Genomic DNA, 72,089 nt, shown 5'->3' on the forward strand with positions numbered 1-72,089 from the left:
TTTTCCTTCTCTCTCTTTTTTTCCCTTCTTTTTTATTTCCTTCTTTTTTTTTCCTTCTTTTTTTTTTCCTTCTTTTTTTTTTCCTTCTTTTTTTCCCCTTTTTTTTCCTTCTTTTTTCCCCTTTTTTTTTCTTTTTTTTTCCCAGGGGGGGGGGAGGCCGGGCCACCCCCCCCCCCCCTCCCCCTGGACCCGCCACTGGGAGGGGGCGGGTTTCAGGGGCAGTGGCGTAATGGTCAAAAACGTCTTGGGGGGGGGGCAGAAGAAAAATCTGGATTACCACCACTCCAATATGTAAAGTTACATGCAGGCCCCGCGGAACGTTTTTATAAAGTGCAGTATGATCAGGTAGAGCGTATAGGTCCTTTGCCGTTAGGCACTCTTTATAAACTCCGTTTTAAACATTACTCTATAGTTTATCTCTTTAGGATTCATCATGTTTTCCGGGGCATGCAAGTTGCCCTTTTTCAAGTTGCCGGTCCTCATATACAGTCGTTTTATTTAAATACAATGGGAAGCGGGAGCAGCCCTTATAAATTACACCCGAGAAACCCCAAATGATCAAAAACGTCTGGGGGGGGGGGGGGGGGGGGGGGGACAGAAGAAAAATCTGCATTACCACCACTCTAATATGTTAAGTTACATGCAGGCCCCGCGGAACGTTTTTATAAAGTGCAGTATGATCAGTTAGAGCGTACAGGTAGGTACTTTGTCGTTAGGCACTCTTTATAAACTCCGTTTTAAACATTAATATATAGATCAGGCCTTCTCAACTGGCGACGCCCGCGCCACTCGTGGCGCGCGCGGTCAGTCAGAGTGGCGCGCGGCTGTTCCAAAAAAATAATAAAAATTAGAAATTAAAAATTAGAGAAAGAACAACATTAAAAATTATATTTTATAATAAAAAACTCAGAAAAATTAAAAAGTCGCAGTCGAAGTTGAGCCCAAAATGTAAGCAAGCCATTTTGTTTGTTTGATTTTCACTTCATTTTGACATTTTCCGTGTTTATTGCACTAAAATAACTACATATAAATTAACTTCCAGTGTAGATTTTAGCCAGGAATTGTACTAATTATTTCACATCATTATGAAATTATGATTGATGTTTTATGGAACAAAAAGGTGTTAAAAATGCCACCTCTTGGCCTAAAAAAAGCCCTAAAATCCACTAGCTTCCGGAGGCTTTGCCCCCTGGACCCCGGCCGGTATCGGCTCGGTCGCTACGCTCCCTCGTAACACAGTCACCAAACCTACAGGTTGGCACTTCAACCTCAATTCATTTTTTGGGGGGCGCTTCTAATAAACTAGTTGAGAAGGCCTGATATAGATTATCTCTTTAGGATCCATCATATTAACCTTGTTTTCCGGGGCATGCAAGTTGTCCTTTTTCAAGTTGCCGGTCCTCATATACAGTCGTTTTATTTACATGCAATGGGAAGCGTGAGCAGCCCTTATAAACACCCGAGAAACCCCTCCATATTTGAATCACGAATATGGAATATCGAACCAACTTCACGCCGGTCAAGACCTGTACATTGCCGAAAGTCAATATAACTGCTGATGCCATTGCCGCATATATTATAAACGGTGCAAAATGGTCGGAATACTCGCTAGAAGGAGTGGAGATGGCGCATGCTTGTGCAGGCTAGAAATCCAAAGACCAGGGGCGATGTTAAACAGTTATTTTGAAAAGCATATTGAAGTATTAAAGATAAAGTTGAGCCTTCTGGTCATGCGATTGCATTGTGAAATAAAAGGTGTGGAATGGATCAGAACAAGTTGATCATGTAGCATGTAAGTATTGGTGTGTACTGCAAGGTTCTGGAGTCATCAAAATCATAAGAAATTTGGCCCAGTCTTGGTAAAGTAACAAGCACTGCATGCACACAGAAAGATGTATATGGGACTACACAAATAATGTCGGGGCTAGTCACCTTGATTTCCTTATCTTTCTATGCTCATTACTCAGTCAGTATACATTTTCTACCAAATTTGTTTGGCAAATGAAATTTATTTGTAATCTTGAACATTCAGTGTAAGTTTCGTTTGATTCTGTGAGAATTAATTTTCTATTTTTACCAGAACTCAAGTTTATCTTTAACGTAATAATTATGTGCAACATACACATTATGATTCAGCTATTATTAATTGTCTTCTCGATTAGTCACTCTTTCTTTCCCCTCGGTCATCTTCCTTGCTTTCTCACTTTCTCCCCCCCCCCCCCCCCCTCTCTCTCTCTCTCCTCTCTCTCTCTCTCTCTCTCTCTCTTCCCCCCTCTATCTCTCTCTCTCCCTCTCTATTCTCTCCCCTCAATCGGTCATTTTCCTTTCTTTCTTTATTTCTCACTCTCTCTCCACTTTTCCTCTCCCTCTCTCTCTATTCTCTTTCTCTCCCCTCAATCGGTCGTCTTCCTTTATTTCTTTCTCACTTTCTCTCCCCCTTCCCCCCCCTCTCTCTCTCTCTCTCTGTCTCTCTCTATGTCCATAATTGCCTCCAACCACTCTCTCTCTCTCTCTCCATTCTCTTTTTCTCCCCTAGCTTATCTTTCTTTCTCACTTTCTCTCCCCCTTCCACCCCTCTTTCTCTCTCTCTCTGTCCATGTCTGCCTCCAACCACTCTCTCTCACTCTATTCTCTTTCTCTCCCCCTCAATCGGTCATCTTCCTTTCTTTCTTACTTCTCCCTTCTCTTTCTGTCCTGTCCGCCATCTTCCTCTCTTTCTCCCCCTCTCTATCGACTCTCTATCACTCTTTGTCTATCATGTTTGCCTCCAACCACTCTCCCTTCTCTCCCCTCCATCATCTTCCTTTCTTTCTGACTTTCTCTCTCTCTCCAACCCTTTGTCCATGTTTGCCTCCAACCACTATTCCTGTCTCCCTCTTCTTTCTATCCATCTTCACATTTTCTTTTTCCTTTTCTTTCTCTTCTTTTCTTTTCACTCCCTCCATCGTATTGCATTATATTACCGACCTACCTTCTCTTTGATGAAATACAAAGTTCAGGTGTAAATTCATTTTTCAATTTATTTCTGTTTACATGTTTACATATCACATAGAGCATATTACATGTTTTTTTTTATTATCTTTCTATTGCTGGCAAATTATTTTTCAATACATATTTCCTGCATAGATCCATCACATACATTTTTTAAATTACAAATCCAATGAGAATAGTTTTCATTAAACCTATTTAGTATGAAACTGAACAGGACGAGCAAGCTAATAATCTACATTGTAAATGTACATTTAAAACTCAGACTCAACAAGAAAAAAGAAATCTCATATAAAGAGTGAAAATGACAGCCAGTAAGCGTAAAACTTTTTATATATATATGCTTATATGTACAGACAAACTGAATGCAAAGAGCCAGAACATTGTCATCCTGGCTCCCTCTCTCTCTTTTTTGCATTATTTAAAATAATAATAATAATAACAATCTGTTTTCTTAGTTCACTTCTGGCTTTCAGCTGACAAAACATAACACTTAAAATCTTACTTAATGGCAAAATAATGCTAGATAAAAGTAAAACGTAGTTTGTCTTCCATTTGTTCAAAAAGTATGGCGAAGAACATATTTCATCATTCGGATGAGGAACACTAGGTTGCATGCCCTAGCTACATGGACCATTCATCAGATCAAGTCCTGGGGGGTGTTTCACAAAGCCTTTTGTCAATGACACAAATCAGTGAAAACTCTGCTGATAACCAATCAGAAACAAGGATTTCAGTAGCTTATAACAAAAAACTGTCATTTATCACTGATGACAAGTTTTGTGAAACGCCCCCCCCCCCCCCCCCCCCCCCCCCCCCGGGCTGTTCTTAGTGTGTTCTCCTTTTCTTCCTATGCCTTTGTCATCTTGTATCTGTTCCTTTATTGGTGAAGTATCAGTAAAGCGATGTACCAACTATCTTCTTTACCTAATAGCATCATGATAATAAAACAAGGCTCTAGAGTATTGTGAATGAAACGCTCAATATTATAATAAGATAAACATAAAGAGCATTTTTATTCTACAGGGCATGCAACTAGTTGGCCTTCAACACATTTTAATGTACTAATGTTAGAACACTTCTTGCACATTTCTTATATCATTGAAATAATAAAATTGCAATTAAAAGTTGTGAAATTTAAAATAAATGCCAACAGATTTTAGCTCATCAACATACTATAAATACAAAAACGCTTTTAGTGTAAGTATATTTATTATTTTGTCTATAATGTATGATAATTTTGTCCACTAACTTGTCCAATACATCAATCAAAAAGCAATTTGATAGCTAGTAATATGTGTCCAAAGTTCCAAACGAAAGAAAATATGCACAATTAACCTATTCAGATATTAAAATGAATGACCATAAAAGTATCTAAGGAGAATTAATTAAAATCTAAATAATTTTTCGATTGAAGACTCTAATATTTTTGAATTCTCTATTTCAGTGTTGATGCAAATATTTGATATTTAGTTTATGACCAGTTTAGTCATCGCTTTACGACAATTTTACAAGTCCTCTGTGACTCTGATCAACTCAAAGTATCCCAAATACTTCACATCACTCTGATCAAAATGTCCAAACTTAGCAGCATCTTAATTCACAATAATAAACCAAAGAACGATATATGAGCGTGGATGATTTCAAACAGTTATTGGTTTACCACTAGCATATGTTTTGTATTCTGTTGTGTACATGTTAGGTACAGAGAATGTTTGGATAGGACCAGCTTCTGGTATAACCCAAGGTGTATCGACCGGGCAGGAGAAGAGTTCAGTCATCTTAGGGTCAGACGGTGTCTTGTATGAACTAGTCATTGTAGTCTTCATACCAGCGTGAGGTACACGCTTGAAACGTTCAGGCCAGCGCGCAGGCTCCTTGATAGCTGTCTTGAATACCATTTCATCTACCATAGGAGCTCGCTGGTGAATCTCAGCTCCCTTAGGAAGAGGACTGTTAAAGAGAAGATAAACAAGTTGATAAATTACAACAATCATGATAATGTCTTTACGTAGTAATACTCTACTATTTCATGAAATAGGAAGAGGACTGCTAAAGAGAAGATAAACCAGTTAATAGATTACAACAATCAAGATAATGTCTTACGTAGTAATACTCTAACGTTTCCATGAAATAAGTCATGAATCACGGCCATGATTTATATTCAACTTGTTATCAATAACCAAATATGCCAATTGTTATAAGCTACTAAAGATCCTTACACTTAATTGGCTTAGAGCAGATAAGTCATAGATTTTTGGCAGTTGTTTCATGAAATGGAGCCCAGCTGATCCTACTTTGCTACTAAAACTCTTTTTTAAAGTGTTTGGTTTGAATGGATTTTCTGGACCTATTGCAGCATACGAATGTAATTAAGAAAAGAAATTATACTGGAGACATTCATTCATTCATCTTTCCTCTGTGGGTGGAACACACTAACAACAAGTTGATTTCCAAAGGGGTCAACATTATGGGGTCATGTGACCCAAGGGGTCAACTTTATCTTGATTTCCTTTTTTCTTGAGGTTTTTTAGCACCTATCATCAGCCGCTTCCAAGAAGGCTGTACCTGCCAATGTACAGTACAGGGGTTATAGTGAGAACTATTTTGTTCTCCCTCAACCACGCCCCCCTTGAGTTTAAACCAAAAAAAAGAGGATTCAAGGGAAAAAATGGCATATAACAACATTCCCCCCTTTTTGAGTAAGAAAAATTGGGAAATAATAGGGAAAAATAGAGAAATTAAGGGGAAAATCAGGACAATAGGGATAAAATTGGGAAAACAAACAACAACAAAAATCGGGTTTAAAAAAAATTATTTAAAAAAAATTGGGGGAAAAAAAAGAAGAAAAAAAATCGGAGAGAACTAAAACTTGGGAGAAAAAAAATAATCTGGAAACCGATTTAAATCAGGTAATTATCAGGCCTGTCTATCAGACGGGAAGACAAGAGAGATTTGTAATACTTACTTGTGCTTGGTTCCATGGCCCCATGCCTGCGTGTAATCTTCACATCGCCAGTAGGTGGCAGCATCTTTCTTTGGGTAGTCGTCCAGCTCATGACGAGTGAAACGTTTGTGCACGTGATGAGAGGTTGGTACGTAGATATCAAGAAGCTGCAGAGCGCCATCATCTCGCACAAGAGTCGGCTTGTATTTAGGCACACTGTCCTGTAAGGCCAAAGATACAGTAATCAATTGTCATCTATTGTGATCATATTTAAACTCAACTTTAAATCAACTTCAAAAAGCACTTTGATAATAAATGACCACGTTTGCTAAGCAAACTTGTAACATGTATAGGTACATCTCACATACAAAAATAAATAAGATATTTTCCTCAAAGATATAGCGTATACATGATAGATTATTGCTAAAAATAGAAAAGGTAAGTGTACATCACAGTAAAAAGGCCTTGAATAGGAAGAATTATATTGTAATGCCCTGAACTTGCACTATGTATTCCCTATAGTTAAACTTGTGATCATCGATATTTGGAAGTTCAATCACTGAATATGGATTTGTCTGAAAATGTCAAACTTTTGAACACACATTACAATTCAAACCAAATCAAAATGTTGCTGACTCAATATATTACATTTTGCTGTAAGGAATAGCATGCAACTTCTTTTAGTCTGATCCGAGCCCATTGCATAAACCGTTCCACTGCATGATGGTAACTTTGACATCAATCCCCGGTGTGTTGGCTCAGTCAGTAGAGCGTCCGCCTCACAACCTGGAGGTCGTGGGTTTGAACCCCGGCCGCGTCATACCAAAAGACTTTAAAAGACGGGAGTTGCTGCACCTTGTTTGGCGTTCAACAATAAGGGATAGAGCAACGTTGATCAATAGGGCAAAAAGAATTTCCATTTTCGGTTTAACTTATTAAAATTTGGAGTGGACTTTAACAAATTATTATTAATATCAACTACCATGGCAACATCACTCAACAGCCATTCAAATTAAGATTTTTATGGAAATACCATGAATGGCAGAGTTACCATCAATGCTACATTGTATACAACCAGGCTCGATCAGACTAAAGGATTTGGTTGAGTTTGCTATAATAAATCATAGTTATGGTAGTTCCTTACCCTGACTGGTGCAGGACAATTCTGATGATGAGTTTGAAGATCAGATGGCTGTGGATTGCCACTGAGCCTGTTGTCAAAGTCTACACCCATCTGCATTTGGTCTCCTTTGTATTGTGCTTGCACCTCACTCTCCTGGTTGCCCATGGTTAGAGGCTTCCTCCAGCCTCTTTGCTGCAGCTGATAGGGAGAGGGTAAGAAGAACAAAACAAATACTTGATTAAATCAAATCAGTTCATGTATTGTCAGATCATACAGAGACAATGAAATCTGCATCTACATGTACTTATCCAACATTTTTGTAAGTTAACCCCTTCTAATTTTTGCCCCCCACCAAATTTTACTTCATGAAAAAAAAAACATAAAAAGTCCAAGCACTACATTGGATTCACTATAGAACCAACCAAAAATTGCCTTCAAATACATGCAGATCTTACATAATAATATTAATATCAACTTCATCATTTACCATTGAAACAAGATTAAAGACTTAGGCCTAGAAGATCTATATTTTACAAGTTTCCAATATATTGCAGTGTATAAAATGTCAAAGGAAATGTTTAGGTACCCCCCCCCCCCTTGTACCCACCGCAAACTGACCAATAGTGAAATGGTATACTAAATCAACATAGAGGTCGAGACACAATTTGGAATTTCAAGAACAAAAAAGAAAATTTAGGCCAAACTATTCTTCTTGCCTTATTAAACATTATCTGAATTCATAATCTTACCTTTTCTCTTAAGTCCTTATTGTAGTGCATATTCCAGTGACCTGGGGCCTTATGATGCTGAGGATTAGCCATTAATCCCCCATGATATTTGTAATCATGCGCCCCACCTGTCGTTGTTTGGAACGGCTTGATGATTTCATCTTGTTTGGCAAGCTGTGGTGGCAGAGGGTTGTTGATGGTAGTCTGCAAAGTTTAAAGAGAAAATAGCCCCATTAATCTACAAATGTTATGACTAGACAGTAGACTTCTAGTCTATACTAGCTACGTCCATTCAAGCAATTCATGACACTCCTTGTAGTTACTCGCCTCACCTACCATCCCAGATAGCTTTCTGAGCTGAGTGAGCTGCCAAAGTGATTACCCAACCAAGTACCAAGTCCAACATGTACTTGTAAGTTGTAGTTGCACTTGTAGAATGAGTTGAAATAGAGTCAAGTACATGTAGAACTATTGTCTTGATGTAGATTTTATGTCATTGTCAATACAGTGTCGATATGTTGTGTGTCCAGAAACCAGACAGGTTGGTTATCTTGACAGTTGATTTCAAACAGCTAGGATAATTAATACAATCAGTACAAGAATACACCCGACGGTGGCCTGTACTTAGACCTAGTCTATAGCGAAGAAGAAGAAGAAGAATTATTTTTAAGGAGTTCAACAGTGATGCCTCATCAATGAGTCTTTAAATATGTGGGCCTAGATCTAGATGTATAATCTAGTCAATGGTTATAATATAGAGTCTAGTGTCATTTTATGCTTATTTTCCCTTAGATCCAATTGGAAATGTGACAGCTTTCTTTTTGTTAAGTATCCGCAGACACACCACCATGCATGAATTGATAGCCCCCGGCCCCGTCCTTAAAAAAAATTGAGAAATGACAAACCTTAAAATCTGATGCTGGAAAATAGTATTCCGGTCGGTAATCCAAGCCCCGACCTGAGCTAGTCTGATGAAGGTCGAATCTCCTATCTGCTCCCGTCATGATGTTTCACAAAATTTTGCTTGAATCCTTCAAACCGGTTAAAAATGTTGCTTATGAAACTGTTTTTCTCTCACGTCTCGTCTCCCTGCGCGTAAGGCAAGCCAATAATAACTGTAGACTGCACAGTACAGGTCTGTACTCTGCTCTGGTTGTATTGTGTACGTTATCAACATTAGTCGCGTTGCCAGGTAATACGATCGACTTCCGCACCTCATTCAACGCGATGCGTAAATAAACAAGCACGCCCTCTCTAGCTCTTTGTAGGCGTTACGATGTTTAATCGTAAATGCAATTACACTGGGGTTTCCCCTAAATTGATTTGAATTTAATTATATAAGGCTTAACTATCTACTGTATCAAAGCTACATCCTCACACGAAGGGTTCAATTACATAGATAAGCGTATTTAGGGCGGGCGGGGGGGGGGGGGGGGGGGGGTCAAGGGGATAGTTTTCCCCTGACAAACATGCCAATCTCTCTGTGAACTATATCTCTCTCGCTATATATCCTCTCTCTCGCTATATATCCTCTCTCTCTCTCTCTCTCTCTCTCTCTCTCTCTCTCTCTTTGTCTCTCTAAACATGATCTCCTCTCCAAAACAAAGTCCTTAGAAGCATGCAATGTTAAAGTAATTACCTCTTCCCCATCTCAGTTTCTCTCTCCATCTCCCTCTCTCTCTCCTTCCCCCTCCATCTCCCCTTCTCTCTTTGTATGAATCTTAACTGTGGTCTCCTACTTTTTCCTTTGTAAGAAACATGCTAAACACACATAATATCCATTCTCCCCCTTATTATTATTTTTTTTTTATGTAGATTATGTTTTCATGATGGTTTGGCGCCAATTAATATTAGTTTTTGCTTGTATTTTAACTAGAAACATGTTTTGTCAAACTTACATGTTACACATTACATTTATTTGTATGATTTTTCTTTGTATTGATGTGAAAAAGTGGAAATAAAACAAACAACAAACATTAAATATCTCTTTCTCTACCCTTTATCCAAATCTCTCGTTTTGAACTCTTAGACTCTCTCTCTCTCTTTCTCTTGATGTCCCTCTTTCTCGCCTTTACTGGCTTCCACCATCCCTCACTCTCTCTCTCTCTCTCTCTCTTAAACTCATCTCTATAAAATTCTCTCTTTCCAAATCGTCTCTCTTCTGGATCAAATCATATTCCCCCTGGATGCAATCAAGTAAATCTTTGAAAGTTTGAACCGATAACTTTCCTCAAACCCATCTCAGTTTCTCTACCCCCTCCCTCTTTATCTCCTCTCTTTCTCTCTGTGTCTCTCTCTTTTCAATCCTTTCTCTCTCTCACTCTGAGCTCTGTTTTTCTTCCTCCCCTCTCTTTCTCAACACAACATACCCCCACCCTCTTTATCTCTACAAAATGATCCTTTCTCTTCAGTCTTCACAAAGACAACGTCCGTTCATGCAATGAAGTAAATTATTGAATAGATACAAAGTAAACAATTGTTATATTTCATAACCGTTAAATTTTATTTTACCATGATGTTTATTAATATTTCTATTACACTTTCTTACCAATCCTATCCCCCCCCCCCCCCCCCCCCCCCCCCCCCCCCCCCCCCCCGAGTTGATATAACTCTGCATATACAATATCAATGGCGACAACTATCCAACTTGGGTTTGCCTTAACCCTGCCACACCGCGCTATCTACTGTATCTTCATCACCACGATGGCAAGGTGTGGCCTTCAAGGTAGGCCTGTATTCAATGTCAGAACATGGCACAATACGGGTAATGTCCAAATACGCTGTAGTTATAAATGTCCATCTTGGTGTGTAAACATTTCATTTCTTTCTCTTTCGGAACACTGTAGATTAATGAAAACATTCATGGTGGATAGTAGTGATTATGAAATAACTTAGGCAGGGGTGTGTTCAAGATGCTGTCCTTACCATCTTGTTATTGATAGTCAAACCTGCTTTAGTGACCACCTGTCTACAAAGACCACATTTTTTGTTTCCCTTGAAAATGGTTTCTCATTGAAACATGAATTAAAGGAACCTGTCTACAAAGACCACTTTTTGTGTTTCCCTTGGGCGGTCGCTATAGACAGGTTTGACTGTATCATGCAAACAGGAAAATGACACCATTTACAACTTTAGACTGAGAAGATAGGAGTGCATTAAAACTGGTTGGACATTTTCTAAAAAATAATTTTTAAAAAATTAATATTTTTTCTAACTGTAGGGTTGTTAAATATCATGAACAGCAAAGGTTGGTACTGTACTACATATAAATTCAGCCCTTCAATTCACTGTAATCTTCTCAACCTAAAGAATCTACGCTTGACTGTATATAAATCAAGATGGATGAACGCTCATGAAGTTTGAACCAATCTTTAACAAAAAGTTTTAAGACTTGGAAACACAGTGTCAATATAATGTACAGCATTCACTGCGCACATACACTTAAATAAAAAATCCACAGAGTTGCAAATACTCCTCACTCTTGTATTGTAATGTGATGGTTTGTCCTACATTTTCTGATGAGAACCTTTCACATATTGTTATATTTTCCTGATTATCCATCCTAAATCTTCCAGAGTTTTCTTCTGAACATCTTCGCGCACCTCCACACCAGACACAATAGAGGGCTTTCTTTCTCTTATCAGCTCAGATTGAATAATGAGTGTTTTCTCAGAAGTCTAGTTTTCTCTCTGCCAGTGATGATGCACAGTTGAATGCTGATGCGGAGGCACTCCGAGCAGCTTTCTTAGCAGGATCTTCTTGAGATCTACTTACAGTCTCTGACAGGTCTGGGGGAAGATGAAGCTTCTGAAAAATAGAAAAAGGAAAATGAAGGAATTACATATTTTTTAATCATACAGCTAGACTTGCACCCTGCATAGATAGGTGTCTAATACTTACAACCTTAAATGGGCAATTCTGGTTTTGAAATAACTTGTATTCATTAAAGTGAAAGATGTGATAGAGAGAAGGTGGGAGAGAGAGAGAGAGAGAGATCGAAGAGAAGGAGAGGGAGAAGGAGGATGCAATCATACACAAAGAAAGAAAAAAGAGATATACATGGAAACCTCACAAAGTATTCATGGTTTATTGAGAAAGGAAAACAACGGAGAGAAAAACAATATAAAATAAAGGTTCCTCACCTCAATGGTAAGTTTCTTCCTGCGGAGCTTAAAAGCTAGATCCATAGAGTCAGGAAGATAACTAGCAAGAGTATTCAGTCTCGGCAGTCTATGTATGTGAAATAAACCTGAAAAAACAAGATTTAAACAAAAGCACAAATTTATTGCAATGTTTATGTAGGTTCTTATGCAAAGTGATACATGTACAAATCCAACTTAATTGGCAATTCCTCTGTGTATACATTAATAATGTTGGTTTCTTCCTCCAAATGACAAAATCTTTGAAAGACCGATCATTTTCAAATAATTTCTTATTAGAGGACAAAATCATTCTCTAAGACTTTCTAATTAGGGTACAGCCGGAGTGCATGAAGGGAAAGGGCTATATTTGAAGGCCCTTGATGCAGCCATACTGCGTGATAGGACAAGGGTATGGAGTTCAATTACTCTAAATCTCTGTGTATAAGACGTACCTGTGTATGAGATGCGCCTGTGTATGAGATGCGCCTGTGTATAAGACGTACCTGTGTATGAGACGCGCCTGTGTATAAGACGCACCCTCTTATACGTCTCATACAAAAATATTTACGGTATACTAATTGCGTTATGGAGACGGACATCAGTCACCCATTGCCGATGTCCGTCTCCATATCGCGATTAGTATACTTGCCATGAAGCCCCACACATATTGGATAGGCTAAAGCTTACCATGATACTCTTTATAAGCAGGATTAGTCTCCTTTTCAGACCCTGCAAATGATTCCAGTTTGAATGCTGCATCACATAATCTCTCTATCCTCCTTACTCTGCTCTCATCCTGTAAAACATGGTAGAAACAAAAACTGCTAACTACTAGTATTCCATTGGGCAATCTACCCCAACCACCCTAACATAGGCAAAAGGTGTGTTGGTATAGTGAGAACACAGACAGCTAGTGATCATACCTGGTATAGGTGTGTTGGTATAGTGAGAACACAGACAGCTAGTGATCATACCTGGTATGGGTGTGTGGGTATAGTGAGAACACAGACAGCTAGTGATCATACCTGGTATAGGTGTGTGGGTATAGTGAGAACACAGACAGCTAGTGATCATACCTGGTATGGGTGTGTGGGTATAGTGAGAACACAGACAGCTAGTGATCATACCTGGTATGGGTGTGTGGGTATAGTGAGAACACAGACAGCTAGTGATCATACCTGGTATGGGTGTGTGGGTATAGTGAGAACACAGACAGCTAGTGATCATACCTGGTATAGGTGTGTGGGTATAGTGAGAACACAGACAGCTAGTGATCATACCTGGTATGGGTGTGTGGGTATAGTGAGAACACAGACAGCTAGTGATCATACCTGGTATAGGTGTGTTGGTATAGTGAGAACACAGACAGCTAGTGATCATACCTGGTATGGGTGTGTGGGTATAGTGAGAACACAGACAGCTAGTGATCATACCTGGTATAGGTGTGTTGGTATAGTGAGAACACAGACAGCTAGTGATCATACCTGGTATGGGTGTGTGGGTATAGTGAGAACACAGACAGCTAGTGATCATACCTGGTATGGGTGTGTGGGTATAGTGAGAACACAGACAGCTAGTGATCATACCTGGTATGGGTGTGTGGGTATAGTGAGAACACAGACAGCTAGTGATCATACCTGGTATAGGTGTGTTGGTATAGTGAGAACACAGACAGCTAGTGATCATACCTGGTATGGGTGTGTGGGTATAGTGAGAACACAGACAGCTAGTGATCATACCTGGTATGGGTGTGTGGGTATAGTGAGAACACAGACAGCTAGTGATCATACCTGGTATGGGTGTGTGGGTATAGTGAGAACACAGACAGCTAGTGATCATACCTGGTATAGGTGTGTTGGTATAGTGAGAACACAGACAGCTAGTGATCATACCTGGTATGGGTGTGTGGGTATAGTGAGAACACAGACAGCTAGTGATCATACCTGGTATGGGTGTGTGGGTATAGTGAGAACACAGACAGCTAGTGATCATACCTGGTATGGGTGTGTGGGTATAGTGAGAACACAGACAGCTAGTGATCATACCTGGTATGGGTGTGTGGGTATAGTGAGAACACAGACAGCTAGTGATCATACCTGGTATAGGTGTGTTGGTATAGTGAGAACACAGACAGCTAGTGATCATACCTGGTATAGATGTGTGGGGATGGTGAGAACACAGACCGCCAATGAGACTCTTAACAGTCCTCTGAGTGCGTGTAGGAACCTACATAGAGACACACTGGAATGCTCATCAGAGTTCTCTTCCCACAGAGGTGAAGCTAGAGAATAGATTCCTAGTCTCAGGACATTGCGATTCGTCAAACCCTAGGGAATAAAATGAAACAAAAATCTTTTGTTACAATTGTAAATAAAAGTAAAAAATATATAATATAACTACAATTTCTATAACAAATACACCACAGTAAGATATACATCTTCAATATCACAAAGATACTAATGAATAGAATAATGCAACATGCACAGAAAAGGAGAAGTTTTGCAGATGGACAGATTCAAGATCCATTTATTATTGTGTTTGTATTTAATAACATTTATTTCCTTCTCAACAGTACAATATGAAACACAATGTATATATAAATTATATACGTAACAATGATTTCAACATAGGGTATACAGTAAATAATTAACAAAATATGGTTTATAACAAGATAGAATAATAGAAACTCATGACTGCATTCAGAAGAAGAAAAAAAACCTGAACAGAGAATGAATGAAGAACCAATATGGCGCTTGCTATTTTGAATTTACGAAGGAAATAATGCTTTGTAACATAAAAATCTAATCCTAAATGACCAATAACCTTACTTGTGATTTAGCAGCATCGGCAGTAAGACTATAACCACCATCAGTAATCTCTTTCTCCACAGCACTGAACAATCTCAGATAGGCTGGATTCGTACTAAGGAAAAAACATGACATCAAATTATGAATGAATTTAATGATTGTTATAGGGCAGTGACTTGTCCTTCATACGCTAGATTGGTAAAAAAAAAAAAAACAACAACAATAAAGGCATTGACTAGTGTCTTATGCGCTAGATTGGTACTGTACTACAAAAAAACAAACCCACATAATATTTGTGAATGAATCTCACGATTATTATACAGCAGTAACCGGTTCTCACAGACTAGATTCGTACTTAAGCATAACATCAAATTATTATAAAATTAGTCCAGTCTTTATTTCCTCATTTTTAAACCAGACTTCAGATGTTCAGAACCAAACCAAAACACAAGATTTATAAAACGATAATCTTTTCTTGATACTTTAAAGAGAGCCCCGTATACCTTTTTTAAAAGAATGTTTATATATTTATCAACTTTATAAAGCACATAGAGAATTAATCTGTAATTATTGTGCAATAAACAGTATAATAATCATTATATTTTTGATCAATGAAATCCTGTTCAGTGGTTGGTCAACATAGAAATGTGACCAAACAAAACATTGCTATGATGTAACTGTGACGTCATCCATGGTATAGTGCACTATACCATGGATGACATCATATATATGCCATCGATCAAGATCAATGTGCTATCGGTCGCGGTACTGTCGTCTGTGCTGCTCTCACTGCACTCTACACTACTTCATTATTAGTAGTAATATCATTATCATTTTTATGAAGGTTGGTTTGAAAAAACTAAACAAATATATCATGCACTATTTCAAGCCACTAGTGAAACTATGGATTCCTCTGAGACAGACATAGCACTATATTCTTCAGGGCTATGCCCCTCAAAAAATAGTGCTATTCCTGCCACCTCAATCCATAATTTCAATTATATACCTCATTTTAAGATTCTTTACTAATCCTGTCTTCTGATTGGTTGAAAATGCAGTCATGTTCTAAACCATGCCCGCTAATTGAAATTCATAGTCATTTTTCCCGGCTCTACCGGTTTATATCCATTTTTCATAGCACTTTTTCCATGGCTGTGAAACGTGACGTCATTTTGCTGCGATCCCCATTTTGGTTTACGTGTTACCGTATAAGTTTCTTTTGTGCGATGACCGATGCGCAATACCGTTAACGGTGTTTGAGTGCAATTCGATTTTGGTCGCTGCATTCAGGCGACGAATCTACCAATCCACGCAGCGCAGACGACCGATCGCCATTTTGTGTACTAGTCTCGATCGTAAACATCTACAACAAGTAGACTAGACGCACAGTCTGTGTAAATATGTTGCGAATTTGTGAATTTATAAAGTTACTGTTCATGTTCTACTGGAGCACAGCTTGTTGGTGATATCATCCTGTACAAAAGTTACTGTTCGTGTAAACGTGTTTGGTATTCCCTGTTCTACTGGAGCACAGCTTGTTGGATTTCATACTGTACACAAGTTATTGTTGGTGTTAATATTCATTACTTCAAAGAGATGGAAACCTAAATGGGTGAGTCAACATTTTCCTTTTTTTCGGTATATAAAATATATATTGACTGCTTTTAATATTCGAGGCATAGTTGTTTCTATAGGGTCTCGGGAAACTCACAACCTGCTATGACCCCGCGGCGCAAGCGCCTTGGGGTCATAGCAATGTGAGTTTCCCTTGACCCTATAGAAACCACTATGCCTCTCAAAGCAGTCAATATATCCTTACTAAAGCCTCTCAGTGCATGGTATATTTGTTTACTATTATCATGAATATCTTACCTGTTATCTTGAAGAGGAATATTTTGTGATTGAAGATGGAAGCATGTTGTGTTGACAGAGCTTAGTCTAGGTTCACCCATAACCCGGTTTAGATCATAGCCGTGACCAAACTGATGTGCAGATTCAGATACCTAAGAAAGAGTAGAAAAACAGTGTGTGTGAAGGTGTGGTGGTAAAGTGGTCATTCACTTGACACTCAATCAAGATAAAGAGGGAGAGACAGCTGAACAGACTGTTTGATTGATTGATGCAGATGGGTAAATAGATATATGGAGAGAGAGAGAGAGAGAGAGAGAGAGAGAGAGCGCGCGAGAGGGAGGGAGAAAGATAGAGAGGGAGAGAGATAAATAGAGAGAGAGATAGATAGATAGATAGAGAGATAGATAGATAGAGATAGATAGATAGAGAGAGATAGATAGATAGAGAGAGAGAGAGAGAGAGAGAGAGAGAGAGGGAGAGAGATAGATAGAGATAGATAGATAGAGAGAGATAGAGAGAGAGAGAGATAGATAGAGAGATAGATAGATAGAGAGATAGAAAGATAGAGATAGATAGATAGAGAGAGATAGATAGATAGAGAGAGAGAGAGAGAGATAGATAGAGAAAGAGATAGATAGATAGAGAGAGATAGAGAGATAGAGAGAGAGAGATAGAGAGAGAGAGAGAGAGATAGAGAGGGAGAGAGATAGAGAGGGAGAGAGATAGATAGAGAGATAGAGAGAGAGAGAGGGAGAGAGATAGATAGATAGAGATAGATAGATAGAGAGAGATAGATAGATAGAGAGAGAGAGAGAGAGAGAGAGGGAGAGAGATAGATAGAGAGAGAGAGAGATGGAGAGAGAGAGAGAGGGAGATAGATAGATAGAGAGAGAGAGATAGATAGAGAGAGAGATAGATAGATACAGATAGATAGAGAGAGATAGATAGATAGATAGAGAGAGATAGATAGATAGATAGATAGAGAAAGAGAGAGAGAGGACTCGCCTGATGTTGAGGAAGATGTTGATACCTCCATGCTATCTTCATCTTATCTTCATCTGTTTCTTGAGAAGTCTTTCTATCTTTATCATCATCTACAGGATGAGGCAAAGCCTGAAAAACAACATCAATAAACAACATTGCAAACTCTTTCATCATCTAGAACATTAAGCAATTAAATGTCATTTAAAATATATACACTTTTTTTCCAAGGGATGCATAAGTTACCTACAATGCAAGCCGGTTGAAGTATAAAGATAATAATAATAATAAAATCTATTCTAGTTTTTTTCAGGACCGCAGGCCCATCTCTAAGCACGTTACAGATATATTACCCCGGTCATCAGATTCAGGCTTACCCACACACAATGCATGCACATTCTCCACTCCCTGGGGAGAATTACAGCCAGGCGTCATTTTTACAAGCGCACGCTTGCTAATCTAAGCACATTAGGTTTCGCATCCTACCGGGTACCCATTTAACACCTGGGACCTTGTATGACCTTGCACAGTCCGGTGACATATCAACTCGACCACGACCTCTACAGATAGGGATGTCCATGCTGTTTTGCCCCTTATACATCTAAATTTCTCAATATATCTGATGAATGTATCAAGTTGATAGTCCTAATATAGCTTGAATAAGACAAAACAACAAATAAAATGATATTATTTTTGTGTCAATCAGTGTTCACAAAATAATACAATTCAATAATACTTGGTAATGTAGGGGATATATTGCAGACGTGCCTGGTAATAACAAGACTGAATGAAGGTTATGGAATTAGTCCCCTCCCAAAATGCACTAAATAGGAATGAACTAGTTGCCATCTTCCCACTTCCTAATCAAATTCAAATACTTGTGGAATAAAATGTCTAAAATTACTCAAATTTCATAATGGATTTCTTAGGATAAGTACCGGTACATTTCAATAATGACACTTTCTCTCTATCTGCATGTACATTGTACATAACATGTCATTTTCTCAGAAAGATGACTATTTTCAGCAATAATGGATTCATTTTCAAAAATTAATCTATGGTATCAATTTTTGGTGGATACCATAGATTTTCATTCCATTAGTGTTGTTTGTGTACCTTGAGTATCTTTTTTGGCTGCTCCTCTGCACTTGCCACCATTAATCCATGTCCACACATTACCCCTTCAGCTAAGAAGTAGCGGAGCAGCAAATTGGCATAGCTTCCAAATGTGTCCTCCTCTAAGATAACATGAAACCAGGAAAACAGCATTGATTTTTTTAAAATAATAATTAATAATAATAATACTCAGCTTTTATATAGCAGAATTACAATTAAGTCTGTACACGCTTCCAATCTTTGAGTTTATTACCCCAGCTTTAGCTGTGCTGCCATTACGGCGCTCTAGCATTTCAAGGAATTAATTACAGCCAGGTACCCAGGTACAAGGTGAAAGTTATCAGGAATATACTTGACATACTTCAGCGTCTCACGCAAGTGAAATGTATGTCCCCATCCTTTTTTCCCCGCTCTTTGCCTTCTTTTCTTTTTACATGAAAGAAAAAACAATGTGCCCCAATATTTTCGTAATAGCATTAATAATGTTCACCAATTAAGTTTTCTTTATTTCTACATTTTTTTGCTTCCTTTCCACTATCAGTATCACTTTTTTATATTTTTTACAACAGCTGGATTTTACTTTAATGAACCTTCAAGTCTTTTAAAGCATGACTTACCTATTAATAGCACTGAACCAACTGCTAGGCCCCCACCTGAAAATAAAGGAGAAAAATCACACAAATACTGTAATATGTAACATTGAGATTCATGAAATAAAAATAACTGGAGGCCCCGTGCAGGAGAGACACGTACACCCTGTGCATGTTTATACACTTGATACTTGATGAGGTAATCCCTGAAGCAGCTTTTCCATACTGGGATGGGATGTGTTGTGACAGCAGGTGAAGGTGCAGACAACAAAAGGGTGTACAATTGCTTTATACAGTAAAACAGTGACGTGAAAAGTAAAAAATCATGCTGCTCATATGGTTTACAGCATTATGCCGGTCATACCGCCCACCGGGTAATGCATGGCCGCACACTGGGGAACTTGAAGCATTTCAAAACATCAATGCTGACCACGCTGTCAGGCTGTGGGTCAGTTAGGTTATTTGTGCCTTCTAAAGTTCTATTTAGACTAATAAGTAGATCTACATGTCCGGGCCAGCGTTTCTCGAAACCGTCATAACTACAAGTTCACCGACATCCCATTGAAAGGTGTGTATTAAGTTTAACACGCGTTTCAATGGGATGTCGGTGAACTTGTAGTTATGACGGTTTCGAGAAACGCTGCCCTGCTAACTTGGACCAGGGGACAACTCGGCTCAGGTACAAAAACGGTCAGTTTTTGCATGTTTAGGTTTAGGGTTAGGTTCAGGGTTAGGGTTAGGGTTAGGGTTAGGGTTAGGGTTAGGGTTAGGGTTAGAGTTAGGGTTCCATGTCAGCTCGCCTAATGTCAGCCCGCCCCCTTACAAAGTCGCCCTCAATTGGTCATGTCGCCTCCCGATTTTTTTTGCCGATTTTGGGATTCTTGGTCAGCTCGCCCCCGTTTTTTTGGTCAGCTCGCCCCCTAATTTGTTGTTTTAATTTGATGTCTTTTACAAGTCAAAGTCAAGCCATTTTTAGTTCCTGGCATCTCAGTACTATGATATTACTAAATATTGACAATTTTCCATTGTAACTGCATATTTTCGAGGATATTTGCATCTAAGTTTCCACCAGCTTACGTACTACCACATCACTCCCTATTGTCTCCTCTCTGTCAGTGCTGTGCTGCGGAGCGGGGAGACCCTCTTCATGGCTTTCTGGCTAGCTCACTGTCTTGTTACTCTCACTCTTTCTCCCCCCCCCCCCCTCTCTCTCTCTCTCTCCCTCTATCTCTCTTTCTCTCCCTATCTCTCTCCCACCCCCTCTATCTCCCTTTTCTCACTCTCCTTCTTTCTCTCTGTCTGTCTCTCTCTCTCTCTCTATTTCTCTGGTATAACTTCCTAAATAAAAGGGTGACATGTGAATGCATTTTTGAATAATGTTACTATAGAATTTTACTTTTTTTAAAAACTAAATCAGATTTAATTGTACAAAATCCTGTTTGACTTTTTAACAATTCCCAAAATGATGCACATTATCGAATATTGTAATGGCAAACTTTTACCCATGTTTTTATGCGAAACTTATCTTATTTTTATGCAATATTCTACATGTACCTTTTAGTAAATTGGCCCAAATACAAAATGTTCTGCATTTTACCTATACAATGTATAATTTGTTTAAATCATTGTAGCATCTATTTGATTTTATAATTCCTGGATTTGGTTTCTGAAGTTGTCTCTGTTTCTGTTATTGAAGAATACACCATACCATACCATACCTATCTGACTATGCATTTTCCAACCAAAACATTTAATTCTTTTGAATATCAAAAATGTATCACTATTCATATATTGTATAAGTTCAATATATAATTTCATTGCAAATATGTTAATACAATTCAGATTTCTGTATATGTACCAAGCAATTTGCCAAGGTCGTTGAAGCACAGTAAATATGTACAAAAGAATTGCAATTTTACTACCATAATGCTACCATGCATAATGTTTTACGTGTAATTTTACTTTGTCACTGATGTATACTTTGTAAAAGAAACTGATTCGGCTCTCGGGCCGCGAATGTTTTTTTTTAATGAAATAAACCATTTTAAATAAATAAATAAATTAATCGTTCTGGCTGGCTTAGTGACGGAACTTATAGGGAGTATCCACAGGCTATAGGGATAATAAGGATTTTATAGATTGGCTTTCCTTAGCTTTTCTCAAGTATAATTTGTACACGCAAGCAAATTAGAGCATTTTAAGATCCCTTTTTAATCCAATAGTTTGTGTTCACTACTACAAGACCCATATACTAGAACGGAGTCGGTTCCATGACACATGCTCCGCCGACGATTGCTCCGCCGACAAATGCTCCGCAAAACGCGACAATTGCTCCGCGACATTTGCTCCGACGTCAAATGCTCCGCCGACAGTTGCTCCGCCGACAATTGCTCCGCCGACATTTGCTCCGCCGACATTTGCTCCGCCGACAATTGCTCCGCCGACAATTGCTCCGCCGACAATTGCTCCGCCTACAATTGCTCCGCCGACAATTGCTCCGCCGACATCTGCTCCGCCGACAATTGCTCCGCCGACATTCGCTCCGCCCCAAAGTACCGCGTTGAAGACAAATGCTCCCTTTTGCAGGGAAAACAAGATAGGAAGAAAGGAAAAGAAAAGAAAAGAAAAGGACAAGAAAACATGGAAAAGAAAAGGTCAAGAAAAGAGACGAGAAAAGGCTGAAGACAAGGGAAAAGGGACACAAAATAGAATATAGGAAGATTAATGAAGGTAAATCTTGCCGGCGCTGCGTCGGGACACGTCGGAGAAAAACTAGAAATAAAATGGAGTATGAAATATACTACATGCTCGTGAAATAATCATTAGTGATTAAGGCAGATGGTTTTCAGTTATTATATGAAAAGCATGAAAATTCGTTTGCCCGCTACGCTTTATATGTTCGTAATACATTTTGTACATCAGTGATTAACAAGCGATGCTGGTCACGCAGATGCTTTTTAATATGAAATGGCAAGCCAAAGAATTTCGACCATTCGTTAACTAGCTCGCTCGCCAACAAGGAATAAACAATAAATCCTGGAATAATACTTGCCTATTTGATTCAAATTAAGGGGAGTAATGGAGAAAAATTCTATTCAAGATTATAACCTATGATTTTCACCTTCCTTGTTCGCCAAATTAACAAATCAAAAACAAACAACAAAACATCCCCTTAAAGATACAATTTCCCTTTTGCAGCCAACATCAAATTATGTAGAAATTTGCAGGAATTATAAATATGTCATGGATGTCCTATCTGTGAAAGTTAAACGTTAGCAGTGTCCTAATATTCAAATTATGAAGGAAACCTGTTTATTTGCTAGGCTTCACTGATTAGACACTATTGAGTGACAAACTGGCTTTTTTTCTTCTTTGGTAATAACAAACATAAAATGAGCTGTAAAGGGTACATGAGCATTTGTCTACATCAATAACCCACTTCTTGTAAGGGCCAAAATTAAACTGATTGAATCTTTGCGCAGCATAAAACATACGACCATTCGGTACAATGGTCTGAAAATCAGACTATTACTTACTGGCTTTATAGCCCTTAAGTCGATTCGACAACTAATAGTCGTTATTTTTCCACTTAAAGACATTTTCAAGCCCCCCCTTTTTAGGGAAGTTCTAAATTAGTATTTACTTTCAAATGCCGTTGGAATTTAACCTTTTCATTTTTGTTGGCCTTCAAATGGGACATAGTCCCTTTAAATGTGTTTGTGCCCTCTCTTTCAAGGGACAAGACGACACAGTTGGTTATTTAAACAAATATGCCTATAATTATTATCAAAAGAGAAGTGCAAAAGAACTCGCTCACATGCTACGCTAACTCGCGATTATAATTTTTAACATATTCATTTGACGAATGTGCAGCTTCTTAACGTCAGACGAAGAATGGCGGAAGGCAGGTCGTGCTATTCAATATAAAATAAGCTTAAAACCGCCCGCTCGCTAAAAATAAAATTCACATCGCCTTAACTATGAATGTGCCCGACCCGTCCTGCAGCAAGAAAACTCTGTTGGATACTCATTCATGGGTTGAACGTTCGCTGTTCAGTTTATGGTATAGACGTGCAGGAATATGGTATTCAATATTATTGATAAGTCTACATTTTTAGCTCTCTCTTTCTCGCTATATACCATCGTTTACCAAAAGGGAATAAATATAACCTTAAATGATATAGTGCCCAAGAAAAATCACTATTTGTTGAAAGAAGGTCTACTAAAGGTTGAACACAGTTTATCTGTTACTTAAAAGTTTCTGCACCTGCTCCCCACCCCCCCCCCCCCCCCCCCCCCCCTCAAAAAGGGATTGCATCTTTCGCAAATGTTTATCACTTTTTTCCCATCGGTGTCATCTGATCGGGGAATTAAAACGCACCCCCTTCTCAGAATGCTGGCTACGGCCCTGAATAACAGCAACAAAACAAATCACACAAAACAAAAAATAACCCATGAAAGAAATATTGTCGGGGGAGCATATATGTCGGCGGAGCAATTGTCGGCGGAGCAATTGTCGGCGGAGCAAATGTCGGCGGAGCAATTGTCGGCGGAGCAATTGTCGGCGGAGCAATTGTCGGCGGAGCAAATGTCGGCGGAGCAATTGTCGGCGGAGCAACTGTCGGCGGAGCATTTGACGTCGGAGCAAATGTCGCGGAGCAAATGTCGCGGAGCAATTGTCGCTTTTTGCGGAGCATTTGTCACCGGAGTAATCGTCGCCGGAGCATGTGTCGGGTTACCACGGAGTCACTAGAACGTGTCGTCATGAGATAGTTGTAAAAGTTTAAAAATAGAAATAGAAGAGAATGTCTCTACATTGAATTAAAAGTGAGCTATAATTGATATTACTTATATAACTTTATTATGTAGCAAATAGATCGAAATAAAAGCTTTCAGCGGTAGACCCAAATGAACGAAACGTTATCTAATTTTACTCTCAATTCATTCTATATAAGTGCGTGATTTTGTTTTAAAAATATTGTAAGGGACGACCATGGCGTGACTAACATGAACACCTGCTCATCTTTTCAAGTATTCGAAAGCACTAGTAGGTTCCAAACTTAACCTGTATAATAATTTGTGTTTATTTTGTATATAGATGTCACTTTCTTTTAATCTATGCACAAATAAAAAGCAGTTATTCTTTCATATACATACCTTATTGTATGTCGCGGCGCTTTTGTCCTTCATTATTTTAAAGCGCGCGGAGGATAAAAGCGCTGAAACAATAATAATGACAAAGAAACATTTTTGATAATTCAAACAATGATTAAGAGTCGGCATGGGTGTCGATCTGTAACTGATACCTATTCATCAGGGGGGATGATCTATTCATTCATCCCCCCTATTGAATAGGTATTACGTAAGGATCGACACCCATGAGAGTCGGTACAACGAATCGTCTTCTTTGTTCTTTCTCTAATAATTTAATGAAACGTCAAAGCTTCCGCGCTTCACGCGGGAGGGGGAACTTAAATTCAGACAAGGATTAAGAGTCGAAAACCGTTCTCTAATAATTTAATGAAACGTCAGCACGGTGAGGGAAAACTGAATTCAGACAAGGATTAAGAGAAAAATATCATAATAATAAATACAGTACAGACTACATCCAACTTTCCATCTCCCGCCAACCCACTCTCTTCCCCTCTCTCCCTCTCTCTGTCTATGTCCATCTTCATCTTTGTCCATCTTCATCTTCCATAATGTTGTCTATTCCGCCATTTGCTTGTTTCCCGGCATCATCCCTTCCTTGAGATTAATTATTATAACATATTCCTGATGGTATACGTCGGACATTATACTTTAGCGAAAAAGATATAATCAAACCAACAGACTAACTAAAGAACAAAATCAGAGCGGAGGGGGGGGGGGTGATCGGAGGGGAGACAAATATCATAACAAATACAGGTCTATACAGGCTACGTCCAACTTTCTAACCCCCCCCCTCTCACATATAGGCCTACCTTTTATTTAGTTTAGGGAACGAAATAGAGAACCAGCGGCTGATAATGTCGAAATGAGAAGAATATTACTGTAAAATTATAAAAAGTAAAACCTTTGAATGTAAATCTCTGTTGCATCAAAATAAAATGAAACGTTTATCACATTATACTTTAGCACAAAATAGTTGTCTAAAAGAAGGTGGACAACATTATAATAGAAAGAATGAAACTTTCTCTTTTATTTACAAACGTATAAATAGCATAAATATTAAATAACCTGCTTCTGACCGCTGCGCTAGCGTAGGCGTACTGCCTTTGTACGTAGGTGGCGACTGTGTATAGGGGGCGACTGTGTATAGGAGGCGACTGTGTATAGGAGGCGACTCGACCACACAATTTGGGGGCGACTACGTTAGGAGGCGACTGTGTATAGGAGGCGACTGCGTATAGGAGGCGACCGGCTTGGGGGCGACCTGACCAGACACCGTTAGGATTAGAGTTAGGGTAAAATGACAAAAAATGACCGTTTTTGCAGCTGGGCCGAGTTGTCCCCTGGTCCGAGTTAGCCCGGATCCATCTACATATGATATGGACTCTACATTGAGGGTAAGTATTCTGTGAGTATTTGCATAAAAATAGAATCGGCAGTTCCCGCGGATCGGCCGCACACCGGAGCCACTAGATTTAGACCCTACATCAACTATAAAACTGTCTGTCCAGATCTAGATCTATACAAATTCAAAAGCTTAAGGGTCTAGTCTACTTTTACTTTTTAGTTTTATGACTTTTCATGGTTTTAATTGCACCTTAGCCCCGCACCTCTAAACTGTACGGTATTTTTAAAGATAAATGCATTTTTCTGTTTCAATGTGGGCTCGCTTTCGTACGAAAAAATAAGACGCCGCCCGCCTTGCCTGCATGCTGCTCGCATGCTGCTCGCGAAACCAGCAGCTTGGCCTGCTCTGCTCATCGCCTCCAGTTGGAGCCGCTGCGGCTCGGGGCGCGAGGGCCAGCAGGAGGAGCAGAGCCAGCGCCAGAGCCAGAGCCAGAGGCCTGATAACTGTCTGATTTTGTGAACCAGCACAAAAATCGTTTAATAAAATTCTGTTTTCTCAAATGTCATACCCAGTAAGTGATCGAGTGATGGAACACCAGTAGAGACAAGCAACTGTCCATTGTGTAGGGACGGTCGAGTTCCTCGTACAGAGAAATTCTTGGATTTCCCCCGCCTTTGAAAACTCGTTTTTGGTTCACAGGGCGCTGCCATTTTGTTTAAAGTAACCTTATTTAAGGCTAATGTAATAAAATAATCTTGTATACCTTTACTTTTAGAACTCTATTAGAAAAAAAATGAGGCAATAAACAAATCTCTATAAGATGAAAAATGAAATAACTCATAAGAAAGAGATCTAGATTGTGTTTAAATACAAAATTTAAGAGTAAAACAAATGTTTCAACAATTTATGACCAATCTAAATTTATAAGTATACCTGGAAATACACTAGACGTTACAATTTCAAAGTGATGCACAACCAGTCTGAGTCTGACTGTTTGATGAATGAAGAAGGAACAACATGACTTCTCAATCTCAGGAAGTAGGCGATTTAGAAATCATAGTTTCACATGGTATGAACTTTATGATGTGTTATTGTGTTTAGTTTTGTGTTGTCTATTCTGTTTGTTTGTATTATTTTGTAGATTTGGGGGTCTATTTTTGTTAATGTTATCATGCAATTATCATGTTTAACTTAGTTGTGCGGCCGCGGCCCGGTGATGGTGATCGTTCATTTCATTTCATTTATTTTCATATTTCTCATGTTACATATATTATAGACCTACATTTCAAATAAAGTAAAATTTGTTTTTTCAATGATACATAATAGATAACATAAAGATAATGGTCAATATGGAGTTGTGATTTAACAAGGAGTAATATGAAAGCAAGCTTGTAAAGTTGTAAAGATGTTGGTCCCAGTGAAATAGTTTGTGGTAATATTATAAATGGAGGACGGATGACCAGTCTAAATGAATAATAATTTAAAAAAAAGGAAATAATAATAAACAGGCAGTGGTGCTGTTTATATTGTTCCTTCCTTTCTTACTGTACATGTAGACAAAAAGTACACATTGGTCTATACTTAAATTATCGTACAATGGGTGCTCAGCTGCTAGCTGGTAAACAAACCTTAGACCTACACTGTACAGATAATAATAAAATGATTACATTTGTATATACATTAATAGATATAACGAAGCGAGCAAGCACACTGTGTTGTTGAAGTTGTATAGGCCAAGTTTTGTAATCTGTTATCTTTTGTTGTATCTTCCACAGATAATACAGCACTAATATTGTTGTAAATTGGTATTCTGAAAACTATTTTAATCCTGTATTATCTCTTGAAGGACTGCCTCTATCTTATCTTTGACACACCCATTGTTGTCAATCAAGATCTACATGTATTTCATTATATTGACATGATAAGAAAAAAGTAGGTCATGCAATAGGAATACTTGGGCGTAATTAGTTTAAATTGAACGCATATTATGTGCATCATATGCGCTGTGGTATGTGGATCATGAAGACAAGTCGCGCTTTCAGAAGGTGTAACACATTAAGCTCCGTTGAGCTTCAGATTGTTTTTAGCTGCACATAGAATTCTTGTAGAGCCTTTTTACTTGCACTCAGCACTTGACAAGCACAAGGTACGATAATACGCCAACAGCGGACTGTACTATACTGGAAGAAGAAGAAGAAGAAACATCACAGAGATGAGAGCATATCACATCGTCATATCCCAGCATGTAATTTAATTCTTAGAAAGTTCTCATCTGTGATGTCTCCGGTCAACACACAATCTTCTTCTAACTCTTCTAACTCGTCTATTGGCACGAAGTTGGTTCTGGGCAAGGAAGATTGCCGCCATTATAACACCACAAAAGATACAACAACCCCCTACCTATTGTACATATTGTTGTAAATACCATGCATGATAAGATAAGATAAAAGATACAACAATTTTAAGAATACCAATTATCTTGTCCTTTTATCTTCCATGCGCATATGCTAATGAGGATTAAGCGCCATTTTATTAATAATACACACTATTACAAGCGCACAAAGTTTGAGCGCAGACGCAGCCAAGGAAATGAGAGAAAAGATACATCAAAAGTTACAACAATGTTCAGAATACCAATTTATCCTATCTTCAATGATAGCGAAGCACATGGTTCAGAATACGTGCTTGTGTTTTCATGATTTTGTGTGGAGAAAAACAACTTTACACTTAAATTTCCACTGATTACAGGTTGATGATTTCTAAAAGAGTGATTGAGAGATGATGATAGACGAGACTACTACCGGTAAATTTGATGAAGATGACATGATAAACATTCAAAGTTGTAATCGATCAAACACAATTTGGCAACTCAGTCGCCCATAAATAGCAAAAACATTTTAATCCTATACTGGTCTAACCCTTGACAGCGACACATGAAAACAAAGATTTTAAATACTGTCCTTAGTTAAGCCAGACTTAAATAAGCATGTTTAATAAGAACGAGTGATCTGTTGTGAATTGACTACATAATTTGTTTACATTGTAACAGGGCCAGATAAACATTGTGTGAGTCTCCCTGGTGCGGCTACTGTGGGTGATCTGTCTTTGAAACTGGAAGAGTTGACAGCAGTTCCTGTGGGTGGTCAGAAGATCATTAATAGAGGTAAGATCATTCTTTAGCAATATGGTCAATGTCAATGTCAATGTGATGGTTATTTTACCTGACTGCTAAGAAAGCATAAATGCTTGTAAGTAGGCAACCAGATGGCCAACGGCTTTAGGTCCTCTCTGAGGGACCTGGTAGTGAGGATTTATTCCTTACTAAAGGGCACTATAGCGCATCGCCTTGGTTTCGAACCCAGGTGACCGGATTACGAGACCACTGCTCTACCAACTGAGCCATCGCGCCTCCTCAATTAAGATCTTAAGTTGTTTAATTTCTTGGCATAGATATACTCGTGCAACCCTGACCACTTCTTCCAACTACCTAGCAGACACAATGCACAACAACAAGAGGTGAAAGTCTCAAGCTTGCAAAGCCGAGGTGTAGGACAAGTCACAAATGTAAGGATTCCTGTTAAAGGTATAGACCAGTTCTGGTCGTGCGATTGCATTGTGAAAGAAACGTGGAATCGATCAGAAAAGGTTGACTATCTAGCATATAAGTATTGGTGTGTACTGCAAGGTTTTGGAATCATCAAAATGATAAGAAATTTGGCCCAATCTTAGTAAAGTTACAAGCACTGTACACAGAAAGATACTACGTGATATCTATCAAAGCTGGATCGATATGATAATTTACCAAATATACCAATTAGTAGGCGGTTTCAGGGCAAAATTTGTATCATCATGTATTAGTCAAAACATTTTCTTTCACATGATTGGTAATACGAGCTTCCATTTCATTTTTTGAGAGGGGGCGTTTTCAAAACTGGTCTAAACCTATAAAGAGGTTCTCACTAGTCTGTGAATTACAAACAAAAATGTACACAAAAACTACAAACAATCTTCATTTTCACATAAATGTGCTGATGATAATATTAGAGACAAAGTATGTTTTAGAATGAATTATTTAGCAGTATATTATTCAATGGTTTATTTTATAATCTTCAGGCCTGATAATTCCCCCTTATTTTCTCTATTCTTCCCTATTTTGCCCTATTTTTTCCCCAATTTTTTCCCCAATTTTCTTACTCGAAAGGGGAGAATGTTGTTAGATGCCATTTTTTCCCCGCGAATTCCTCTTCTTTTTTTTAACTCAAGGGGGGCATGGTTGAGGGGAAAACAAAAAACCTTTTTTTTTTAGTGCTCACTATTCCCCCTGAATCTTGGGGTGTCTGTTAAATGCAATCTCTTGAAAAGAAGTCTACTTTATCTTTAATAACCCATTGGAATGATCGTTGATATCTCCACAGGTAAAACTCTTATGAATCATGATCTGAATGTGACAGAAGCCGGTATCAGGAATGGAAGTAAACTCATGCTCATCGGTAAGAAGGTAAGATCAACATCTAAACCATTTTGATTTCAAGACTAAATGTTTGAAGAGATGTTGTGGTCTGACTGTGAACCACAAGGCAAGGGTTTTGAGTTCCTACCTCAGCACTAATTGAATTTCTTTATTGTCATGCACAAATAATAGGAAGGCATAAAGTTGTCTTACAACTGACATGCGTGTAAAATATATCATTACATTAACATATCATAAACAAATAACTACAAATAACGTAAATAACATAAAAATGTAATATAATTCACTCTCTCTGTTGAGAGCCAGGGGAATTATTTCATTATTTGTACTCCCCTGGCTCCCATCAGACAATAACTTAAATATATTCTAGAAAATGTTTATGACAACAATCAATGACATATAAATAGAACACATCACGGTCAAGATCTAAAAACAATTATTCATCAATTATTAAAAATTTCAGATATAAACTGTATATTTTGGGTATATCCTCTGGCAAAACATGAATCTACATTTGCCACACTTGACTCAGGTGATCTCCTGGCCAGATGTATCCCTTGAATGCACTGAGCGTTACAGTTGCTCAATATGCGGGGAGTTAAAGCCAGGGGAATTATTTCCCAAGTCCTTTGGAATATAGAGACTTTATATCATAGTCTTTATTGTTATAGACTTTATATCATGGTAATAATACTATTATTACTAAGTTATTACCAGTGTTAACGGTTTACTTGTTATTGCACTGAAGTGACAATCTACTTGTAATATTTTTAGAGAGATTCTATGATACCAAAACAAAAATACACCGGTATCTAGGATCCTTTAAAATTTATTTTAAAACACAACATTTTGAATTATACTATAATTACTATATTTCTGACTTTATTAAACCTGGGCCCTGTCTTACAAAGAGTTGCGATTGAATCGCAAGTCCTTCAATCAATCGCAAGTTTGCAGTCTCCTTTCTCTTTAACTTGCGATTGATACCAATCGCAAATAAGTTGCGATTGGTATCAATCGCAAATAAGTTGCGATTGATATCAATCGCAAATAAGTTGCGATTGATATCAATCGCAAATAAGTTGCGATTGATATCAACTCCTTGTAATACGGGCCCCTGGTATGGATATAACATGATCTTATTTACTGACAACGCCATGCATTTGTAATTGTATCCTCCAGTTAAGAGAATGTTGAGTTCTGGGAAGAGGTGAAAAATAATTTGTGAGCGTTATCATTCTTATTATGCAAGTGTGGAAGAACATCAGATAAGACATGTTTCTGAAAAGCATGGCTCTTCAAATGCCTTCATATTCTAAATATGTCATGTAACATCGTAGAACTCGGGGGTTAGGATTTTTACGCCACGTATTCGTGTAGTCCCATATACATCTTTCTGTGTTCAGTGTTTGTAACTTTACCAAGACTTGGCCAAATTTCTTATCATTTTGATGATTCCAGAACCTTGCAGTACACACAAATTCTTATATGCTAGATGATCAACCTTTTCTGGTCGATTCCACACCGTTTCTTTCACAATGCAATCGCATGACCAGAACTCAATTTTATCTTTAAACCTATCTAATGCTTTTGGTCATGTGACCTTTACCCTTGACCTTTAACCTCTTGACCTCTAACCTTTGTCAGTTCAATCCAGAGGAGGATGAGAACTACAAGCAGATTGTTGAGGCGAAGAAAAAGATTGATTCTTTAGCAAAGAAACAGAGCGGAATATCAGAAGAACTATCCGGTGTAGAAAAAGTAAGTATATTCAATACTTAATTAAAGTGTGCCATCAGGTTTAGAAAGATTTGTCATAAATGGGAGGGTTTTGGTTTATTTTATTTAAGGTGAAGAGTTGACGTTGCATGATCACTTCTACTTTGCTATCCATAACTTCAGTACTTTCAAAATTTAACCATCAATGTATTCATACAGAAAAATTGCTTTAATACTCAGTAGAATATAGAACAGTTTAAACCGTTTACCACTAGACCAAATCACATCTCTCAATGTTGTTGTTGTTGTTTAGGTTTATAGGTATCTATCATTCAGGAATGAAGGTATTCTTTTCCCATTCAATTAGATTTACTTCTTTGAATATATAGATTTGGATAATTTGGATTCTTAAACTTTTTATTTAATGTTGAAGAGGTCAATGGCTGGCAAGCAAAAGGCCTCGGTATCGGCTATATTTGGACGTCCAAGGATCGACCTGGACAAGGTACGTTGAGTGTGTGTGTGTAATTGGGTTTTTACAGACGTGTATCAATCAGTTATGATTATTTACGTCTGGGGACCGACCTTTAACATCACCATCCAAAAGACGTGACTCAGTTTCGAACCTGCGTCCTCGGCTGAATCAGTTTGTAACTTCCACTGTTAGCTGGATTACAGGCGCATGCCACAACGCCTCGTTGTGAAGAATAGCATTGTAGTCTTGACTCAATGCATTTTCTTTTCTGTACAGGGTTATCTGCACAAGGAATTAGAAAGTAATTCTTTGTCTAGCCTGGGGAAGAGACTAGCGGCATGTCATGAGGAGTATGTAAGACTTCTAGAGAAGCTAGATGCACTGGTAAGTATGTCGTGAGATGAAGAGAAAAATAATATTCTTAATCTGAAAAGGTGGAAAGTATACAAGAAAGGAAGATGGAAGAGAAGGGAGGGAAAAAAAAGGATACAGGGACTTAAAGCCCCTCTAATGTGGGAGCTCCCAAAATTTTGTGACAAAACCTACATTTTGTATTCTTTCATCTAACCCTGTAAGTTGGGGTTTTGATCGGATCGGAAGATCTGAGCGACACCTGCGCACCTTTGATCAGTATCTTTTTTTGTAAATGCCAAACAATGTTGGTCTATCAAATGCTGAAAAACATGCATACAGTAGCTGGCATTATTTTGTCATTTAGAGTTGTTTTAGACCATGTTTGTTGATATTAAGTGCCTTTTCATGAATTTGAAATTGATATTCAATTGATTTCATCTGACCGGCCCTCGATCAGATGCTTGGTAACAGGGTTGCTTTCTTCAATATGCGGCTTCAAACACATTTATTTTAAAAATCCTTGCAGAATTCAGTGTTAAATAACATCCTCTTTCACATTATTATAACATTTAGGTGAAATAAATAGGAGAGAGATTGCCACTGAAATTTGTTCTTCTTAATTGCTGTTTGTGAATATTGAGATACAATGTATATCATTCTCTTTCACATGACCTGTATCTTGACCTCTCTCCCTATTCTGTTTTTGCTCCCTTTATTTCTCCCTTTATTTCTATCTGTACGTCCTTCTTTCCAATTACTCTGTCTTTTTCTTCTTTCTCTATTTGTCTGTCTCTTTATTTCTCTCTCTCTCTCTCTCTCTCTCTCTTTCTCTCTCCCTCCCTCTCTGTATCCCTCTCTCTCTCTCTCTCTCTGTTTCTCTCATTCTCTCTGTGTGTGTGTCTTTTTCTGTCCCTGTCTGTCTGTCTCTCTCTCTCTCTCTCTGTTTCTATATGTGTGCATGTGTTTGTCTCTCTCTCTCTGTCTGTCTGTCTCCCTCTGTCTCTCTCTCTCTCTCTCTCTCTCTGTTTCTCTCATTCTCTCTCTCTCTGTCTTTTTCTGTCCCTGTCTGTCTCTCTCTCTCTCTCTCTGTCTGTTTCTATATGTGTGTGTGTGTTTGTCTCTCTCTCTCTGTGTCTGTCTGTCTCCCTCTGTCTCTCTCCGTATGTCTCTCTCTCTCTCTCTTTCTCTCTCCATGTCTGTCTCTGTCTCTCTTTGTCTGTCCCTCTCTCTCTCTCTCTCTCTCTCTGTATGTCTCTCTCTGTGTCTGTGTATTTGTCTCTCTGTCTCTCTCTATCTGTCTGTCTGTCTCTCTCTGTCTCCCTCTGCCTCTCTCTGTATGTCTCTCTCTCTCTCTCTCTCTCTTTCTCTCTCCATATCTGTCTCTCTCTGTCTGTCTCTATCTGTCTCTCTCTCTCTCTCTCTCTCTCTCTCTCTCTCTATCTGTCTCTCTCTCTCTCTCTGTCTCTATCTGTCTCTCTCTCTCTATCTGTCCCTCTCTCTCTCTCTCTCTCTCTGTCTGTCTCTCTTTGTCTGTCTCTCTCTCTCTTTCGTGTACAGGACCTAGGAGTGTGCAATCAATCCATACGTATGAAGAGGAGGAGTGTTATCAAAGAGATCCAGAGCCAGCTAGACACTAATGATTCCATAAGTACTACCATAGACAAACTACAAAACACTAGTGACAGCTGATGGATTGTGACATAACTCATTCTAGTATTAGCTCTACAAACTACAAGACTTATGAAGTGAACTTGTCTCAAGGAGGTTATAATCATGTGATCGTGTTACCAAGTGATATTATTTGATCAATCAAGATGCAAGGATTTCACAGAGAGTTTTGGTCATGTGACAACCTGACAATCTCTAAGTTAGACTTAACAATTATGGAAAGCTGTTAGCATCCTTGAAAATATTTGTGTAAAAGTTATTTTAAAAGGAACTAATTGTTGATTCAAGTCATTTATATTTTCTATTATCTTTGGAGTTTTCATGTTCTTGATGTGGAATTTATGAAAAGTCTAAAATACTTGAATTTTTTAGTTTTTGAACATATTTCATTATAAGGCTACAAATGGCTCTCCATAATATTTAAGTCCAACTTAGAGTAAGTTCGAATTAGAATCTTTGTGGAACACCCCCCCTGTATGGCATTTGTTTTTTTAAATATATATCATCCATGAATGCAACATTCCCTCATTTGAATATGACAAGTGCTAGTGAAAGTACCATTAATCAGTGGAAGGAAGGAATTCTTTGAACGCACCAAAGTAAGTAGCCTAGCAGAGCAGGGGTAATATTGGACCGCCTTGAGCACCTTGCAGGGTGGATATGTGCGCTATAGAAATATCCAATATTATTATTATTATATCAATTTTTTGTTAATTAAGTAAATTTTGTATTCTTCATCTAACCCTGTAAGTTGGGGCTTTGACCGGTATAGAAAAAAAGACATATGTTGTATGGGACACTACATAACCCTATCAATCAATTGCCTGTGGGGCATTATTGGTATCTCTCTAGGACATTCCTATGTGAGATAATTATGTAATTAATAGATATTTTCACACAGGTACAGTATGTGATGTGGGGTGATGTTTATTTTACCTGACTGCTAAGAAAGCATAAATTCTTGTAAGTAAGCAACCAGATGACCGACAGCTTAAGGCTAGCTAGGTCCTCTCCGAAGGACCTGGTAGTGAGAGTTAATGCCTTACCAAAGGGCACTAGCGCATCGACTTGGTTTCAAACCTGGGTCACCGGTTTACGAGACCACTGCTCTATCAACTGAGCTATCGCGCCTCCTTGAGCTTTGAGCTGGCTTAATACCCTAAAGAGGGGAGATTGGTTTTTACTCAAATACACCATACACAAAGACCAGGAAATGTAACAAAAGAAAGTATTTGAGGAAAGTCAATAGCAGGGTAAGTGTGCTTATAGCCATCAGGTCCAGACTGATCTCCATGTGTACTGTGTGGAATTCACACATTTTGATCCGGTTTTGTTTGTTATAAGAACAAGCTTTTCAGTTGTTATCATATTACTGTAGTCTTGTATTGTCAAGAAATTCAGAAGTACTTACATCATGAAACATTTACCTTTAGAAACTGAGAAAAGTGATATACATTATGAATTATGAAGGAATGTTTTACCTGACTGCTAAGAAAATGCTTGTAAGTAAAGCCTCGGTCACAAATGCCATTACGAACTGCTACGAACGATTTTCAGACAATGGAAATTTGGGAAGACAATGAAAAAACGGAGATTCGTACAAAATTATCATTCGTACGAACCTTTGTGACCGTAGCATTAGCAACCAGACGGCAGACGGTTTTAGGTCCTCTCCGAGGGACCTGGTAATGAGGATTAATGCCTTACCAAAAGGCACCAGCGCATCGCCTTGGTTTCGAACCCGGGTCACCAGATTACAAGACCACTGCTCTACCGACTGAGCTATCGTGCCTCCTTGAATATGTATTCCTTTATAAAGTACCAGTACTTAGTTGAATCTGTGCAGAGTTGTTATTCCAAGCTTTCACAATGTCACGTCTGAGCGATCTGTGACATGGTCATCGAGAGGTTACAGGAAATCATTTTAATTGAAAGAAAAATCTATGTGATTTATTCACTTGCATATACCCTGGGGTCAAATCATAAAGGTGCATTTCATGGTAAACTAACCTCTTGTTGACTTTTCATGAGACTAAAACGTTCTCAGTAGTTTTTTCTTTATCTCTTTTTCTTTTTCATCATCCTTTGAAATGTGTAGTTTGAGTACTCCTAAAATGTATTATTTAAAACTAAGATAACTGTTGACTACAAAGCCTTATACAGGCTTTCCCATAGTTATCTTATTTCATTTCTCATACTTAACGGTTTATCATCATACATGACATATTCTTTGAATGATTTCTATTTGTTTTTTATATTGTATATATGTTATATTTTGATTGTATTTTTAAATGAATAAACAAACAAACAAATAAAAAGATTTGTGGATTAATAATATTTCAATTATTGATGTATATGGTTCTAATGAATTGTGCTTTTATTATAGACATGATAAATCTAGTTACTATTACTTCTTGATGCAATACACAAGGGGAATTAGAATTGATGCTAATGACTTTAACTTTTATTCAACTTGTAAGTTATAATATTGTTGTGATAAATTTTACAATACTTTTGATAAGTATAAGTCTCATTTGATATACATTATCTTGAAATAGATACTGAATATTGATGGTTGTGAAGTTTCCTTACAACAGAAAATAAATCACATTTGTTTTCACTACGGTTTCCAATTTGGTGCCCTTTGATTTTGTATGACGGGATGTATGCTTCTAGCTCCAACAATTTGCTATGCATAAGTTCTATTCCAAATTCTGAACTTAAAGACAAACTTGAGTTCAGAGGAGAGGCAAAACATAATTTGTGAGTGTTAATAATTATGCAAGTGTGTAAGAAAATCATAGAAAAAATGTTCCCTGAAAAGCATGGCTCTTCAAATGCCTCCATATTCTAAATATGACAAGTAACAGCTTAAAAATGAGGCCCGGTTTTTATGCAACATGGTTTTGTAGTCCGTGTTCTTTCTGTGTACATGCAGTGCTATAATTGACCAAGATTGAGCCAGACTTCTTATCATTTTGATGACTCCAGAACCTTGCAGTACACACCAATACTGATTTGCTACATGATCAACTTTTTCTGATCGGTTCCACACCGTTTCTTTCACAATGCAATTGCATGACCAGAACTCAACTTTATCTTTAAATCCTTGACTACATTTACAAGCCTAAACCCAATTGCATCCCTAAAATTAGCCCTATATCTTTCTTGAAATAAAACCTGCAGCGCAGATGTGGAATAACCACAGGGAGGCTAGGCCGGAGAGAAGTGGAGTGATAGTGGTAATATTTAGAAAGATTGGTGGATGAAAAGAATCAGGGGGGCGTTTCACAAAACTTGTCATCAGTGACAAGTGACAGTTTTTGTTTTAAGCTACTGAAATCCTTGCTTCTGATTGGTTTTCAGCAGATTTGTTATTGATTTTTGACAAAAGGAAATATAAAAGAAAGAGAAACACAAAGGGGTAGTATATAGGAGAGATACAGGAGAGAGTTGGGGGAGAAGAGACGGAGAAAGAGGTGGTAGAAATAGGAGATCGGAAGAAAGGCCGGTATAGCAGAAACGAGAGAGAGGATGGGAAGGGGGGTAGAAAGGAAGTAGAACTCATGCACTGATGAGAGATAGAGGAAATTTGAGGATAAAAGATCCGGGGGTGAGATATCAAGAGAAGAGGTGGGAATTGAAGACGTAGGTATATTATATTCAATTCAAGATTTTATTCCAGACTCGGCTGCAAGAGCAGAGGTCCATATAACATATTTACAGGACTGTATAGATATAAACAATAAACAAGAATAAGAGAGGAACATAATAATCCGACATAATTACATGAACAAGTATAAACAATGAACAAAACTAAGAGGGGTACCCATAATAGATTATACGAAAAAACAAAAAACCTCTGCCGACTATATACAAGAGATGAGATATAACGAGGAGTATAGTGGGAAAGAGAGGATACAGAACGGAGATGAGATAGAGAGAGGGTAGATGAGTGGGAGAGAGGGGTGGGGGAAAGGGAGGGGATTACTATTATGGCGAGAGATAAATGAATTTTAAGGAGATCGAGAGAAGGAAGTACGTCTGACGAGGTGAGCCTAAGACCCGGGGGGGGGGGGGGGGGGGAGGGGACTCACATACATACGGGGGTGTATGGGTCACTTTGTCACACAAAAATCCTACATGGGTCTCACTTTTAACAAAAATACTATTAAAAATGGGTCCGTTTGGGGATCTAAGAGAGTAGGGACTGAAAGAAAAAGAAGGAAAGATTTAGAGGAGATGTGATAAATCATAAGAATAGATGAGAAGAGGGGATGGGGGTAATTGAATGGCGGGGGGGGGGGGGTATAAAGATGAGAGATGAAGGGAGAGAGAGAGAGAGAGAGAGAGAGAGAGAGAGAGAGAGAAACGGGGCTGGAGAGGGATGCAAACAATGAGGGGGGTGTAAGAGAGAGAGGGAGAGAGAGAGAGAGAGAGAGAGAGAAGGGGGGGGGGTAGTAAATATGGGAGATGGAGATAGACTCGCGGGGCGTGGTGGTTTAAAAAGGGGGATAAGTACCCCTTCCCCCTTTCCTTTACAACCGATTTAATTGTTCAATTATAACATGACCAAACTGGGACGAATTTCAAATATTGATGCTTTGTCGGGGAATTAAGACTATATATTTTATATATATATATATTTTTTTTTTTGGGGGGGGGGGAGATTACTTCTGCTCGAGAGAATTGCATTCTGGATTAACTATTGTCGGCAGTATATTATCCATCATGTGAAAAATCAATTTCATGCCTCATAAGACCATTATTGATACGGAAGGAACCAATTATCTGGGAAGAAGAAACAAATTTATATGTTGAAACAAGGTTTAACAAAATTATGAATCCCCGGTGATGTGTTTGTTTTATCGTTGTAAAAACACAGTTTTGCAGTATCCAGAGTGGAAAACCTGACATCACTTGAACTTGAGCATTATATTGAACTATAGTCGTCAAACAGGAACCGGGTGTACTACATGGACAGTGGCGCCGGAAGAGGGGGGGGGGGTTAAACGCCCCCAAAATCAGCATAAATTAAGGACTAAAAAATGGTTTGTATTTTTTACCAAAAAGAAGAAGAAAAAAAAATCTGAATTGATCGAATAAAAATTATATTCCATTCAAAGAAAATGAGATTAAACAAGAATTAAATTTCCAAGACTTTCCGCATGCCCTGCAGAATGGCGTGGCCCGGGGGCTCGACCCCCCCCCCCCCTTTCACTTAAAAAAAAAGGTATGTTAACGAGAAAAAGAAAGAATGAGTGACCTGCTCATTTGACAGTAATTAAATGCCTAAAACCCCTGAGCATCCGGGGGCTCCACCCACTGGACCAGGGGCGTCGCTAGACCTTTTTCAGTGGGGGGGGGGGGGGGGGTGTAGAGGCCAACGACTATCTCTATAGTACTTTTTTTTCGACGACATAAATATACGAATTATTTCGTCAATTTAGTCAGCATCATAGCTATATATTTTAATGTAGCCGCGGAGCTAGGATCTCATTTTAGGGAGGGGTGGTAGTGAGCAAGCGAATCACCTTAAGGGGTGTGGGTAATAGGCCTCTCGCGCGAAGCGCGGAAGCTTAGTCGTTTCCATAAATAATTATTGTTATTAGGAAAAGAAGATGATTTATTGTACCGTTCTCGACTGTTAATCCTTATCTGAATTCAGTTCTCCCCTCCCGCGCAAAGCGCGACAATTTTTGACGTTTCATTAAATTAATAGAGCCTGAAAGTAAACAATTCGTTGAACCGTGCTCGACTCTAAATCCTTGTCTGAATGAAGTCCCCCCCCCCCCCTCCCGCGTTTTAACGTTTTGAAGTTTTGACGTTTCCTTTAATTATTAGAAAAAGCAGACGATTCCTTGTACCATTTTCGACTCTTAATCCTTGTCTGAATTCAGTTTCCCCCTTTAGCGTGAAGCGCGGAAGCTTTGGCGTTTTCTTAAAGGTAAAGACCATTTATGGTCATGCGATTGCATTGTGAAAGAAACGTTGTGGAATCGATCAGAAAAGGTTGATCATCTAGCATTTAGCATCTGCAAGGTTCTAGAATCGTCAAAATGATAAGAAATTTGGCCTATTCTTCGTAAAGTTACAAGCACTATACACAGAAAGATGTATATGGGACTACCCTATATCTCTCACAGACCATGAGAGAAAGAAATTTACCAAATATATGAATTAGTAGGCGGTTTCCCGGCAAATTTTTTATCATCATGTATTAGTCAAAAAATATTCTTTCACATGATTGGTAATGAGAGCTTCCATTTCATTTTTTGAAATTGGGGCGTTTCCAATACTGGTCTTTACCTTTAAATTATTAGAGAAAGCAGACGATTCGCTGTACCGTTCGCGACTCTTAACCCTAATTTGTCTGAATTCAGTTTCCCCCCTCTCGCGCGAAGCGCGGAAGCTTTGACATTTCCTTAAATTATTAGAGAAAGCAGACGATTCGTTGTACCGTTCGCGACTCTTAATCCTTATCTGAATTCAGTTTCCTGTGTTTCCTTAAATTACTAGAGAAGGAAGACAATTCGACGTACCGTTTTTGACTCGTCTAAATGAGTTTTCCCCTCCCGCGCGAAGCTCGGAATTTTGGGCGTTTCATCAAAATATAGAGAAAGAAAGACGGTTCGTCGTACCATTGTTGACTCTTAATCCTGTTTAAGAAAATTTTAAACCTCTGATTTCTTTAGCTGATATTATAGGAAAGTGAAACTTCGAGAAAATACAAGTATTGTAGTTGTAGTCACTCTCGAAGTCGCATGCGCGTACGCAGGATTTTTTCAAGGGGGGGGGGGGGGGGTTTAACATTTATAAATCGGGCCGAAAATTTCGCAACGATTCAGCCAGCCGCTGAATAAGCGGGGGGGGGGGGGGGGTTACACACATAAAAATACCAAGGGGGGGGGGGTTAACCCCCCCCCCCCCCCTGTGTACGCGCCTGCGAAGTCGTCACAGTGAATAAAAAGTCACAGTTCGAAGGGAAAAAAACTTGTCGGCCGACCGACAATATACATCTCACCGACTTCAAACTTCTGTATTGATATAGTACACGAGGATCGAGCAAGAATACCGTCACAGCTGACCCGACATAGCAACATATTTACCCGTGTCTTTCTTGCTCCCTCGACGAGACGACTCCACCCAACAACCCCCTTCTCTCTTTTACTCCCACTCATCCTCTATCAGGCTCTGACCTCCCCTCTCTCTCTCCTCTTTTTCATCCCCCGTTTCTTCTGTTTCCATTTTCTCTTTTTTTCTTCTCTTTTTCCTTTTCTTTCTTTTCCTTTCTTTCCTCTCCTCCCTCTTTTTCTTTTTTCTCTTTTCTTTCCTTTCTTTTCCTTTCTTTCCTTTCTTTTCCTTTCTTTCTTTTCTTTTCCTTTTTCTTTTCCTTCCCTTTCCCTCTCTTTTTCCCTCCCCCTCTTCTCTTTTTTCCCGACGGCAGCGCAATTTTACCGACAATATCCTGACAGGTGGGGGGGGGGGGGGGCTGTCGCACCCCCACATCCCCCTTTGGCGCCGCCCCTGCATTGGACCCCACGCCAATTCGTGACTTCGACTTACCAGCTCGTGTCACAAATAATGTATACCCTATCCAAAAATGTTTATCTGACCGCAATTTAATGCCTAAAACCCGTGAGCTTCCAAGGGCTATAGCTCCGCCTCTTGACCCCTGCCGGGGCAACACCCTGGACCCAACGCCAATTTACGCTCCATTCCCTTCACTCGCTACGCTAGTTAACTCTGAAAAAAATGTTCTGCGGGGCCTGCATGTACGTGTAGGAGTAGTGTGGGGGTTCCAGCCACAATTTTTTTTTTTTTTTTTTGGGGGGGGGGGGGGGAAGCGAATTACTAATTCAATGAATATGATCCAATCAAACAGGATTGCTTTCAATTCAATTTTGTCATATAAACTTAACAAAAATCGAAAGCAAAGTATATTTAAGATAATTGAAAGGAAATATAAACATAAGAAATTATGGAAATTGATTCATGTTATTATTTTTTATTACGACCGGCTTTTACGCAACTCACTTCAAGATTAAGACGTAAAGAAGAAGAAGCCTAATACGAAGAAGAAGAAGAAAAAGAAGAAGAAGAAGAAGAAAAAGAAGAAGAAGAAGAAGAAGAAGAAGAAGAAGAAGAAGAAGAAGAAGAAGAAGAAGAAGAACTTGAAGAAGAAAAAGAAGAAGAAGTAGAAGTAGAAGTAGAAGTAGAAGAAAAAGGCAACGACACGTGAAGAAAAAGAAACGTGAAGAAACCCGGGAAGGACAACAAAGAAGGGAAAAGAAAAGGGAGAGAGAGAGAGAGAGAGAGAGAGAGAGGGGTAGAGAGAGAGAAAGAGAGAGAGAGAGAGAGGGAGAGAGAGAGAGAGAGAGAGAGGGGGGGGGGGAGGGAGAGAAGGGAGAAGTCGAGAGACAGTAGTTATGAGGCATAATAACATGCTCATGATCATGAGAGGGAGATAATAATAATTGTTCTTCTTTATTGCGACCTCTATTGGGGGTGGGTCATCGTAATGAATTGTGGGTATCTCATTGAAACTAATAATGCTACTATACTACAGGAATTGTCAATAGGAATTGTACACAAAAATGGTTACACACGAAGCCTATGTATTTTATGTACACGGCGGCTACAGGATTAGAGCCGGTTATAGTCATCATCAATTCTGAGCCTGTAAGTATGCCTTATGACTATACTGTAACATTTCATCACATATAAATAACATTTGTGGTACGTTTATTTATTTTTATTGCCTGATAATTATTTGTTATTTGTTTTTTTAGTGGAATTGGAGAATTCTTGTGGTGATAGTGAGCCGTATCGGGTGTCTTTTTATCGGGAGAGTTTCCCATCAAGATCCCATTCAGTTCAGCCCGTATGTAGACGTGCTGAGCTGGGCCAAGCTCTCACTAGTCTCAGCTCTGCTGAGCTTAGCTTACTTACATGTGCAATGTGACTACATTCATGCATGGTAGAACTCAGCTCAGTCGAGACGGAGTCTGAGATGTTACTTGTATAGTCTAATGAGATTAGATAGTCAGCAGTAGGGGCGCTGGTCTAAGAATGAGGATCGTCCTCATAAACAAGGATATCCTCATAAACGCAGACAAAATGCGCCCTCAAAAATAAGGGTTGTCTGCATTTTCGAGGACGTTTTTTTTCATCGGCGCTCTGGGGGTTTCATGTTACAGAACGGCCTGCTGGCGATGCCAAAAATGGATTCCCAGGGGAAAATAACCCTAGTTCACCGTCTACTTTTATGGGTTGTCCGTCTTCCCAAGTATTTATTGCTCATAATGTGAAGGTCTCTGTACAAAGTCAATGCAAAATGATTCAAGAAAATCATTGCAGAATCCGTTTTTTGCATCGCCAATGCGCCGATCAAAAATATGAAACGTCTGAGAAAATGCAGAGGGTCCTTATTTTTGAGGACGCATCGATCTGTGTTTACGAAGACGATCCTCGTTTATGAAGACGATCCTTATTCTCGGACCAGCGCCCCTACTGGTCAGTAAGTGTTGTTTTTCAGAAGGAAAGGTGGCGCTTGTTCAGAAGCCTATCCAAAATTTTACCCGTCGTAAATCCGGCGTGGAGATACCCTACGTGAAGATACCCTACGTGGAGATAACCTACGTGGAGATACCCTATGTGGAGATACCCTACGTGGAGGTGGAGTCTGGCTAACTCGGCCCAGGGGACAACTCGGCCCAGCTGCAAAACAGTCATTTTTTGCATGTTTAGCTTTAGGGTTAGGTGTAGGGTTAGGGTTAGGGTTAGGGTTAGGGTTAGGGTAAGGGTTAGAGTTAGGGTTAGAGTTATGGTAAAATGACAAAAAATAACCGTTTTTGCAGCTGGGCCGAGTTGCCCCCTGGTCCGAGTTAGCCCGGATCCGTGGAGATGCCCTACGAAAACATAGACTAGAGTTAGGGTGTCTGATCGCGCACCCAATGTTGTGTGCTAAAACCCTTCCCATAGAGATTGTACGCTTCCCTATGTGGTCTACGTGCATTGCGCGACCATCCAAAATTGGTCAATGATTTTATGAAAAAATTTGAAATTCAAACCTTTATAACAAATGATCCTGAAGGTGAAACTCAATAAATGAGGTGTCATATGAAAGAGCAGGTTTTTCTCCATATTCCCCATCGGGGGCCACCCCCAGAATTCTAAAAATATCTTGGTCAAAACAGCGATTGAAATGTTGTTTGCATCCTAGCTCCAAAATTTGCCACTTTCCTGAGCTGCCGCCCCGCGGCTTAAGCAGGGCTAGACGTAAGGATAATATCCAGATGCTTTTTTTTTCGCTAGCCCCAAGGGATCATTTGTTATAACAGTTTGAAAATACCCTTCCCACATTTTTGGAATCAGCTAATTAGGGAGGCGTGAGCTCCGCTCGGTCCAAACCATGGTTACATCGTGTAACATGTGCGCTTATAGTGAATGAAAGTATGGGTGGCCGTTCCCGTCATAGAACCCGGAAGTGAATACACGTTGTAGTCAATGGCAATATCGCGGAGAGTTGTCTCCGCGATATTGCCATTGACTACAACGTGTATTCACTTCCGGGTTCTATGGCGGGAACGGCCACCCATACTAGTCAATGGCACATATCGCGAAGACAGCGTGGCTCAAGCTTGCAAGTCGCGCATTGGCTGAGCAACTTGCGTACGATATGCATACGCTTGCATATCGCGCGATACAGCTGTTTGGCTAAATTTAGCAAAACAACATAACTCTGCGTGTACGTCTTTTTCGTCGATTCTGAGCAAAATGCTATGAATATTTCAGCATTTTGAAGGGGCTGTATCTTTTGATAGAAACATCGGCGAGACTTGAAATTTGAAATGTATTATTCTGATTACATTTTTAATTCAAATATCAAACAAAAATGGTGAAAAACGATCCCAAATTGAAAATTGAAAAATCATTCAGACACCCTACTAGAGTAAACGGAGGGGGTTTTCGGCCACTTAAGACAAAATCCTATTTTTTGGACCCTTTACTTCCTATTTATTATCATTTCTTGTTCAAATCATGAAGCAAATATTATTATTATTTAAACAAAAAGAGAATCCCAGAAAAAAAAATCACGAATTGCCATGACAATATTCATTTCAATTTTCACTGTTTCGGAGTCAGTTATCGGCATAGCGAACCAGTTTTCGGCCGCATGTACAAAGTCAATAGGAAGTGCGCGCACGCGCCGTGCGTTTCCGCGCTGATCTATAGTACTAGCGGGCGGAGCAGGTATCCCACGCCGGAGCTCGCCAGGCAGAAAACTAGTACTGCAGTGATCGGACATTGGAATCTGAATTAGACAGAGATATCATGTGTGCGTTGCGGTGTCCGGCTGCATTGATTTAATACATGCGGTGAGATACTTTTGAGCTTGCGACCAGCACAAAATCGGGCTCTTAATCTGAAAAATACTTGGAATAAAGCTCATTTTATGGTACCCATATTTCTTACAGACACGCGTAAGATACTCGATTTTTCAGATTCGGGTAGCGGGACCGCCGATTACATTGCTAAAATGTGATATTTTGGGATATATTTTTCATTGCAAATGTGGTTCTTCAGTGACTCTGGTATGGTATGGTATGTGTGGGATATGTGATATGCTATTATGCGATGTATTTTAAAGGGATTTTACCATGCATCCAACCAATTGGCCGAAAACTGAAGCTGGTCGATTACCCCCTCCTTTACTCTACCCAAAATGAAGTAAATATTCATTAAATGTCTGAATAAAGATCATGAGTTAAAAGTTGTTATGTTTATTACCTGTTTCGTGTCAATTTTCTTGTTATTTTTGGAGTATTTTTCAGAAAAACCTTGATATTAGTATACACTTTTTCACAGGTTTCACGGCAAACCGCTGCACAATACAAGTAGTCTACATACCGATGGTGAGTTGTTGGCGGGCGTGCGCCTGTGTGAAGTTATCTACCGTAAGGTCTTAGATCCTCATTACTGTAGATAACTTCATACAGGCGCACGCCCGCCGCGCCCGCAACCCACCATCGGTATGCACTTGTATTGTGCAACGGTTTGCCGTGAAACCTGTGAAAAACCTGGTTCTTTGAAACTCTCACATAAGATTGTGAACACACACTTGTCTATACCGCTCTGTTCCCTTCTTGTTATTGAAAGAGTCAAACAAGCCAGTTACATGTAAAGGGACTTGGTAACATTGTTCAGGTGAGAGATAGTAAGGTAGTGACTTAAATGTATAGGTATGGAAATAAACGAAATGAAAATGAAATGTTACAGTTCTACATGTACAATTAAAGATATTCTGAAAATTTGAGTGAAAACAGACCATTATTAATGATACAAATTGGGAAAAACTGATCTGATCGATTCCTTAATTCTCTCAACTACATGTACATTATTAAAATTTAATTCCATTTTAGGTGAATGTAAATTGTCACAGGGCAATAAATTGGCTCTTCATACCGTTCCAGACATTTAAGCATTTAATAGCCTGTTTTATGTCTTTTTTTCATAAAGAATGGTTGGGAGAATTTGCTGTTAATCACTATTAGAGGGTGTTGCACAGTGACGCCTTTAAAGAAAACCATAGATATCTTTGTGGTTTGAGTATTTTGTCAGGACTTTTTGCATCTCGGAGGGTTAGTACAGTAGAAGGAATATAATAAGTAACATTTTATACAAGTTTTCATCAACCTTCAAGAATGTTACCGAGTCACTTTAAGGAAAACGGATTGTACCTCAATGTTAAGAAGACAAAGATCATGATATATGTGGAGGAAAGAATGACCATCATACATGTACATGTATTCAGGCTGATGGAGGGGACATTAAAGTAGTCAACACTTGTACATATACCTGGAGGGCATTTCACAAAACCTTTTTTCAATGACAAATGACAAATATCATTGACAAATCTGCTGACAACAAATCAGAAGCAAAAAACAAAAAACAAAAACTGTCATTTGCCACTGATGACAAGTTTTGTGAAAGGCCTTCCTGGGCTCTCTGATGGTGGGATGGTGGTGGAAGCTCTGGTGGACGCCTCTCAGGGCTTAAATTAATTCAAGGCCATGGCCGTGGATGCCCCTTTGATTGGCCTCAATGCCCCTCTCATTGGCCTTGGAGATTTTGTGTGCCCTTTCCAATTCTTCCAATTTGTGCTGTAATATAGGAATGTGCCCTACAGAAAAGTGGCCTTGCCCTAAAAATATTGAAATTTAAGGCCTGGTCTCGCATGGCTACATCATCTCCCACAAGCCTTACTGACATCTGGGAAGACAGAGGGATCTCTCAAGGAACACCAAGATTCATATGATGAATGCTTTGGTCTTTCCAATCCCTACATAAATGGGTCAGAGACGTAGGCTCTTGGAGCAGCACATACATGTACTGTAGATGTAGAAAGAAAATCCACGCTTTCGATTTTTGAAATGTGGTGTTGGAGGGGGATGCTGAGGATATCCTGGAAGGTTCATAAATCAAATGATTTGTCACGAATCAAATTGGAGCGAAGGTCACCCTATGCTAGAAGATAGCAGGGAAAAAAATACTTAAAAAAATTGCTTGCATGAAAATAACACTCTTTAATTTGTTTTGCATTGAACTCTATGCAAATTTTTTGTGGGCTTTTTTATGACTTTCGGAGGCTCTTTTTAGCATTTCGGGGGCTAAATTGCTTCGAGCCCCCGTGAATTTTTTTCACTGGAAGATAGATAAGAACAAGTTGCAATGTTTTGGACACATTTCTAGGAGTGAAGGTCAGGAAGGTAACATCCTGGAGATGATCATTACCGAAGGTCATTACCCAAGGTCATTACCCAAGGTCATTACCCAAGATTATGTTGAGGGTCAACGAAAACATGATAGGCTAAAAGTTTGATGGGCTGACGGAATAAAAGAGATTACTGGCATGAACATCTGCAAAGCTAATCGCTATGCCCAGGATAGAAACTTGTGGTTGGAACGTCATCATCAATAGGGTCACAAAGGGTCAGTCATGACTGGTAGGACTAGGGTCACAAAGGGTCAGTCATGACTGGTAGGAGGACGACAACATGTAAATTTATGCTCCCTCTGCTTTTAGGAGGGATCAGCAACAAATTAGTGCTTGTTATATTCTGTACATTGTATGCCGATCAACAGATCAGTGGATCGTAAAGGAAAGAGATGAGATACAGTAATTGGCGGTGTATAAACCGCCCTCGTGTATTAACCGCACCCCTCTTTTTCGCCCGACTCTGTCGGCAGCAAGTCAGGTCATTAAAAAAACAGTAGAGGACCTAGGATAGAATCTTGTGGTACGCTGTGTAATAGAAGAAAAATTGGAGGAATTACTGTATTATTATATAAACTACATATTGAGATCTATCAGAAAGATTACTTTCAAACCAAGATGATAGACAAATTAGAGTGTTGTTCTAGTTTCCGAGTGGTGAGCCAACCCACCGATTACTGAGCTGGGAGACATTGCCAGGCATAGCGCCAGGTAGAGGGGAATAAATTGAAACTTTTAAAAAAAGTGCGGTTTATACACCGTTAATTACGGTACATGAATTGTAGCCAGAATGCCAGATGCTGTATAACCTGGCACACTTGTGAGTTCAGAGAGGATTAGTATTTGTGAGCAATGTCTGCAAAACAAAACATATTACAAATATTTTAAGGCAATGCAATATGGGTAATTTTAGTGAAATACGGTAATACGATATCACCTCTTACAAAAACAAAAATAGAAACCTTAAAAACTGTGGAATCGCATAGAAACATGTACAAGTAAACCCCCGCAACCCAACAAAAACTTTGCTTTACAAATTTTAATGAAAGAGCAAACATTTTTGATACTTGAATGTACCAGTAAAACATTTTTCTGAAATTTTACTGGCCCGGGCCAATGGACCATTGGTGTCGAGTTTTCGTGAAAATCTGATTTTTCTCCCCCCAATTTTTTTTTTAAGGATACTCAGTCTGTTTTTTTTTTGTCAAGAGGTTGGCATCTCTGGTAGAGTTGGCACATGTACTGTACAGGTGTATATCATTTATTTTTTAATATGTAATGTAGTAATAGTGTAGTACCTATTTGTAAATAATTTATGTACATGTACATGTACATGTATGTGGTAAATTGATGTAGTAAATAATACTGATAGCATGTGTTTCTCTTTTTTCTTTCTCAGGGAACCATCATGGGGAGCCAATGTACAGACTGATTGCCTCACTGAAGGTCAAAGGTCACTCCCTCATCAGGCAAAGGCTTCCTGATATATTCCGGAGTTACCAAGGTTACATTGAAGTTAGACTGATCGACCTCAGTACCAGGATAAACTTGGGCCCAAATACTTGCCATTCTGAACTGGGATTGTAATGTCTTTATCAAGGCAAGATGCCATTTTTATACAGAATTACATGAACATGTAAATCAGTTTGAAATGTACATTACATAGGGGTAGCGTGTGTCACCTATGATTTTCTTCAGATTTTTCTTTTTTCATCGTTTATTTCCAAAAGGTTTTTATAAAAATTGCTTTATATTGTGACAATTCCATTATGCGCGTTACATGAAACTAATATTTATATCATATTGGAAACAAAGTTTTGCACCGTAGTGAAATTGAATTCAGAATATATGGAGTGATATCTCTGAGCTTGGAAGGTGCTAAACTCAAATTGGATCCTCATTTGGAATATTATTAACTTTATTCTCTGGGATTTGTGAAAGAGAAAGTAGACATGATGTGTGATGTCATGCCAACAATATCGGAGGATGGCGTAAGTTTGCGGGACTCCACGCTCGGTGACGACGCAAACTTTGAGCAGTTGATGGTAAACATGCTCGAGGAACGCGATCGTTTGATGGAAACGCTTCGTGAGACGCAGGACTCATTAGCAATCACTGAGCAACGCGTAGACGAAGTAGAGAAGGAACGTGATCTGCTACAGAAACAGATGTCCTCTAATCTACCCCGTGTAAGTATATCGATTCAATATCTTCAGAAAACAATTTTTAAAAGCCCCCCCCCCCCCCCCCCCACTGATTTGCTGACTTCCTTTTCCCTTTTGGAAAATTCCATTTCTCTGCAATACTTACAGAAATATGATTAAATCTGTTTGCCTTGTGGAGATTGTACGTACATGTAGTGATTAGTGCATTATTACTAGAAAATAACACCCATAAACATAAACATGTAGATATTGCCTGTGTTTATGCGTTCTGGTTCATATGAGTCAAAAAGAGAGCTGTGATTCTGTGGAAGTTAGTGTATGGAGGATTCAATTTTGTATGTGTGTCGCATTATCCCAGCCTGAATACGATTGGATATTAAAGAGAGTGTGTCATGACGAGACCACATTGTATGTGTCTTTCCCGTGGGCCTACTTGCGGCCAATCCGGTATAATATGACTACGGATGACCGAACTGCAGCATTCACGTGCGTGCAACATACGCAAAACCGAAGCGCGAGGAGAAGTTCGGTCTATTTCGTGAACGCTATCGCGCGTTGGCCCAGTTAATCAAGTCTAATCGTTTATGTGCAGTTGTCCAAAAGAAAATGTACTGTACAGTAGATGACATTAACCAGTATTTCCCATCATACACTCCCTTTAAAGATTAACAAGTTTCAGTTTTGTGACCGAGTCTCTAGTATGTGTGGGTGTGTATACAATGCTAAACTTGATTCTTCACAGACTTTATAATAGCTTAGCAGCGCTAATCTTTTACTCCATTGTTCACATTCATGGTGTTCATGACTGACATGTTTTGTTTCTTAGCAGCCCCTTTCTTCAAAGCTCATCCTTGGACTGAGTTGATGTAGCTAAATGGGCCGTGCAACCAAACTAGAATACATTGCTCTTAAAACGAAAAGTCATGAACATGTAGACTGTAGCATGAATACATTGTTCTGAATGTTAATCAGCTTTAGGTCACTGGAATTGAATAGAAGTCTCTTCAAGTCAGGAAACTCGGGATTATTAAACTTGATCTTCTTGGGTCATCTTTCATTAGTTTGTTTTATAGCAGTTCACTTTAAGTGCGAGAGAAGGGAACCTCTGTACAGTACTTGTAATTAAAAAAACATTTTCTGTGGTGAGGGGAGAAGAAAAAAACAAAAATATTCAAACCGATTCATTCAATGAATTCCAGCTACCTGAGTGTAGATGTACTGTACAGTACATGTACCAGTAGTCATCTCAGCTGTACTGTAGCCCCCCCTCCCCCTTCCCCCTGTAGCGTACACACGTATAGATCTAGATACAAAAGAAGTGTGGTTAAGCTGGACTGTACATGTACAATGTAGGTGCTTCGGGTTCGTCTTGATGAATGAGAGGTGACAGGTTAGTGTATACTGTTTTGTTTATGTTTTAAACTGAGATGAGAGATTGAGGTCATCTGTGACAGTTATAAAAACAACCTGATTAATGGTTATTATATCTGGCACAGTCTGTACGACATGTAGGGCATTGTAAACCCGAAAGTGTAAAGGGTATGGTGGTCAGGTCTTGTATATTTTACTGGTTTGAGATGATCCATTTTTTAAGCCAGACATTTCGTTTAGAATATTTTTTTCAATTATTTAATGATAATTAATTGTTTTGATTATTATACAAATAATACACAGCTCAGTAAGAGCATTGGTAAGAAATTACCCAGACAACTTTGGAACAGTCTAACGTTTGGACTGTCTTGAAGGTACCCAGTGTGGGTAATTTTACTGATTCCCGAATAAAATTATGTGTATTATTTGTTTTAAAAGATTATGTTTTATTTGTTTTATAAAATGATAATAATAATAATAATAATTGATTCTTATTGAGCGCTACTACAGACAAGCTGATCAGAGCGCTCTACAACAGAAAAGAAACATACAAATCATATCAGTTAAACAAGGAACAGTATTTTAAGATATTATGAACGAAAAGAAAATTTAGCTACTCAAAAAGTACATTATGGATTCAAGATGGAAAGAGTTGGGTTTATTTGTTTTATTTGTTTTGTAAAATGATGTTTTATAACATGATTTTACTAATTGCCGGTCATTAGCATTTGATAATGACCGGTTATTATCAAAATTATGTGTTAGGCAAAATAAATGCCTGGTCACATGTACGCTCTCGACCAATCATTTGATTAGGATCCAAGTCATCATCTTATAAAAGATTCTACCATAGTATCAGTGAGCATTTTATGGAAGTCTTAAATACCACCAAACTGTAGTTTACACTGTGTTTTAAAGGATTGTGCCTGTAAACAATGCCCCTGTTTAAAATTTTGTTTGAAGGATTTGAGTCATTGGACTTAAAGAGGCATGTTCCCCGTATTCCAGAGGGCGTTCAAAATACGTACCCGCTGGCGGACGGTGCTAGCTGCCTATTGACACCAACATAATACGGCTCTTACGCAGATGGCATGTTCCGAATGCCCGGACAATACCGATTATCGCATACATGTGCCGAAGTAATGCCAATCGCAGTTCGGCTCTAAGATTCGGCTGCTGTTTCCGCCCACTTCGTGACGTCGCGATCGTCAGCGATCAGCTGGCTTGGCGAAGGCAGGCCAAGCCGCGCGTACTTTGATTGACAGCTGTATGCAAATTAGAAGTCGATCTTCGGAACCAAGATGGCGATGACCAGAGCAGCGCAACTACACTGCGGGGACGATGCTCCTTTAACTTGTTAGGGTTCTTTTTAGGTGAACCCCGAGAATATACAGTATTGTAATAAAGCCCAGCAGTAAAATAACTCCCTTCTATACTGTACAATGCAGCTAAAACAGGAAACTGGAGTACAGTAGATTTCTTCTGGTTATGGAGACCATTGAGTTGTGCTTTGATAAAGACCTCAATGATATTAAAGAGAATAGGAAAGCAGGCTTCTAAACCACTTGATATGAATCTATCTCACACTCACACACAATCTATCATGATTAAACCAAGTCGTCAGCCAGCCAGCCAGCCAGCCATTCAGTCTGTTAGTACAGATAGAACATGTACAGTACGCATACATGTACATGTACATTGTACATTGATTGTATTAAAACTCAGTTACAGCATACAGTGTACATTGAACATGTACTTTGTATAGTACATGATGCTGTATTTAAAGATACACAGTGAATTGTGATCATACCATTTACTTTGGAGGTCCGGGGGGGGGGGGGGGGGGGGGGGGGTGGCTAACAGGATGAAGTCCTGTAAATTCAGAGGATTTTGAGTGCACTTCACATGTGCATAATTATTGCATTGAAGAATTTGTTTATTAGATCAAGTCTTGGAGTGAAATCATTGAATCACATTTGAGGTAAAGCACTATACATGTACATGTAGGTTCTGTTTGAAGCTCATATTTAGATACATGTACATGAAACCCTTAACTCAGGGATTAATACACTGTAAAGGTCTGTGTTAATGAGGCATATTTCAAGATGGTATTCTCATCTTTTGAGTCTTATTTGGAAGTTGAACTTTGAAAGTGATACACTGAATGTGGCATGTAATAAATCATCTTGTCTGCTAGGTGAGAGCAAGAAGGATTTTCATTCCTATGATTTAACACAGAGTTAATGTCATTCTAGCTCTCAATTGGTTCACTAAGTACCAAGCTCTACTGTGACATCACACTGAGTCTATTGGAGTATTTGGTTTGGTTAATATCCTTAGGCCAATGTCTCTTGTGTTCTCAAGGGATTGGGTGTATGACGTCATACAGAGGCTATATCAAGCCACTTTGCATTCTAAATAGGGGAACAGTGCAGAGAAAGGGGTTGGTGAGAAGAGAGAGAGAGAGAGGGAGGGAGGGAGAGAGAGAGAGAGAGAGAGAGAAAGAGAAAGAGAGAAAGTGTGTAGTGTAGTGTGAGGATGGTAAAGGAAGAGTAGAAGAAAGAAAAGAGAAGAGTACATGTAGGCTTTTTTAATTTAAAAAAGAGGATGGCAGCTGTACATGTACTCTGTGTACAGTGTAAATGGTGGTTTAAATTTGAAATGGGTGATGATCAAATAGTATTGTAAGTATATACATGTACACAGTTAACAAGTGATTTTAATAGGACTACTGTATGTACATACCCAATTGTAAAATGTAACTTTGATGTCTTTTGTGTTGCTTCTAACTCAAGAATGAAAGGTGGATTGGTGAATTAGGGTCTTTGTTGAGTAGATGTAGGCTTTAATGTGTAACATTCTCAAGAAACATACATCGGGACAAATCCATTTTTCACATGCTTAGAAAAATTACATAATTTGGAAAGAATTTGAATGATTTAGTTCAACATGTAAACTGTATACAAAATAAAGAATAATACTGTGAACAGATGGTCTACACTACGTGTACAGTATATACACTAGAGAAACGGTACACCATCGGCTTGATGAGGAAGCAGTTTTTTATCAACAGAGTTGTGGATTTGTGGAACAGTCTTCCTGAATATGTTATCACAGCAACTTCTGTAAACTGTCCAAGGAATAGAATAGATAAATACTAAAAAACTTGATTTTGTAAGAGCCTGTACAGTATACATTGTAGAGTGTACAGTATGTAAGCTGTACAGCTGATATTGCAAGTTTGCTCACACTTGTGCCCTTTCCCACTTTATTTAATTAATTCATTAGAAAAGACAAGAATAATATATAACCACTGAAGAAGACATGTACGATCAATGAACAGGCATTTCTATTAGGTTTATGGTCCTATATAGAATCGCTGGATTAATGTTAAGTAAAAGTTGAGATTCCAGAGAGGGTGGGAGAGAAAATAAGTTGTGAGTTAGAGGAAGAGAGAGAGAGAGAGAGAGAGAGGAAGAGGAGAAAGAACAAATATAAAGGGAGGTTTATGTGTACAAATGACTATGAAAAAGGAGCACAGGTTCTTTAATCTGATGTACATGTACACAGCCTTGTGTAGAATTTCTATCCTATTTTGAATCTTGGTAAAAGGCATTCACTCTGCCTAAAATCATGTGTACATGTACAATGTAGGAATATGAGCTTTGGGACAAACTACCTTCAAACTGTCAGACTCTCAACCAGTTCAAAAATTGTCTTGAGACACATTTATTCAAAATTGCTTTTGACTTTCTATTGAGATGAGATGTTCATGTGAGTTTGATTATGTTTCTCACATGTTTTTACCACTTGATCTCTTTGACTCAGAAACACAACATCATGGTACTGTAGCTTGCGTACATTACAGTACGTACATGTAGGCCTATATGAACATGTACATGTAGTATGTACAATGTAAAGGAATTAACACTTCCTTCTTACTGTTACATGTACGCCAAGACACAATTGACCAAAAAGTACAACAACAAAAATGGTTTAATTTTTAGTTACATTGTGTAGGAGAAAAAGAAAATGCAGGGAGGAAATTTATTATAACCAAGATTTCCCTTCCTCAAATGTAGCTTTAATTATCAAATGTGCAGTGTACATGTAGTATTTAGAATACAATAAAACATGTTTATCTTTGCAAGAATTTGTGTGTAATTTCTCTAATCATAATGCAATAATGATTTCATGTATTTCCTGGTATGCCTACATGCATGTACATGTAGGTTGTACCTTTTTATCCTAATACGTTACATTGGCGAGTCCACAGGATATCAATGTATCTTACTATCAACACTATTGCAGGACATTGTTCATTGAACTGTACACAATGATGGTACAGTGTACCGTAGTATAAAAGGAAAGCAATTGATAATACACTCAGGCCCTAGAAATCCAATGCATTAGAGACTGCAACCTTATAAATGAATGAGAGACTTTGCGTGCATGCTTAGAATACATTCTATGTATTGTAGGTTATACCATGGACCTAAAACACAAATGGTTATTCGCATGTTCCCTATACATGTACATGTAGGCACAGGGGTCATTTACATTTACAGTATTCTCTGCTCTCAGTTCATAGGAGGCTTTCACACTAATCCATAGCTCAGATTTGAATAGTTATCCTTCTTCTCACCTGGCTTCAAATGCATCCATGGTCTTGCTCCTCCTACTGTATTGTACACTGTATCAACGTGTACAGTGTATCTAGGGTGCGTTCAAGCAATTTTTGTCTCGCCTGCGTAGCAAAAAGCTTTTCTGGTGATGGTGACAGTGACGGCGGAGGCGTCAACATCAAAAAACATTACCTAAGTTCAATATTCAATGAAATTTGGACTAAAGGGGTATCAAGTATCCCGAATCATGTGAGGAGAAGATAGAATCACAAACATGAATCACAAATCAAAACGCCGTCAAAAACTTGGTTACTGCGGGAGAGCGTTCAAGTGATTTTCATCAACGCTGATTCTCGCTCATTTCAAGCCCAGCCACTGCTCATCACACTGTGTAGTTTGACCAAGGAAGTATACAAACTGTAGGTCAACTTCGCTGCGTGCTTTCTGTCTGTGTTTACGGTTGACTGTCGGTCAAACTGGAACGAGGCACGATAATGACGTCATAGAATCATGATTGAGATCTCTGTTCGTCCAAGCGAATTTTAGCGACCGTGATTCTGCAGAATCACGATACAAAACTTTTTCAGTGTTTCATGTTTGCGTTTTTAAACACGTTTATTTTTACGACCAACAAAAAATCGCTTGAACGCAACCGTGTTTTAAACTAAACGTCTTTGAATTCTGTGATTCTAGGGCACCCTGACTTTTGATGTTACCAGCGGTAAAAGAAGTGTGGTTAATACACCGTTAATTACGGTACATGTAATGTACATACACATACATGTAAGCGTGAAATTGCACTTACTAGTTTGACCGATTTTGATTTGTGAATCTTGTGTAATGTGAAATGCCCTTCTGTTGGGGCTCAATTTGATTATTGAATACTGTGCTGTCTCGAGGCTTGTTTACATTCATTGGATATGTATCTGGGCAATGTATTTCTAACATTATAGAGAGTGTGAAGCATTGTGGACAAACTACTTCAATTATCAAGTTGATTAGACCTCATACATTTTGTACCTGCACACACGCATGAAGTCAGGCTGAACTTCATTACAACTATTGACATTGCTCATTGGTTTGAAAGTTCACAGTGATTTCTGTTAGCTTTTTTTATCTTGACTGTCAATTTTGTTTCCTACGTGAATAAACGTAGCACACCTACCAATAACCTAACAATTCCAAGATTCATTTATATTGTATTGTACATAATCTGTACATGTATGTACCACTAGGCAGCAGGGCGCGACAAACCCGCTTGCCCGACGTCCCGGGGCAACCAAATTGAGCCGTCGGGCAAGTAAATCAAATTATCACTTGCCCGATTCGGGCAAGTGATACTTTTACAGTAATTTCCTAGTGTCCAAGAACTCTACCATTCACCCGTCAACTTCTTACCCGTCGTCAAAATCCAGAAGCAAAAAAGCGATCGTTCCGATTTCGAAAAAACTTCACAGACAGCTAGCCAGCTCAGCTAGCTCAGCGCGCATGCAACAGTGACACTTCAAGCCATGAATGCCGCTCCGCCTCCACGCACGGCCGGCCGTGAGCTAGCTAGAGACAGCTAGCGCGATCGTACCAGCTGCGAGCTTATTCGCGCTCTCTCTCTCTAGCTCTGCAGGCCGCACCGACAGGCCTTTGCTATTCTCTGATTGCCGATTGGTGAATCACGCCAAATATGACGTCATTATTCTAGGGAAATGAACACGTGCGAATCGGAATGGAATAAACAACAGGGATTTTCTAGTAAGTACAAAAAGTCAAATGTTTGATATTTATTCATAATGACTGTTAATGATTGTGAACATATTATTTAAAACTCGCTGCTCATATAAATCAGATGAATGTTTTTGTCTCGTTTTCAATTTATTACTGCGGTCTCAAGATCCGACCGAGCGAGTCATTTTGATAATAGTATCGAGACCCAGAATATAAGCCGTTGGTGTTTTGTTTTCATGGTTTTAGCGACGTTGTTGTCTAGTTTTCGCATACTTATCCGAGATTTATCGTAAAATATATCTTCAATATTATTATTTAGTAAGAATTTACAAATTTTGGCATGATATTTATAGCAGTGAATAATGAACTTAAACCTGCTTGAACCATTCTACCTTGCCGAGATTCATGTGAATCTGATTATTTATGGAGAATCAATAAAATGCGTTTTTTAAACCTTCAACCATCCTTGTTGACCATTTTTCTTTGAACATATTAGGTTATTATTCAGTACAGTTACACTGTACATGTATGTGCATTAATTTGCTATCTAAAACACTAACTTATCAATACGAGATAATAAATGCTAACCTCGAGTCCTTTTTCGCTTTAAAGTTTTGGGCAAGTGGAAATATTGTTTGGGCAAGTAAATGAAACCCACTTGCCCGACAGGGCAAGTGGTGAAAAAAATCTTGTAGCACCCTGTGACCTCCTTGTAGATGTGCCCGATTAGAGGCTACCAACATGCACGAGGTAAAATAAAATGACATTTGGGGGGATTTTCGGGGCATAAAAATATGGCCATAAATGGCCTTGCCGGTGTTAGCAAGGGAATGCGTATAGTCGGCTTCCGTCTCTAAAGAGAGAGCCGACCCTACCCAAATAAGAGGCTTAACGAACGAAAGAGACGGAAAATTCGGTCTACAACCGGCCCTGTAGTGTCAGACACGTTGCCCCGGGGTGCAGGTGCGAGATAGGATTTTGTCATTGAAAATGGCACACACGTACGCACACAAAATACTATCCCCCCCCCCCCCCAAAAAAAAAAAAAATCATACAAAATACGATCAAAATAAATTGTACTGGTTGGCAGCTCCGATCCGACCCCTTCGCTTCGGCTTCAGACAACATTCTACCCGCTCCGTATCTGTGGGCCCGTTTCGTTACGGGCCTGCGTGCGATGCCCGGAGCGGAGGCTAGCCTTGGCTTGCAACTGCAACTAGTAGCACTGTTGACTGTAGACCGAATTTTCCGTCTCTTTCGTTCGTTAGCCTCTTATTGGGGTAGGGTCGGCTCTCTCTTTAGAGACGGAAGCCGTTTATACACATGTCCTTGCTAACGCCACGGCCAGTCCTGGTCGTAGCGTTTTGCCCCAAAATCCCCAAAATGTAATTTTACCTCGAGCATGTTATATTGTAAATTAGGCCTAGACCTAGGCTATAATAAATCAGTTCCACTTACCAACTTGACTGAAATAATCAGTTTAATAGTCCCTTTTTAGGAAATTATGGGTCAAAATCGGAATCCATGTTGAAAAAGATTTTCAAAATGGATTTCGATTTTGACCCATAATTTCCTAAAAAGGGACTATTAAACTGATTATTTCAGTCAAGTTGGTAAGTGGAACTGATTTATTATAGCCTAGACTCTAGGCCTAATTTACAATATAACATGCTCGAGGTAAAATGACATTTTGGGGGATTTTGGGGGCAAAACGCTACGACCAGGACTGGCCGTGGCGTTAGCAAGGACATGTGTATAAACGGCTTCCGTCTCTAAAGAGAGAGCCGACCCTACCCCAATAAGAGGCTAACGAACGAAAGAGACGGAAAATTCGGTCTATGTTGACTGTAGTAGCAGTGCACTGCACTGCAGGATCTGAATAACGCCAACAATTATGGTCTTCATTAACATTCTGCACATCATAGTCATCTTTCACAAACAACACATACATGCACATAAACAAAATCATAATAGAAAATATCACTTTAGTGAAGAAAACCCTTATTTACCATGCCGCGTTTGATTTTTGTTTCGCCGACGTACCGCAGCCCTTTGGTAGATACGGACGCCATCGTCAAAAGTGATTCGCATGTCATAAGAAAGCAGTTTTCTGATTGGATGAAATATAGGCCAATTAGTTAGTAATGACCAATGAAATGCGTTGTAATGCTTTGGCTCACTATACCTTGACAACAACAGTATAGATCTACCACCTGTTGAAATTAAAGGTATTACAAAGTTTTGGTAAAAATATTGAATTCATCTGAAAATCTTTTATGTTTATAACAAGATGGTATAGGAATATCTTTAGCCAATCTCCACTGCTGAAATACTTTTTTTTTTTTTAGTGAATTAAACATTATTAGTTCCAAGCTACCTGTATTAAAACAGCTCAAGTTGCTGTGTACTAGCGCCATCTACTGTTGTAACATGGTCCATGGTATGATCGATATTGAAACTGTGTTTCGTTTCCCGCGCGCGTTATTTTTTTATGCGGCACAGATTGGGCTTTTTTAAAAAGGGGTCTTGATTTATAGACTAATGGTGGTCGTGTGCGTACTAGTAGTAGAGGTCTATTTTTAATAGTGTTACATGTAATCCACTACAGTATGGAAAACCATTACATCAACAATTATAATGCAATTGGAAATCTGAAGAGGAGGCAGCACGTCAATAAGGAGAACATCACAATAATTAGTCAATAAAACTTAAACGAAGAGGAATGTTATCTAAACACATAGTTCGCAATGGATATTCAAACTTCTTCGCAGCGCTAATGCGCTAGCGAGCATGCCTAGTCTCACGTACGTGCAGACACTATTCAGAAGGGAAAGAACGTACTTCCCATAGGCTCAACACGCACCATGCCCAATCTGTGCCGCATAAAAAAAATAACGCTTCCCGCGCTCATCGAAGTTCGTTGCCCCCGCTCTGCGCGAGCCGCATGAACAAAAGATAACATAGCCATCTCGGCACCGCGGTGACCTCGCTCAGCGGGGAAGCGTTTGTATTAGTGTGCATGGTACGAGCAGGGTATGTGAGTTAAAAACACCTCCCTGGCACTAGTGTCTGTGTGTGCTTGTGTTGTGTATAATGTCAACAGGGAGATGTGAAAAGTTGTCTATCATGTCGGAATGCATTCCTTTACCATCCGAGATTTTGGTAGGAGAGAATATTAGAAAGAAAGCAATATGAAAATGAATGACCAAATAATCGTTCAGATATTGTAAGAAATACAATTAAATATGTCTATCCAGATAACCCTCCCCGTCTCTATCTCTCTCCCCTCCTCCCTCCCTCTCTCTCTCTTTCTCCCTCTCCTAAACACAGAAGTTCTTTTTATCTGTATAATGTTCATTATAACCTTGGAAGTTTTGGATTATAATCAATTTTATTTCACCGCATGGACCCTCACTCCCCGAACTGTATAGGCCTCTCCCCCCCCCCCGTCTCTCTTTCTCTTTCATTCCCTCCGTTCCCTTCCTCGCACCCTCTCGATCTCCCTCTCTTCGTTTGTTCACATGCACCTCTGCTCTGACAGATTTGACTCGTTTTTATGATTATTTATCGTTCATCCTCATCTACATAAACCTCAAACCCCCAAAAAGGTCCTATCACGTGACTGAGAACTTCTATCGTTTTTGTTATTATTATTATCCTTGCCATACACATCATCCTCATTTACACTCCTCCCCCCCCCCCCCACCACCTCCCGAAAAAAAGTGGTCCTATATCTCGTGAATGAGAACTTCTATCGTTTTTGTGATCATTATTATCCTTGCCATATTACATATCATCCTCGTTTACATACAACCCCTCGTCAAGTTCTACATAGACCCTTGATTGATATAACTACCATCGTTTTTGTTGATATTATTATCTTTGTCATTTATTACATCCTCATCTACCTAAACCACAACCCCAAAAATATGGTGCTATGACGTGAATAAAATTGAACTTCTATCGTTCTTGCCATACGTTTCATCTTCTTTTACATAACCCCTCCCCCAACAACAACAACAAACAAAAATAGTTGTATATTACGTGAATGAGAACTTCTATCGTTTTTGTGATTGTTATTATCCTTGCCATACGTTTCATCTTCTTTTTCATACCCCCCCCCCAACAACAACAACAAACAAAAAATAGTTGTATATTACGTGAATGAGAACTTCTATCGTTCTTGTGATTGTTATTATCCTTGCCATACGTTTCATCTTCTTTTACATAACCCCCTCCCCCAACAACAACAACAAACAAAAATAGTTGTATATTACGTGAATGAGAACTTCTATCGTTTTTGTGATTGTTATTATCCTTGCCATACGTTTCATCTTCTTTTACATAACCCCCTCCCCCAACAACAACAACAAACAAAAATAGTTGTATATTACGTGAATGAGAACTTCTATCGTTTTTGTGATTGTTATTATCCTTGCCATACGTTTCATCTTCTTTTTCATACCCCCCCCCCAACAACAACAACAAACAAAAATAGTTGTATATTACGTGAATGAGAACTTCTATCGTTCTTGTGATTGTTATTATCCTTGCCATACGTTTCATCTTCTTTTTCATACCCGCCCCCCCCCAACAACAACAACAAACAAAAATAGTTGTATATTACGTGAATGAGAACTTCTATCGTTTTTGTGATTGTTATTATCCTTGCCATACGTTTCATCTTCTTTTTCATACCCGCCCCCACCCCAACTACAACAACAAACAAAAATAGTTGTATATTACGTGAATGAGAACTTCTATCGTTTTTGTGATTGTTATTATCCTTGCCATACGTTTCATCTTCTTTTACATACCCCCCCCCCCAACTACAACAACAAACAAAAATAGTTCTATATTACGTGAATGAGAACTTCTATCGTTTTTGTGATTGTTATTATCCTTGCCATACGTTTCATCTTCTTTTTCATACCCCCCCCCAACTACAACAACAAACAAAAATAGTTCTATATTACGTGAATGAGAACTATAATCGTTTTTGTGATTGTTATTATCCTTGCCATACGTTTCATCTTCTTTTTCATACCCCCCCCCCCAACAACAACAAACAAAAATAGTTCTATATTACGTGAATGAGAACTTCTATCGTTTTTGTGATTGTTATTATCCTTGCCATACGTTTCATCTTCTTTTTCATACCCCCCCCCCCAACAACAACAACAAACAAAAAATAGTTGTATATTACGTGAATGAGAACTTCTATCGTTCTTGTGATTGTTATTATCCTTGCCATACGTTTCATCTTCTTTTACATAACCCCCTCCCCCAACAACAACAACAAACAAAAATAGTTGTATATTACGTGAATGAGAACTTCTATCGTTTTTGTGATTGTTATTATCCTTGCCATACGTTTCATCTTCTTTTACATAACCCCCTCCCCCAACAACAACAACAAACAAAAATAGTTGTATATTACGTGAATGAGAACTTCTATCGTTTTTGTGATTGTTATTATCCTTGCCATACGTTTCATCTTCTTTTTCATACCCCCCCCCCCAACAACAACAACAAACAAAAAATAGTTGTATATTACGTGAATGAGAACTTCTATCGTTCTTGTGATTGTTATTATCCTTGCCATACGTTTCATCTTCTTTTTCATACCCGCCCCCCCCCCAACAACAACAACAAACAAAAATAGTTGTATATTACGTGAATGAGAACTTCTATCGTTTTTGTGATTGTTATTATCCTTGCCATACGTTTCATCTTCTTTTTCATACCCGCCCCCCCCCAACTACAACAACAAACAAAAATAGTTGTATATTACGTGAATGAGAACTTCTATCGTTTTTGTGATTGTTATTATCCTTGCCATACGTTTCATCTTCTTTTACATACCCCCCCCCCAACTACAACAACAAACAAAAATAGTTCTATATTACGTGAATGAGAACTTCTATCGTTTTTGTGATTGTTATTATCCTTGCCATACGTTTCATCTTCTTTTTCATACCCCCCCCCAACTACAACAACAAACAAAAATAGTTCTATATTACGTGAATGAGAACTATAATCGTTTTTGTGATTGTTATTATCCTTGCCATACGTTTCATCTTCTTTTTCATACCCCCCCCCCCCAACAACAACAACAAACAAAAAATAGTTCTATATTACGTGAATGAGAACTTGTATCGTTTTTGTGATTGTTATTATCCTTGCCATACGTTTCATCTTCTTTTTCATACCCCCCAACAACAACAACAAACAAAAAATAGTTCTATATTACGTGAATGAGAACTTCTATCGTTTTTGTGATTGTTATTATCCTTGCCATACGTTTCATCTTCTTTTTCATACCCCCCCCCCAACAACAACAACAAACAAAAAATAGTTCTATATTACGTGAATGAGAACTTCTATCGTTTTTGTGGTTGTTATTATCCTTGCCATACGTTTCATCTTCTTTTTCATACCCCCCCCCGACAACAACAACAACAAACTAGACTTTAATTCGTCACTTAGACGAATTAGGTGATACGTATGATAATGGTTTACATAACGAATAATGAATTACACGATATATTATTTTATAAAATGCTTCTCCCATTTATATGCTTCTCCAATTATGATCTATCCATATGTCAAGATTAAATTGTGTCTCCTTGATCATCATGGATCTAGGGAAGATAGATTAAAACAATATATGACCTTTGACCCTGTGCAGTAACCAGTTACACATTTGACTCTAATTAACATCATGAAGAACACATTTTAAAGATTTTATCTTATTCAAAGAAATGAAAATGTAATTGATAAATGATTATCATCATTATGATAATGATGATCATGATGATAATGACAATGATCATGGTCATGAGCGATCCCGACATCTTATTGAAAACATAAGGGTTGATTTAGATAGCATATAGTCTCAGCTACAACATACTTAAAAATGAACAAAATCCAAGCAGAAATATCGGCGATATTGCTCGCAAAAGACAGGAATGTAGAATCCAGATTTGAGAAAAAGTCATCTCCCGTAGGGATTACACGCAAAAAGTAATGGATTAAGTGAAAATAGGGTAATAATAAAGTAAAAAGGGTTGTTTATGACATTATTTGCGATGCTACGTGTTTAAATAATCAAAGGAGATGGTACAGTGAAAGGTCAAAAGGAAAAAAAGGTAGAGAAAAAATTGTTGGAGACACCCGGACTCGAACCAGGGATCTCGAGATTGGAAGTCAAGTGCGTTACTGATATACCAAAACATCTCCTATAGCGATTACACGTAAACGGGAAATGGAATTCTGAAGTCCTACTTTGCAAGTGAGATATGAGCATGATCCCGGCATATGATCGAAAAAAAAAGGTGCACACTGGAGATAGCTTATTGTCTCAGCTACAACATATCCGAAGCTCAACAAAAACAGAGCTAAAACAACGGAGGTATTGCTCGCGAAAGACGGAAATGTAGAATCCAGTTTTGAGAAATAGTCATGTCCCATAGAAAATACACGCAAAATGTGAAAAATTGACATGCCTCCTTTAATCGCAAAAATACGCTATGATGCCTTTGTCAAAATGAAATATTGTGAACACTATATTTGTAGAAACTTGTCTCAGCTAAAACATATCAAAATTTGAAAGAAAATTAATCAATATTTACAGAGATACAATCAATTTTCCAAAAATATGCTGACGTCATAATATGCAAATTGAAACTTTGAGTTTGGAGGCCATTATGATGACATCATGAGTTAATTGAGGGTTAAATGAGACATGACATCATATTTTAATTTCATAGTCTATCCACATATGAACAAATATTGGGAGTTCCTATCTGTTCTGAAGAGTTACAATGAATTTTGTATAGGCATGTTTTTGCCCATGTATTGTGGATAAAGATAAGCAAATCCGCGCGTGCTGTCAACTTTGACGGACGCTCATTGCGTTATTAAAAGATGAACAAGTTATCAAAATGCTTGGAAAAATGTGCCAAATATGATGATAGAGAAAATTCGGCGATTCTATGTTGCAAAATGCTAGAACGCGCAAAAAAAGCGCGCGCATGCGCGTGAGCGTGATTTTTTGTCAAATGCTCCATATGGCCTAAAACGTATGCAAAAAAAATTTGGGATGATTTAGAGCATTTTAAATTTTTGCGCGCGCGTATACGCGCGGACGAACGCGCACACACGCATTTGCACACGTTTATTGACCTGAAATTGACCGGACGGATATTGATCTAAATCATGATAAATATGAATGAATAATTCCTTTCCGTTATGAAAATATGATCATAAGTTGATTTTTTCAAAATGGCGCCTAGATGACGTCACGATAATGCTGAGTCCATGAAAAGTCACACAGTTCTAAGTTAGACCAAGATCTATCATCATGGCAAGTTTCATGATAATGGCTTTAGCCATACTTGAGATATCCTGCGAACAAAATTGAGGAATAATAATAATAATTTCTTCTATACAGACACAAAATAAATACTAGACTTTAATTCGTCACTTAGACGAATTAGGTGATACGTATGAAAATGGTCTACATAACGAATAATGCATTACACGATATATTATTTTGTAAAATGCTTCTCCCATTCATATGCTTCTCCCATTATGATCTATTCATATGTCAAGATTAAATTGTGTCTCCTTGATCATCATGGATCTAGGGAAGATAGATTGAAACAATATATGACCTTTGACCCTGTGCAGTAACCAGTTACACATTTGACTCTAATTTACATCATGAAGAACACCTTTTGACGATTTTTATCTTATTCAAAGAAATGAAAATGTAATTGATAAATGATTATCATCATTATGATAATGATGATCATGATGATCATGATCATGAGCGCGATCATGACATCTTATTGAAAAAATGAGGGTTGATTTAGATAGCATATAGTATCAGCTACAACATACTCAAAAATCAACAAAATCCAAGCCAAAATAACGGCGATATTGCTCGCAAAAGACAGGAATGTAGACTCCAGATTTGAGAAAAAGTCATTTCCCATAGGGATTACACGCAAAAAGTAATGGATTAAGTGAAAATAGGGTAATAATAAAGTAAAAAGGGTTAATTATGACATTATTTGCGAATCTACGTGTTTAAATAATCAAAGGAGATGGTACAGTGAAGGTCAAAAGGAAAAAAAAGTGAAAAAAAAAGTGTTGGAGACACCCGGACTCGAACCAGAGATCTCGAGGTTGGAAGTCAAGTGCGTTAACGATATACCAAAACATCTCCCATAGCGATTACACGTAAACAGGAAATGGAATTCAGAAATCCTACTTTGCAAGTGAAATATGAGCATGATCCTGGCATCTAATCGAAAAATAAAGGGCACACTTGTGATAGCTCATTGTCTCAGCTACAACATATCCGAAGCTCAGCGAAAACGAAGCTAAAACAACGGAGATTTTGCTCGCGAAAGACAGGAGTGTAGAATCCAGTTTTGAGAAAAAGTCATGTCCCATAGAGAATACACGCAAAATGCGAAAAATTGACATGCCTCCTTTAATCGCAAAAATACATCATGATACTTTTGTCAAAAATAAAAATTGTGAACATTACATTTGTAGAAAATTGTCTCAGCTAGAACATATCAAAATTAAAAAGAAAATTGATCCATATTTACAGAGATACAATCAATTTTCCAAAAATATGCTGACGTCATAATATGCAAATTAAAATTTTGAGTTTGGAGGCCATTATGATGACGTCATGAGTTAATTGAGGATCAAATGAGACATGAAATCATATCTCCGACTCATAATCTATCCAAATATGACAAAATATTAGGAGTTTCTATCTATTCTAAAGAGTTACAATGAATTTTATATAGGCATGTTTTTGCCCATGTATTGTGGATAAAGATAACGCAAATCCGCGCGTGCTGTCAACTTTGACGGACGCTCATTGCGTTAATAAAAGGTGAACAAATTATCAAAATGCTTGGAAAAATGTACCGAATATGATGACAGAAAAAAATCGGCGATTCTATGTTGCAAAATGCCAGTACGCGCGAAAACGCGCGCGCATGCGCGTGTGCGTAATTTTTTTATCAAATGCTCCATATGGCCTGAAACGTATGCAAAAAAAATTTGGAATGATTTAGAGCATTTTTAATTTTGGCGCGCGCGTAAACGCGCGGACGAGCGCGCACGCGCGCATTTACGCACGTTTATTGACCTCAACTTGACCGGACGGATATTGATCTTAATCATGATAAATATGAATGAAAAATTATTATTCGTTATAAAGATATGATCATTAGTTGATTTTCACAAAATGGCGCCTGGATGACGTCACGATGACTTTGAGTCTTTGAAAAGTCACGCAGTTCTAAGTTAGACTAAGATCTATCATCAGTGAAAGATTCATAACAATGGCTTTATTGAGTCTTGAGATATCCTGCGAACAAATTCGAGGAAGAATAATAATAAATAAATAAATAAATAATAATAAAAATCTTGACGAAATCAAAAGGTGATACGTCTACGTACGTATCACCTAAAAATAGTTCTATATTACGTGAATGAGAACTTCTATCGTTCTTGTGATTATTGTTATCCTTGCCATACGTTTTATCTTCTTTTTCATACCCCCCCCCCAACAACAACAACAACAAAAAATAGTTCTATATTACGTGAATGAGAACTTCTATCGTTTTTGTGATTATTATTGTCCTTGCCATACGTTTTATCTTCTTTTTCATACCCCCCCCCCAACAACAACAACAACAAAAAAATAGTTCTATATTACGTGAATGAGAACTTCTATCGTTTTTGTGATTATTATTATCCTTGCCATATTACATATCATCCTCATTTACATACAACCCCTCGTCAAAAAAAAAGGGTTCTACATAGACCCTTGATTGATATAACTACCATCGTTTTTGTTGATATTATTATCTTTGTCATTCATTACATCCTCATCTACATAAACCACAACCCAAAAAATATGGTCCTATGACGTGAATAAAATTGAACTTCTATCGTTCTTGTGATTGTTATTATCCTTGCCATACGTTTCATCTTCTTTTTCATCCCCCCCCCAACAACAACAACAAACAAAAATAGTTCTATATTACGTGAATGAGAACTTCTATCGTTTTTGTGATTGTTATTATCCTTGCCATACGTTTCATCTTCTTTTTCATACCCCCCCCCCAACAACAACAACAAACAAAAAATAGTTCTATATTACGTGAATGAGAACTTCTATCGTTCTTGTGATTATTGTTATCCTTGCCATACGTTTTATCTTCTTTTTCATACCCCCCCCCCCAACAACAACAACAACAAAAAATAGTTCTATATTACGTGAATGAGAACTTCTATCGTTTTTGTGATTATTATTATCCTTGCCATACGTTTTATCTTCTTTTTCATACCCCCCCCCAACAACAACAACAACAAAAAAATAGTTCTATATTACGTGAATGAGAACTTCTATCGTTTTTGTGATTATTATTATCCTTGCCATATTACATATCATCCTCATTTACATACAACCCCTCGTCAAAAAAAAAGGGTTCTACATAGACCCTTGATTGATATAACTACCATCGTTTTTGTTGATATTATTATCTTTGTCATTCATTACATCCTCATCTACATAAACCACAACCCAAAAAATATGGTCCTATGACGTGAATAAAATTGAACTTCTATCGTTTTGTGATTGTTATTATCCTTGCCATACGTTTCATCTTCTTTTTCATCCCCCCCCAACAACAACAACAAACAAAAATAGTTCTATATTACGTGAATGAGAACTTCTATCGTTTTTGTGATTGTTATTATCCTTGCCATACGTTTCATCTTCTTTTACATACCCCCCCCCCCAACAACAACAACAAACAAAAATAGTTCTATATTACGTGAATGAGAACTTCTATCGTTTTTTTTTTATTGTTATTATCCTTGCCATACGTTTCATCTTCTTTTACATACCCCCCCCCAACAACAACAAACAAAAATAGTTCTATATTACGTGAATGAGAACTTCTATCGTTTTTGTGATTGTTATTATCCTTGCCATACTTTTCATCTTCTTTTACATACCCCCCCCCAACAACAACAACAAAAAACAAAAATAGTTCTATATTACGTGAATGAGAACTTCTATCGTTTTTGTGATTGTTATTATCCTTGCCATACGTTTCATCTTCTTTTACATACCCCCCCCCCCAACAACAACAACAAACAAAAATAGTTCTATATTACGTGAATGAGAACTTCTATCGTTTTTGTGATTGTTATTATCCTTGCCATACGTTTCATCTTCTTTTACATAACCCCCTCCCCCAACTACAACAACAAACAAAAATAGTTCTATATTACGTGAATGAGAACTTCTATCGTTTTTGTGATTGTTATTATCCTTGCCATACGTTTCATCTTCTTTTACATAACCCCCTCCCCCAACTACAACAACAAACAAAAATAGTTCTATATTACGTGAATGAGAACTTCTATCGCTTTTGTGATTGTTATTATCCTTGCCATACGTTTCATCTTCTTTTACATACCCCCCCCAACAACAACAACAACAAACAAAAATAGTTCTATATTACGTGAATGAGAACTTCTATCGTTTTTGTGATTTTTATTATCCTTGCCATACGTTTCATCTTCTTTTACATACCCCCCCCCCCCAACAACAACAACAAACAAAAATAGTTCTATATTACGTGAATGAGAACTTCTATCGTTTTTGTGATTGTTATTATCCTTGCCATACGTTTCATCTTCTTTTACATACCCCCCCCCCCCCAACAACAACAAACAAAAATAGTTCTATATTACGTGAATGAGAACTTCTATCGTTTTTGTGATTGTTATTATCCTTGCCATACGTTTCATCTTCTTTTACATAACCCTCTCCCCCAACTACAACAACAAACAAAAATAGTTCTATATTACGTGAATGAGAACTTCTATCGTTTTTGTGATTGTTATTATCCTTGCCATACTTTTCATTACAAAGTTTTGGTATGGGGTCATGAATTTGGTTCAAATTAACAATTTCGGAAGCATATGCGTTCCTACAATATTAATTGATCGTTGTCGCAGTTGAAATCGAGACTAAAGTTATGAAATTATAAATAATAAACTCTTTATGTTGTATAGCTCCCTCTCAAGGTTAAGATATTAATTTAGCTATGAAACAATGTTTCTTGACTAAAATCGACCAATTAGCTATTCCCGTTTGAAAATTATATATCACAACTACATATTCTGAGATTTTCATGGTCGCAGCTACCATTGTACGGCCATAGGCGCTATTTGAATTTTATCAAAATTTACCGGGAGCACCGGTACATTTTTATATTCAATTTTTCTCGAAAACAGAAGTGTTTTAGAGGCTAATTTTTATAGTGCATAAAATACATCCACAGGGGCATCCAAATATAACAAAATTGTAAAGATTCACTATCCACCCAATTTTCTAAATTTCCCAAAACTTTGTATTACCTTTAACTACCCACCCACCGTACTTGCGATATGGAACTTCTCCCTGACTTGTACAGTCAAACCTGCTTTAGTGACCACCTGTCTACAAAGAACACATTTGTTGTTTCCCTTGAAAATGGTTTCTCATTGAATCATGTACGAAAGGAACTTGTCTACAAAGGCCACTTTTTGTGTTTCCCTTGGGTGGTCGCTATAGACAGGTTTGACTGTACTCTTTTAACCAAACGAACCGATAAGCCTATTGACACAGGTTCATGATTATCATGTTAATTATAAGGGGAAGAAGGAAATGGAGAAGAAAAAAGAGGAGGAGGGGGTTTAACCCCTCCCCCCTTGGGCTGACAAAAAAGAAAAAAGGAAAAAAAGGAAAACATTGTTGTGCTTTTTTTTAAATGTCGGGGGCAAAATGATTTTTTCCGTTGTGCTTTCTACCCCCCCCCTGTTTTTAGGGTTTCAGCTGCAGCTGCTGACCCCCGACAAAACATAATTTCCGAATA

General features: G+C 38.4%; 3 protein-coding genes and 1 long non-coding RNA gene across 5 annotated transcripts; 2 read left to right on the plus strand and 2 right to left on the minus strand.

Annotated features, from left to right (window-relative positions):
* Positions 1-3,830: 3,830 nt before the first annotated feature.
* On the minus strand, positions 3,831-8,925 carry LOC115918676. The gene is made up of 5 exons (XM_030986733.1): positions 8,692-8,925; positions 7,808-7,990; positions 7,080-7,256; positions 5,957-6,156; positions 3,831-4,941 (listed from the first exon to the last, which is right to left on the minus strand). The coding sequence occupies exons 1-5, from the start codon at positions 8,788-8,790 to the stop codon at positions 4,632-4,634; spliced, it is 969 nt and encodes a 322-aa protein (XP_030842593.1). The 5' UTR covers positions 8,791-8,925; the 3' UTR covers positions 3,831-4,631.
* A 1,426-nt stretch (positions 8,926-10,351) lies between these two features.
* LOC115924490 (elongator complex protein 4-like) lies at positions 10,352-26,503 on the minus strand. The gene is made up of 10 exons (XM_030986734.1): positions 26,341-26,503; positions 19,301-19,336; positions 18,684-18,805; positions 17,592-17,699; positions 16,608-16,738; positions 14,757-14,850; positions 14,076-14,255; positions 12,616-12,724; positions 11,929-12,035; positions 10,352-11,593 (listed from the first exon to the last, which is right to left on the minus strand). The coding sequence occupies exons 1-10, from the start codon at positions 26,480-26,482 to the stop codon at positions 11,456-11,458; spliced, it is 1,167 nt and encodes a 388-aa protein (XP_030842594.1). The 5' UTR covers positions 26,483-26,503; the 3' UTR covers positions 10,352-11,455.
* A 208-nt stretch (positions 26,504-26,711) lies between these two features.
* LOC579477 (BAG family molecular chaperone regulator 1) lies at positions 26,712-34,725 on the plus strand. 2 transcript variants are annotated; one of them, XM_779592.4, is made up of 6 exons: positions 26,712-26,841; positions 28,822-28,935; positions 30,188-30,270; positions 31,891-32,004; positions 32,714-32,821; positions 34,349-34,725. In XM_779592.4, the coding sequence occupies exons 1-6, from the start codon at positions 26,790-26,792 to the stop codon at positions 34,478-34,480; spliced, it is 603 nt and encodes a 200-aa protein (XP_784685.2). In that variant the 5' UTR covers positions 26,712-26,789; the 3' UTR covers positions 34,481-34,725. The 2 variants fall into 2 exon arrangements, with proteins under 2 accessions (XP_784685.2, XP_030842595.1); XM_030986735.1 differs by lacking the exon at positions 31,891-32,004.
* Positions 34,726-43,020: 8,295 nt separating this feature from the next.
* LOC115924491 lies at positions 43,021-49,885 on the plus strand. The gene is made up of 2 exons (XR_004064330.1): positions 43,021-43,141; positions 49,639-49,885. It is a non-coding gene; the product is annotated as an uncharacterized LOC115924491 (long non-coding RNA).
* The last annotated feature ends 22,204 nt before the right edge of the window (positions 49,886-72,089 follow it).

The sequence above is a fragment of the Strongylocentrotus purpuratus genome, unplaced genomic scaffold, assembly GCF_000002235.5.
Source record: "Strongylocentrotus purpuratus isolate Spur 01 unplaced genomic scaffold, Spur_5.0 spur5_scaffold_16, whole genome shotgun sequence".
Lineage (NCBI taxonomy): Eukaryota > Metazoa > Echinodermata > Echinoidea > Camarodonta > Strongylocentrotidae > Strongylocentrotus > Strongylocentrotus purpuratus.

Coding starts and splice junctions, on each gene's coding strand:
- LOC115918676 (XM_030986733.1), bottom strand. CDS start 8,790: ATGACGGGAGCAGATAGGAGATTCGACCTTCATCAGACTAGCTCAGGT. Junction 7,257..7,807: donor ATAAGGACTTAAGAGAAAAG/GTAAGATTATGA, acceptor TCTCCCTATCAG/CTGCAGCAAAGAGGCTGGAG. Junction 4,942..5,956: donor GGCCATGGAACCAAGCACAA/GTAAGTATTACA, acceptor TCTCTTTAACAG/TCCTCTTCCTAAGGGAGCTG.
- LOC115924490 (XM_030986734.1), bottom strand. CDS start 26,482: ATGGCAGCGCCCTGTGAACCAAAAACGAGTTTTCAAAGGCGGGGGAAA. Junction 14,256..14,756: donor CCGATGCTGCTAAATCACAA/GTAAGGTTATTG, acceptor TTTATTCCCTAG/GGTTTGACGAATCGCAATGT. Junction 12,036..12,615: donor TGCTTATAAAGAGTATCATG/GTAAGCTTTAGC, acceptor TTGTTTTTTCAG/GTTTATTTCACATACATAGA.
- LOC579477 (XM_779592.4), top strand. CDS start 26,790: ATGACTTCTCAATCTCAGGAAGTAGGCGATTTAGAAATCATAGTTTCA. Junction 26,842..28,821: donor AGAAATCATAGTTTCACATG/GTATGAACTTTA, acceptor ACATTGTAACAG/GGCCAGATAAACATTGTGTG. Junction 32,822..34,348: donor TAGAGAAGCTAGATGCACTG/GTAAGTATGTCG, acceptor TTTCGTGTACAG/GACCTAGGAGTGTGCAATCA.